Source organism: Ictidomys tridecemlineatus, chromosome 7 (genome assembly GCF_052094955.1).
Source record: "Ictidomys tridecemlineatus isolate mIctTri1 chromosome 7, mIctTri1.hap1, whole genome shotgun sequence".
NCBI lineage: Eukaryota > Metazoa > Chordata > Mammalia > Rodentia > Sciuridae > Ictidomys > Ictidomys tridecemlineatus.
In genome coordinates, this window is record NC_135483.1 from 74,654,907 (window position 1) to 74,726,995 (window position 72,089).

Genomic DNA, 72,089 nt, shown 5'->3' on the forward strand with positions numbered 1-72,089 from the left:
CAAACTGCAAGTCGTGCCAATTTAATTTCCTAAATGGCTCTCCAAACTACCATCTCTCCATCCTCTCAGAAGCTATGTTGTTTTAGTGCTGAGTCATCTCTTACCTAGACGACTAGGAAAGCTTTAGCGCTGCTCTTTGTCTAAAGGCACCCTCTTCCAGGCGTCAACCTTACCTTTCTTGGATTAGTACACTCACAGCCCCACTGCCACTCACTCCCCTCCCTGGGCGAACCACAGTCCTTTTAGAGCTCTGCTTCTGAGCCTGTGCCCCACTGCTAGGCTCCACGTGTGGTTCTCTCTACCCTCCGCAGCAGGATCTCACCTCCTCACCATTCTGTGTTTGTGACACAGCAAGCTCCCCACAATGGGTCCGGCTCTGATACTACTGCCTTTGTGCCTCTGTGCTTTTTCATCCTGGTAAATTCTTGCTCACATGGAATCCCTACCTTCATGCCATCTTTTCTTCATTACCAGGGATAATCCTTTCCTCCTCTGGATGAATTTTGCACAGATGTTTGATAGACCATTTATTGCCTTGTGTTACCAAAATTTCTTACTCCCTACCCTGGTGCCTGGCATGTGACTGTCAATGAAGTTTCAAATTGGTTGGTTCAGTTCAGTGACGAGTTTCAATATAAAACAAGTTCCAGATTTAAGTCTATGACCATTTGAGTTTTTATTTTACCCCTCATTTATACACTGTATATCATACGACAGTGGCTTTTAGCAATAACAGTGAACAATGCTGATTCAATATGGAACTCCTCTCTTCTCTCTTCCCTTCCAGTACCTTCACCACACTAAAGACAAGCGATGTCAAAAACTCAAATCAGAGCTTGTCTCCCTCCTGTCTCAACTTCTTCAGTGGCTCTCTCTTATTCTGTCACTGAAGTCAAAATCGTTGGCAAGCCAATAGGATGTGCCATCTTACTTTACACCATGCTGTTCTTGACCATCAGGCTCAGACACCTTGACTGCGGTGCCACAAACAGACTCAATTCCTGCCCACATATCTCTTTCACAAGTGCTGTTCCCTGTTTGGAATGGTTCTCCACCTCCCCTCCCTCCAACACCTCTTCACTTGGGTAATAACAATTACAACTACATGTCAAGTTCAACACCCCTGATCCTGTCACTGACTGTGGTTACCTGGCATCTTCAGGCCTTCAGTACGTATGTGCAGATGGTACACCAGCCACATGTACAATTTCTCACAGGATATTTGCACTCCAAAGAAGTCTAACATAAATATTTGTGATGACAACTTACCCACAAGTGTATGTAACATGTCTCCAAGAGGCAGAACTGTTTTTGAAATGTGCACAAACTTGATGCATTGACTGTCACTCTGATTTAGTTTTTTCTTCTTAAAACTTTGCCTATATAACAGAGACCAGAGTTGCCTTTATTTAATTTTTAATTAATTATTCAAAAAATTTTGAACATTTAGATTCTCTCTCTCATGCCTGAGTGCACCTTCCCTTTGAGAAGAGATTGACTTTGTCTTGGATGTTGTTTCAACTGCACAGCCTGCCTTTAATTCTGCCACTTGGGTCCTGTTAGCAATATGTTTTGAGACTGGCTGCGTCCTGGCTTAGTGTCCTGTGGTGGCTGAACCTGGGGTCTTAAGCAAACAGGGCTGCTCCTTTCAACTTGACACACATTTGTGTCTGTCCACAGAGCCACAAGAAAGCAAATAAATCATGGTTGGCTGGTGACTTATTTAGTCCTCTGACAGAAATGCCAGAGCTGCTCAGCACCTAAGATGCTTGGTAGCATTAACCAATAAAAATCTGTCAACATTTTTTTGCTTTTTAAAATGCATTCCTTGTAGTTAGAAGCTATTTGTATTGAGTAGAATGGCAAGCAGACATAAGTCCTACTGAGTTTATCATCCAGGCTCTATATCCGTATATAATAGTGCACGGCATTTTAGTAGTTTATCTGACACCACAGAAACAGCCACACTTAGCAAACTCGGAGACTCTGGCGGGTTCCCCTGGCAACCGGAGTCGCTTCAAGGCATCTCAATGCTCTGCCCATGTTGACTTCAGTTTATTTTGGCCATTAGTTTGGTTAAGAAAAAGGGAGAAAATTAGGGGTACATAAATTAAACAAAACCACTTTTATTATAATCAGTGTTATTTTATCTTCAAAAGACTATCTCAACTAGTAGAGTTTTCTTTACCAATGATCAGCATTAGGACATCTTCTTACATTTTAGAAGTCCTGGCTGAGTTCTGCATCCTGCTTTAGTTATAGAAATATATTCCAGAGAAACCCTTTCATACTCATTATGTACAGTCTGTCTTCTCTATACATGGTTGCTGTATCTGTGGATCAACCAACTGCAGATTGAAAAATACATACATATTAAATTGTGGTTTTACTAAACACGTATAGACTTTTTATTTCTTGTTTTTATTCCATAAACAATATAGTCTGTTTGCATAGCAGTTGTATTATGTCTAATATTATGTCATCTAAAAATGATTTAAAGCTTAGAAGAGGGCATAGCTTATATACAAATACTATGCCATTTGATATAAAGGTCTTAACCACCTGTGATTTTGATATCTGTGGAGGTTCTGGAACAAATCTTCAGAGAATACTGAGGGACAACTATATACATGAGAAAAGGAGATAGAATTTAAATTGATAGAATTGTATTGTCCGACTCTTAGAATTTTTTACAATTGTAAAACTTTACCTAAATCATTTAAAGTAGTACATTTTCCTTTCTTCTTTTCTTTGTTAAATACCTCCCTCCTAAATTTGTTTTGCGCTTGGGGCATATGGGGTCTGCATTTGTCTCCTTACATGAAACAGTTCTGTTCAATAGGCACAAGGCAAGAACCTATTGAACATACGTGTTTGCACATATGGAACATATGAGTTTGAACCCAGATCTAGCTGTGTGAACCACCTATCTGTGTGCTAAGTAAAGAAAACAACCACTGTGGAAAGTGAGTGCAATAGGAAGATAGGCACACTTTCAAAAGTGTGTACCACAAAGACAGTTGTGTCTTTAATTCATGAGATCATAGATAAATAGATAAGTAATAGATGAAAAGATACATGGGTAATTTTGGATTTCCCAATAGTTTTCATCGACAAACTATTTTCACCATCTTTTTAACTCTAGTACTATTCAGTTTTTGCTAATTCTAAATAAAACGTCTTTGCTTGGCTAGTTTGGTGATAGCATAGGATCATTCTGGCAGGAAGTTAGTCTTTAGGAGGTAAGATTCTGTTTGTCATCTTCCTTATGGAGAAGTAACCCCTAGATACATGGAGGTTCCAGAAGCGCTGATTATTTTTAAAAAACCTGGTACTTTCCAGTAAGAATTTGTACATAGGCAGGGCACCGTGGTTCAGGCTTGTAATCCCAGCAGCTCAAGAGTAACCCCCCCCCCCCCGCAAAAAAAAAATAATTTACAAACAGACTTAAAGGATACAAGATTTGATAATCTTGAAACTCAAAGTTGAAGTGATACCGTTGGCCAAAGGGAAGCTTTTCTTTTGCTCTTCATATCATACTTCTCCAGAGTTGTGCTGAGGTGTGATCTTGAACTTGAACTATGGAAAACAGTTTGTTAGGTTAAGACAGTGAATCCACTTGGGAAATTCACTGCCTAGTCCTTGTTTTCCTATCCCACCTCCAATACCCAATGAGAAAGGGGAATGTCCCCACTTTCTTTGCGGATCTTCACCTTAGTGACAGTCCTGGATCCCTGCCTTTGCCCCAGGGCCTCTTTCACCCAGCTGAATGTGGCAGTAATTCTTGGACTGGCAGTCATACAAGAAATTGTGGTGACTGAGTTTCTCTACAGAGGTTAAATTCTGGGCTTTAGAGTAAAGAAGGACAGTGTGATGGCTTCCAGGATTAATGTAGGGGAGAGAAACACCATCACCCTCCAGGACCAGGAATGAGGCCTGGGTAAGGACAGTGTTTTGTCTTGGTAGATAATAACACGCTATACAGTTAGTACCTATAAGATGCAGTTTAGGGGCAGCCTGCCACTCCAATTGAGGAAGACTGAAAGTTACAAAATGCACAGCCAATTCTATGTATGCACCTGAAATCATTAATATTTTAGGACCTGGTCTTATTCTAACTGGATTATTTCACAACTTTATATGAATCACTCAAACAAACAAAATACAGATAAAATTACCATAGCTTTTCTCATTAAAAAAAAAGATGTGTCAGACAATAAATTCTAAACACATTATGAATTATCCAGATGAACACTGGCACTAAATAAGCATGCCCCTTCCTATTACTGAATGTAAATGACCCAGAGCTCAGACTTAGGTCACGGGGAGGCTTTAGAAGCATTAAAACAAGGCAGTGTGCGCCTCTAGGCAGGCAGTTAGTGCTCAGGGTGAGTCTGCGGGGCTCTCCTAGGGCAGCAGGGCTGGGGGGGTGGGGGGGAGTAGCTCTGAGTGGGCGGGGCCGAGCGCGATGGGCGGGCCTCGGGCGGGAGCCAGAGCCCAGCTCTCAGCCAGCGGGTACCCAGCGCCTGGCCTCATCCAACCTGCTTCCAGTCCCCCTAAACTGCCTCCAGTAGTGGGAGCCCCGCACTGAGCAGGAGAAACGGGGACCGTGTTTGGCAAAACGCGCTCTACTCAGAGCGTCAGAGAGGTCCAAGAGCCAGTGACGCGGGGCGACAGGTGCACACAGACCCCGAAGGCTGAGCCAGACCTGGGAACACGCGGTTCCACAGCGACTACTTCGTTTGCCAACAGGAACAAGAGGTGAGCTTTGGGCTTAGGAGGCGCAGTCCCAGCTAGGACTCTGTGCTCTGGGCGGGAGGGGGGGGGTCCCTTGTCCTTGGAACTCAGATCAGCAGTCTGCGGACAGTTCTATCAGGGGACAGTACCTAGGAATTGGCGGGGGCTCATCTTAGAAGCGAGTTCTCTCCACCCCTGCGGGTCATCAAGCGGGGCGTCAGCTGACTGGGAAGGCAGCGAGGTCTGTCCTCCCCATCCCGCCCCCCGGGGGAATGTGCGACGAGTTGAGCATCCTTGGGGCTGCTGGTCTCCAGCGCTGCCAGCCTCTGCGCGCTGGCCCCCGCGCGCGCGGGCAAAGTTTGCCTCTCCAGGTCCAACGTGTCCTCTCGCTTCCACAGCCGCGCAGGTGCCCACCTTTCCTCGACCTCCAGCTGCAGCCGCCCCGCAATGGAGACACCGGTCCAGATCTTCCGTGGGGAGCCAGGCCCCACCTGCGCCCCCAGCGCCTGCCTGCTCCCCAACAGCAGCGCTTGGTTCCCCGGCTGGGCCGAGTCAGGCAACGGCAGCGCCGGCTCCGAGGAAGCTCAGCTGGAGCCCGCGCACATCTCCCCCGCCATCCCCGTCATCATCACCGCGGTCTACTCGGTGGTGTTCGTCGTGGGCTTGGTGGGCAACTCGCTGGTAATGTTCGTGATCATCCGGTGAGCACCGGGGTCAGGGCGTGGTGGAGACAGGGCGAGGCAGGGAGGGAAGCAGCGGGATCCTGGAGCAGCCAGCCTGATGGTGGGGGACTCCTCTGTGCAGGGTTCAGGAAATTCTGGGAGGGTGGCTTCTTGAAACAGGCGAAGGATTTTTAGTGGGGGACTGCAGGCCTGAAGCGCCTCCAGGATTTAAGAGAGACCTACCTACCGGGCTCCCCATCCCAGGGCGCCAAAACCCTCTGAAAACAGTGTGTGTGAAGGTACCAAGGTTCAGACTGTATGGTCAATGTCTCTTGATCAAGAAGCCAGATGGTTTTCGTGGCATTTTACCTGGTTGCCTGCTCCAGTTTGCAGCACTTTGTTTGCCCTTTAAATATTTCTTAAGATGAATTTCAGGCCCACCAAGTGCACTGAAGGCAATTCAGAATTTTCTGTGACTCATCAGACTGATGTTATGGCTTATGAAACAAACAAACAAACAAACAAAACCTAATATTCTATTTAAGGTTATAATACTACATATAGGAGCCTTTTTAGTACTAAAATGCTTCATATCTTTACACTATCAGTGACTTTTGTAAATTAGCCAACTAATATTCATCCTCTAAACTGTGGACTGTGCAGATAGTTTTGAAATTGCTTTGCTGTTTCTTGCACCAGGATGAGATATTAAAGGTTTTTATTTTATTGCTCTTTTGTGGAATTTTGTTGATGTTAACTTCCAATAAAGTTCCAAATATCCACATAGGTGCTAAATTTCTGGTAAGTAAACTGATTCTTAATTTTAAATAGAAAGAAAAGGGAAAAGATGTACTTTGATATGTATGCCTTTTGAGATATATGTGCTTCACTTTCTCGAGACAAAATGCTTAGGAAATAAACCTTGGGGTGTGTATAAGAAAGCTTACATTCCTTCCTGTTGTCCCTAAAAATGGAGGAGGCAAGTTGCCCTGATTAAGGACATTGAAAGGATGAAGAACTAATTATTTCTTCTTTCTCCTCCTCTTCTTCTCTTCTTCTTCCTCTTCTTCTTATTCCCATTCCCCTTCTTCTTCTTTTCTTCATCTTCATGTTGACTTTAGTTTTGAGGCAGAGCCTTTAATTGTGAACTTTAAAAACAATATCTACAGTAGCATGAATCTTTCTACTGGAAAGTCACCATAATTAAATTTCCTCTTTATCTTTTTGGTGGGGAGGGAGCTTTGAAATGTCAGGTCTTTTATCTCCAACTATACTCAGAAGTTAAAAATCATCAGTTAAGCCTTTAAATACATATTATAAAGTTCACTTTACAGTTAGAATCTGTAGCATGCTACCCTTAGTTTCCACATTGCTTATCACATTTCATTGCAATTTCTATGTGATGAGTAAAGAATATGAGAAAATATGTTAAAGACAAATCATTGGTCCAAGTCATTAGTAATTTCAGGACTGGTTTCCATTCAAAGAGAAAATTACACAAAAGAACAGACAACTGTATTCTACATTGTAATTAAAAATTTTAGGAGATCTTGGTATAGAGGTCCTTTTTTTTTGGCAATGAAACATTATACAAAAAGAGGACTCTGACAAACACATCTCCTCTGTTTCTACTCATCCCATATTAAGTGCTTAAGTGAAACAGGTACATCTTATTGTTACTCGAATGAGTACCTGAAATCTTGAGTTTGAAAAGAGCTTCCTAGCTGCTCTTCAATGTTTTAAATGGCTGTAGACTAGAATTAAAAAGAATGGAGAATCCTAAAGCAGCACTTAGATGCTCTGTGCAAAGATAGACATGTTGGGAGGAAGAAAGGAATTCTTGCAGATTACATAGGACTTTATTGGATAGACTTCCCAAAGATAGCCACTATTAAAGTTTGTTAGATGGAGATAAATTCAGCTAAAAATATTTTAAAAAGAAGTTCACAGAACAATGTCATTCAGTCTCCTACCACATTCTCACTATTTAGAGGTTAAGTATGACAATAAATGAAAATGAAGTGTTACACTGCTACCCTGGAAAGCCAGGTATGACAGTTCACTTAAATTCATAGCCAAGAGGGTAACAAAAAAAGTTTTTAGAATTTGTTCATGTTGAGAGATGATTCAAGAATTGAAAAATAAAACCTTTGAAGAAAAGGTGATGGGCTTGGGTTTACTTAGCTCAGGAGAAGAATAGGATGATGATTCAAGAGAGGGCAATGAGAAGGAGGTTTGATATGCTTTTCAGGACTGAGCCAAGTCAAGTATGGAATCCACATGCCCTTCTTCTAATGGAAATTAGGGGCTTGACCACTTTGCTTGAAAAGATGGAGCATCAGTTTTGAGAAAGACTACTTTAAAATATTATACATAGAAAAATTTCCTAGTGTAACTCAGTCTTAAAGAAAATCCTTTAAGAGGTGACAATTGGATGCTCAAATGAAGGGCAGTTATAGGTCTAGGATGGAAAGCTCCAACTTGGGGAGAAAATCAGAACTGTGGAACTAGAGCTTTGGAAAACTAGAGCTTGATGACTATTTTTAGACCTGCTTTACAAGTAGTTTTTCCCACCTTGAGCACCTGGGAATGCTGCCCAGTGTCTTCTGAAGATAAAGTTTCAAGGGTTCTCATCATTTACTGTGCACCAACAATCATGACCCCATTTCACTGTGAATACCTTAAAATCCATGTACTCCAGCCTCTTCCCCTTGCCATACTTTGGGAGCTGTGATCCTTGGATATGCCCTTGGGTACACTTTGCAGGTTCCTAGTGCCATGTTAAACTTTAGTAAACACTCTTGTCCAGCACACCTGTACCCTGGACCTTGGCAGGCAGCCCTACATCTGACATCTTAAACATCCAGTCTCCTACATTTACCACAACTTTCCATGCTTAACAAATGTCTCCTGCATTAACAAGGATGATTAAAATTTAATGAATGCTTAACATGATGTCATATAGGTAAATCTACATACTTCATGGGAATTATTTTATTTAATCTTAATAGAAATAGATATATTATTACAATACCCATTTAACAGATGAGAAGTCCAAATCAAGGGCAGATTAAACAAACTAAGGTCACTCTTGTTTTCCTATGTCTCTATCCTATTTTCGAACACGAGCCAATTCCTGCTCCCATTTCCTATAAAAATAGGAGCCAGAATTAAGTATGCACTGGTTCCCAAACTTTTCATCTGACTAGATTCTCTTTTAACAGTTAATGAATGACCTTAACCAGTAGGTCACTGAGGGAGGAGAATTCAGTTTCTGTGGTCTCTCCTCCTGTGCATATTGATATCTACTCTCTCTACATTCTGTTCCATCTCAGGGGAAGAACTTCTTTATTTCTATACCAGTTCCTGTGTTTTGACCCTCATCCTCTGGAGGCTTTGCTATCCAGTTATCTCCTTTTACTCTATCTGAAATCTCTCCCTGTCCAGTGTCCCTTGTCCATTCAGCACATGAACATGCTCAATATCCACCAACCCTCCATTTTTCTGAGTTCCTCTAGCTAATGTCCTTTATCATCCTGTGCATTGCAGATAGGCGGACTTCTTGGAGGAATAATCTATTCTCTTGGTTTCATTGTCTCCCCCATTTCTCTTTTTCCTGGTTCCACTTGGTTGCTTTGCTTGAGACTCCTGTACCAAAGTTATGGCTTCATGTTTCAGAGGCTTGTTGGAGTTTGACTGGTGCCTGACATCTGTGGAGGTCTAGCATGCTTTGCCCAACCTTGGGTTTCTCTGAAAACCCTCATTCCTCAGTTTCTCCCTCATCTTCTGGGCTTCTCTTCACATATTCCTCTTCCTCTGATGTTTTTCCTCGGGTCTTCTCAGCTGTCTTATGTCCCCACTTGACATATTCTTTGTATTAATCAAGGCTCAACCAGCTAAGCAGAACCAGTAGTGGACATGCATGCTAAGAGATGTCTTGCAAGGAATTGGGTTACATGGTTGTGGAGCTAGCTGGCTGGGCACATCCAAAATCCATAAAGGCCATGCTGCAGAAAGCTGGAAAGGACAGGCTGATATCCCCAATTAGAATTTCTTCCCCAGCAAACCCCAATTCTGCTCATAAGGTTTATATATCAAGCCCACTTAGATGATCTATGATGATCTCCCTATGGTCTAGAATGATCTCAGCTAATTATGTCCTTTAATCACTTCTAGAAAATACCTTCACAGCAACACTCAGATAGGTGTTTGGAAGACCTAGTCACAGCCTGGCTGAGAGGATACAGCATACTGTCCATTACACCCACTTTCAATGGTTTGGGCCATTCTTATGACTTTAACTGTCAGGTACATTCTGAAAAATCCTAAATCCAATCTCTGACTCCCAGTTATCCATCCCTTCTGCAGACTCAACTTCCTTCTGGATGGCTCTATGTGATGATCTCACTAGCATCTTGGGTTTCTAGAACATCTGCCTACCCTGGTCTGCAAGGACTGAACTTACCAAGTGCCACAAACTGGGTGGCTTAAATAGCAGAAAGTCATTGTCTCAGTTTTGGATGCCAAAGTCTAAGGTCAAGGTATCCACTGGGGTGGCCTTCTCTGAGTTCTGCTTTTTTCTTATAGATATCTATCTTCTCCCTGTATCCTAATATGGTCTCTCTGTACAGTTGTATCCAAATCTCCACTTTTTATAAAAGCAACAATAATATCAGATTAGGACATACCCAGATGTCCTCATTTGACCTTATTTACTTCTTTGGAGGCCCTGTCTCTGAGGTATTGGTGACTAGGACATTAACATAGTAATTTGGGGAGGACACAGCTCAACCCAAACACAACCCCTTCTCCCTCTATTCTCCTTAAGATAACACTCTTCTCAAGCTTCAAATTCCATAATGTTATGTTTATTTTTGTTTAATTTAGAGGAAAGCTATACTTCTGTAAAGGTTTATGAATAAACAAGGAAATGTTTACTTAGAAAAAAAAACAGGATCAGAAAATTCTTTAATTATTGGTCATAAGTTTTGCCTTTCCCTTTTATCATTAGTTTTCACTAATTAGTTGCTAGAGTTCAGTCCTCTCCTGACCTTGCCCTGGGAGTAGAAGTCTTATGCCTCCTTCTCCTTCAGCCTTAGCACATTGAAATTTCTCTACCAGGGGTGACTTTATAAGGAGTTTAGAGGAAAAACAAACCAAAAAAGACTATGGAAATTGTTACACTTGCTAAACTCAAATTTCTTCTCCAAAGGCAACAAACAACCCAAGTTTTCTGGGTATGGAGCTTGGTCTTCATGAAGGCACTTATTTTCTTGCTCATAATTGGAGTAAAGAGCATTTATCCCTCCGCTGTTGAGCAGAAGTTCCATGCTTCTCTCTCCTAGGTTCTGTGGCATGTTCTACTCACTCAGGGCACTGCTGGGCCAGTCTGGTCCCTTGGTAACTGTATCAAGAGCTGGAGTTGTATGTAAAGGAATAGGGTAGCCCAGAGTGTCTGTCACAGTGCCTGCCTCTTTTCGTCCCCCTCCTTGAAATACTTATTGTCATCACTGCAGTGGTGTGTATATAGTAATGTTTACTTAGAAAAAAAACAGACTCACAGACTCACAAGTGTCACCATAGCCCACGTTAGATAATGTTCCCCCAAACCACATGGAGAGAGGTATTAACAAAAACACCAAGGTGCAATGCTGTGCCTGCATAATTCACTATTTGCTGCTCCCTGTTGAACACTGGCCTTGTCTGGGGCTTTGAATAGTGCATTCTCATTTTTCCTAAATCTTGTTTTGGAATCAGTGTTACATATTTCCTTTGATGCAAATGTCACAGAAATAACTTCAGGAATTAAAAGCCTGTCTTTCACTTCTCAAAGAAATTTGTACCTTTTGGACAGCCTCTCAAAAAAGAGAATCAGTTTCATTGCAATTGCTTATATGGATTAGCTAAAATTATTTTCCTACCCTTGGGATGTGTGATTGCAGAAGAAGTCCAAAACCTGGTGCAATCAAGGGTCAAAGATCAAACAAGTGTGAGGAGGAAGGGAGGGAGGGGTTTAGGGGGAGGAAAGGAGGGAGGGAGATGAGGGGGAAGGAGGGAGGAAGTAAATTCATTTGGAGACCTGGAATAAGGCTCTTAAAACTTTAACAAACTCAAAAAAAAAATTGTAGCTTCCAAAATTACTTCTCGATTCTATTGGCTTTACAGTTTTTCCTGGTGTCTGCCTCACTCTTCATTTTGAGAGGGGTTTATTCTTCTCTGGAAGAGAAGAGTTCCTCCCTTCATTCCAGATTAACTTTTGGATGAACTCAATTATTGCCCCAGGAGGCTCTGAGCCCTGGATGGCTGCAGGACAGATGCCTTTCTAAAGTTTGGCTCATGTGATTTTAGTGGTACAAGTAATATAGACTTAGAACTGGGTTAATAAGAGAAAGTTTCAGAATAGCATTTCTTTATTCCTCAGTGGAAAAATCAAACAGTAGTTCCCTCCTCTTCTTTTAGAGGGAATTCCAGTTTATGTCTTAGATAAGAAGAACTTATGTAAGAAGAATAGATTTTAGGAATGGGATAATATTTTAAAAGGCTTGTGGGTTATTATTTGTTTGATGCTTGCTGTACTGGCTAAGCAAATTAGAATTTAAATGAAAGATAAGGAAAACATGATGAAATGAGAGATTCCAAAGAAACTGGTCAGAAGCTGGAGGGGGAGGCCTTAAGTTTAGGCATGACTGGAGTTAGGAGCATGTAGAGATCAGGTACTACAATAGACATGATTTTCTTAGCTCCTGTTGAACATTAGCTCATTTAAATTAACAACAAACCTATGAAATAAGGATTGTTAGAGCTTTTTTTTTTTCCCAGATGGGACATAAAACTGTAGAGTTTCAAGTATCTGTCTGAGGGCCCATGATTGCTCAATGACCAATCTAATATCGGAGCCCAGGGTCTGTCTAACTCTAAATCTCTCTCTGCTTTCTGCCTTACTGTGTGTTGCTTCCTACCCAGGGAAGAGCAACTTCATCTGACAGAGGGCATAGCAGAAAGGGTAATCACGGGGCCTCTCTACTAGTCCACACCCTAAGACTTGACCTTATCTGGGTCAGATTTATATGTAAAGATATGGAATGGAATTAAAAATATCCACATACCTCTAGGCACTAAGCTTTGCACTAGGAAACAACATGCTAGTTCATAATTTTAACTTTCTTCTGAGAGCTGGTAGACATGATAACTTTCACACTGCATGCACAACTGGGTGCACTCAAATATTTGTTCTGGGAGTTGAAAGGCTGTACCATGACACCACTGTAACTAGTGAGACAGAGGAATGAGCTGTTCCTGGGGCACTGGGTAGTCCAGTGAAATTCCTACTTGGACAGTCCCTGTATTTCCTGGCTACTGCCCTTCAGGGGCAGACTGCCAGGGTGCAATGCAGCTGCACACCTGGGATCCTGGCTGTGCATTGCTACTGTATGCAACTGCAGTACAATGGGTCAGGAACTCAGGTTCTTTTGGAGTTCTGCTCAAGACTTTTGCTCTGTGCATGTGAAGGAGTAATGCAGGGTAACTGTAAGGGTCGGAATCCTATGTGAATATGACTTTTTTAGGATATTACAGACTGAGGAGATGTCAGTCAAATCATTGGAGAAACAATGACTGAATTTCCTTTCTTTTTAGAAAATAAGTAAACCATTGCCCTTTTGTAAACACACACAATTCCACTAGCAAATAATCCAGGAGGATATTTAGCAAACTAATGTTATTGAGACAAACCAAAGCTATCTGGAGAATTAGTGAAACAAAAACATGCCTGGTAAAGTCTCTTTTTAAATATGAGAAGTCACATCAGGACCATAATTAGTATTCCTGATCATTTTATTTTCACTGAAATTTTTAGAGTGACTTCTCTAAAAAGTAGTTTTAAGTACATAGCAAAATTGATTGGGAAATACAGATTTCTCATATACTACCTGCCCCTCACAAGCATAGCCTCCCCCATTATCAATATTCACACCAGAATGGAACATTGGTTATAACTCATGAATCTATATTGGCAAAGCATTATCACCCAGAGCTCATAGTTTACATTAAGGTTCATTCCCACCACAAGCTTTTTGAGATCTAATTGGCAAATAAAAATTGTATGTATTCAAGATGTACAAGGTGATGGTTTGTGCTTTAGTTTAGATCATGATGTCCCATGCATTGAAGGCTTGGTCACAATTATGTGGTGATGTTAGAAGGTGGTGGAGTCTTTAGGTGGTGTGGCTAAGTGGGAGGTTAGTGTCCTTGAAAAGGATATTGGGACTCTGGCTTTTCCTGTCTCTCCTTCTCTGCAATCTCTCTCTCATATCTATCTACTTCTCTCTCTCTCTCTCTCTCTCTCTCTATCTCTCTCTCTCTCTCTCTCTCTCTCTCTCTCTCCAAACAAAGTGAAATCACCTCCATTGTCACATGCTCCCACCATGACATATCATTGGCCACAGACACTCGCCACCAAAATAAATGGGCCAAATGATCAGAATCCTCTAAAACTGTGAGCAAAAATAAATCTTCTTTACAAGTTGATTATCTCAGGCAATTTTTTATAATGAAAGAAACCTAACACAATTGAAATGCATATACATTGTGAAATATATCATGTGTTAACACGATAGTGTTAACACATCCATCACCACACACCATTTTGTGCATGTTTATGGGTTTGTGTGCTAGGCAAGGAAACTTAAGACTTACTCTCTTAACCAATTTCAAGTATTCAATACAGTATTAATAATTATTGTCTGAACATTAGGTCCCCAGAATTTATTCCTCTTATAACTGAAGGTTTTTGCCTTGTCATCAACATCTCCCCCCCTTCCCTCAAACTTTCTAATCATTTTAAACACAAAATCTGGAATGCTATGTATCTGGAAAACATGCCTAGTAAAGTGAATAACCATGTTTGTTGGAAATGCGGAGGATACCCAAAGCTTGTCTCTTACCATGCTGGTCTCCCACTGTCAGCTAAAAAGGACTGCATTTCCCTGGTGCTGCAGAACTTTCCTCTTACTCAGAGTGGTTACTCATTGTTGGGATACAGCTGCCAGCTCTCATGGGTTAGTTTGATCACAATCTTCTTTTTAACCAAACAACATTGCAAGTGTATCTCATGGATATTTAGATATTTGGTATGTTAAAAAAAATCCACTCAGAAAAATGGCCACTAATCTTTAATTTTTTTTTCTTTTTTATCACATTGGTACTAAGGTTTGACCTCCCACTCCCACTGTCTCACTAGTTTGTAGTTTCAGACAAATCACCTACTTCATCTGGGCTGTCTCTTTGCCCCCCAAATGGGTATGATTGGCTTTCCATATACCAAACAGGCCTGTCATATTTAGTTTTATAAGTAATCTAGAGAAATGATTTAAAATAGATCAAGGAAATGCTCAGGTTATATGTAAATATGGCACCTATTTATATCAGGACTTGAGCATCCATGGATTTTGGTGTCTTTATGGGTCCTAGAACCAATCTCCCATAGAAACCCATGAACAACTAGACCACCTGAGGAAAACCTCAAATACCATGACATATGTGAAAGTGTTTTGTCATATAGGGTCAGTATGCTAATGTTTTATAATCATATTATCCTCTGGAGCATGCCCTGTTTTCTCATGTTAAATATCTTCCACGCCCATGATGCAGATTTGGCCACACTTATCAGAATGCTTTCCAATCGCTAGCTGCAAGAAGTAGCAGAGTTCAGAGGGTTACCTTGTTTCTTTGATAAAACGCCTGACTCCTTAGGAATCTTTGTCATAAGATGGTCCTGAGTTCCTGTATTTTTTATTACATGTGGATTCTAAGAATCCTTGAGAAACATGGAGAATACTTGCTAAGATTTTTTTTTCTCAGACCTTTCCTTTCCCCCCAAAAAGTAGGGTCAATGGCATCAAACAAAATTGTGCTATGGGTTGTTAGGGCTCTGGTAGGTAATTAATAATAGCAGCAATGGCAGCAGCAGCAGCAGCACTGTGCTGGTGACAGTGTTGTCTAGCACCCACTGCACAACTGTCAAGGACCAGCCCCACTGCTAAGTAATTTTCTGTGTGTGCTGTTTGATCATCATGACAACTTTGCCAAATAAAAAGAAGTTTCTGAAATAGTGTCTGTGACATAAGAAATAATAAATGTTAAAATGATTTTTGTCCTTTGGAGTTCAAGGTCTTCTGGGACCCAATATACTGTTCCCATCCAGTCACACCTGCCCCCAATCCTCAGCAGCATCCCTGAACCCGGAAATCCCTTTTCTCACCCATCCTTGAAGGAGACACTAGCTTCTCTATTCAAATCTTTCTCAAAGTTGAAGGTCCTGCCACATCCTCTCTTCTTTCAAATATGTCCTGATTTCACCGATCTCTCTCTTCTTTCTTTAGTGCAGATGATAATTTGAATTTGTATATAATTTGGGTTTGAATGTCGATTTTATTTTTCAGTCATCCTCAAATGATAACGTGTTGCTGTCTGTGGGGTAGGCACTGAAAGAACATGAAGACAGAGGAGGGAACGTGAATATAAATGGAGAGAGACAAGAGGGTGTGTGTAAGGAAACATGGGGCACGTTGGAGGTAAAGGCTAAAAATAACAGGAATCAATAAAGCTGAATGTGTGCTGGTGATCAGTCATCAAGATTAAAGGCTTATTGTGCTATTGTTGTGAAGGTGAAATAGAGTTCCTGATTAAAGAAGCATCATTGAAATCACAAAACAAAAACCAAGCTCATGCAATAGACAGCAAAGGAGGCCAATGATTCACTAATCATCTCTTCCTCCTGTGTGTTGACGGACCATAGCAAGCAAATGGAAAAGGACAAGAAGCCCTCATGACTGAGTCATAAGGACAGAGATCCTCCTTATGGACCCTGTGACTAGCATGGCAAGTGTCACATCTCCCAGGAACTCTGCCTGATAACCTTTGTTCCTGACACATCAGCAGATAACTTTGGTCCTCTTACCATCACACAAGCGCCTATGGATGTCACATTAGAAGCCACGACCCCATTCTCTATAAAGAGAACACACTAAGATGTCCTGGGGGAGCATTTCGCCTCTCTGAAACACTCTTCCCCTGAGGTTCACACTTCCCCGCTCCCAGGTTGACCCCTTTTCCTGACCTGCCCCTTGCACCTCATCCTGTGCATTGTACTTTGATTTGTAACATTCTCAAGTTTAGTGAGGACAGCCCCCAGACTTTGCTCTTTTAGTGCCATATGCTCCTGCGGTGTGTATGCTTAAAAAGTGCAGCCACTTGCTGCCAACCCACCTCCAGGTTTTCCACACAAGCCAAAGCTTCCCACCCAGATGGTGCCATTTTACTTGAAATGCTTGAGAAATTTTGTAAAGCCACATGGATGAAATAGAAAATACGGTCATCTCCTATCAGAGCCACAAAGCTACTTTGTTTTTTCACCAGTGGATGTACAGTGAATGACATAGAGTTAGAACTGACTCATGTTTTGTGGCTAACTATAAACAATTACCTGAGGGCTCACCTGGATTGTCTCTGAGGGTAAAGGTCTACTTTTAGATTCACGTGTTCACAGAATTCAGTCCCAAGTAGTCCCTAAGAGATCATCAGCAAATATTGATGGAACACAGAGTTTATTCATCACTTTTAGTTATACCTGGGATCTCTCCTCTTCCAGTGATGTAGGTTTATAAGCATGTGTCTTTAGAACTCTGGAAGGGAGGTTTTGCCCTGACATCTGACACCCCTTCCAGTTCCTTCCACTGAGGTCCCACCTCTCATGACAAAGCACCTAACTTACCTGTGGGGAACTCTTCGGATCCATGAGGGAAAAGTCATACATCTCAAATGCCAACTAGAAGGGAATTTGTTGTGAGAATCAAGTAAGACACATGAAAGTCAAGATACTGCACTCAATTATAAAGTACTGGAGATTGATGGGTTTGAATTTCTGCTATGCCTTTTATAACTCTGAGAATTCTATTTATTTATTTATTTGGTACCAGAGAATGAACTCAAGGGTGCTTAACTGCTGAGCCACACCCTCACCCTTTTTTTATTTTGAAATGGATCTCACTAGGTTGCTTACAGCTTTGCTAAGCTACTGAGTCTGGCCTTGAATCTGTGATCTCCTGCTTCAGCCTTCTGAGCTGCTGGTATGACAGGTGTGTGCCACTATACCCAGCTAACCATGAGGATATTTGAGGAAATTCTGTGATTCTTAGTTGTCTAACCTATAGAACAGGGATATGAACATCTACCATATGGAGTTACTCTGAGGACTAAATGAGATAAAGTCTGTGGACTGTATGAACAGTGCCTGAGACAGGGAGCTTTTTGAAATAAGTGGTTATTATGATTGTTGTCCATGCTCATATTTCTCATTCTAAGACTGGATGACAGGATTTGAATTCTGTATAAGGTCAATTTTTATTCAGTTTTAGACATCTATTGCTTATAAATACCTAAAAAAAAACTAAAAGCAAACTACCTTTAAACATTTTGTGATTACTTTAAGATCTGTTTTATTTTATGTATGATTCTGTCAGTTTTTCTCCAGTGTATCGGGTCTCAGTCTTCACTTTCACTCCTATCTTTTATATTCACACTGAATTGGGTAAATCTGATCATGAGCATTACCTATAACTACAGTCCTCTGTTTGCTGTGCTAACTGGTGGCCTCCAACCACATGGATGAGTTTGAGAACAAAAACTAAATTATACATGCTCTTTGGATCATATGCATTTCATTGATTATTTCTGGAACTCTATGGGATAAACATTATATTTTTCTATTTTATAATTGGAGAAACTGAGGCTCAAGGTGGACAGTGAGCCCCTCCTATAGTTTGGATCTTGAATGTCTCCAAAAGTCCATCTGTTAAAGGCTTGATCTTCAGAGTGGTACTACTGGGAGGGTAGTGGGGCCTGTAAGAGGTGGGACCTAGTAGGAGGACTGGTCATTGGTGGTGTGCTCTGGAAAAGGACTGCCGGTTCCCAGCCCACTCATTGTACTGGTGGTGAGGTGAGCAGTTTGCTCTGCCATGTCCTCCTGCCATGATGCACTGTCTTGCTGCAGACCCAGAGCAAGAGGTCGGCCAGTTATGAACTGCAGTCTCTGTGAGCCAAAATAAGCCTTTTCCCTTTACAAATTGATTACTTCAGTTATTCGTTATAGGGATGAAACACTAAACACTAACATGACCCTCTAAAATCTACATATTGTTGGAAGGAAAAATAAAGACTTGAACCCAGGTTTCCCTAACGTTATAAAGCAAGGACTGATAGTCTAACTTCATAAGAAAGAGGGAAATATAAAGGTCACAAAATCTGAGAGTAGGCACCAAAGGTATTGCCTGGTGGAATCTTGGTCAGTAGCAGGAATTTGGTGTTGGGGGTGGGAGAAAGTTGAAAGAGTACAAGATAGGTGTATAAGCTATATTTTTTTTTCAAACATAGAATCACATTTTTAAAATTTATTTATTATTTATTTATTTCGCATTACAATTCTTAATAGAATCACATTTTTAAGAAGACAATATCTGAGGAAATCACATTTCAGTCTTCCCCATTAGAAACTTTTGGCTCTGAGTTGAAATACTTGCTTGATACAAAAAAACATATTTTTAAATAGAGTACTTATTTTCTAGATTAAATCACTCTTTTAGTAACAGAACATTGAAATGGACACCAACTCAGCCTTTACAATGCTTTTCCATCCAACTATGAGTGTATCTACTTCCTAACACAATGAGAAGGGAGAGGGGGATTGGATGGGGAACGTGGGCATGACTCTGGGGGTGAAGTGGGATCCTATGAATCAAGCCATCGGCTGCCCTTATCTCATGAACTGCCAGTTAGGTTTTATTGTCCCTATTTATCAGGAACTGAAACTCAGCAAGTCACATAGTGAGTTCAGACTCAGAACAGTAGGACTTCATGTTAGACTGTTCTGCCACTAAGGGAAGCCAGGGTTGCTCTCTCACTGAATTTTAAAAGATGTTTCTCATGTGGAAATTTATATATAGAGAAGGGGGCCCAGATGAATTAACTGTGAGAAGGTCTACGACATCTGAGGTGTGTAGAAAGCAATGGTTTTACCTCTTGGTCTCTTAATGCTGTATGGATTTTGGAAGAAGCATTCTCCAAGCAAAATAAGCAAAATTCAGTTTTAAGTGAAAATGGAATTGCTCTAAACTTTTGTTATAATATAAATAATTTGGACTTAAAGGCAATCTTTAAGACCTATGTTGAAAATTACTGTCTCCTTCATTTAAAGATGAGACAAGTATGTGTTGTAAAAAAAAAAAGGTCTGTTGAGATTGGAGTAGAGATGGATTTATTTCTCCTCTGCTACAGAAGTGCTGTGATATGTGTAAGAGAACTCAGCCCAATTTATTTATAAAATACACTTAAAATGACAAGCTAGTGACATGCTGAAAAACAAAAACCAACAAATCTAATTTTGTTTTAGACTTTGCAATTGGACATTTATAAGAATCAAAAACCATTTTTTCATGTTCAAAAGATAGGATAATTACAATGATTAATTTCTTAAAAATAACTTTGAGGAGAAATGTTTTACCTTTGTTTTACCTAATGAAGGGAAAAGGATAAAGTGTCTAACATGCTAAAAGTCAAACACCTCTGTCAAATTAGAATTAATTGTCAGTCACAAAATAAAGACCTTTACTAAGTGCAATTCTGTTGAAAAGATCTACATATTCATCTATTTACCTACCCATGCTACCTTCATTATCTTTTTTTATTAAATATTTTAAATAATTTTTATTATTAAAATATTTTTAAGAAAAACCTCTAAAATAAAAAACTCAATAAATTCAGAGATCTCTTCCCAGTTTTCAACTACTCTGAAAACTGTCTGGAATACTCCTTCTAGATTTACACAATGATATTTAAAGAATAAGTAGGCAAAATTTATAACCCAAAGCAGTCACAAGCACATTCACCTTATGACTTTGATTTGAAAGATGGATAAAAATGCTATTGCCTCTTGTCTTCTAGATACACAAAGATGAAGACAGCGACCAACATCTATATATTTAACCTGGCTTTGGCGGATGCTTTAGTTACTACCACCATGCCCTTCCAGAGCACTGTCTATCTTATGAATTCTTGGCCTTTTGGGGATGTGCTGTGCAAGATAGTCATTTCCATTGACTACTACAACATGTTTACCAGCATATTCACTCTGACCATGATGAGTGTGGACCGCTACATAGCTGTGTGCCACCCTGTGAAGGCTTTGGATTTCCGCACACCCTTGAAGGCAAAGATCATCAATATCTGTATTTGGCTCCTGTCATCTTCTGTTGGCATATCTGCAATAGTCCTTGGAGGTACCAAAGTCAGAGAAGGTAAGAATCATCATTTTCATTCCATTTATTAAAAAAATAACTTCTAATTACACAAATTTTTAATTTGGGAGCAAGTAGGGCACATATCTAGTGGCACATATAAAAGTAAAAAAAACAATGAAAATATAATGTCTGATTTTATAGAAGATGAGAAATAAAATCATTCTGTGTTCCTTCCCATCTCTAATGCAGAATGGGATATCAACATTACCAGGACACAGATACCCACCATCTCCTATTCTGGAAATGCTTATCAGAATCTGGATGGGTGGAATGAAGCAAAAATCTACAGGCTTGTGGATTCTGAAAATATAATCTGGCAACTCCATGACACACTGCTCTTTCCTTTTTTTTTTGTCTCCCTAACAAGAAACAGAATCATTAGAGACATATGCTAGATCTCTTCACCTTTATCCTTCAGTGTTAATCTCCACATCATTTGTGACAGCTTCATTGGCTGTAGGCCATTCAAAAATCGAGTCCACAGATGGATAGTAGTTACAGATGAGCACAACCATTCAGTTTGGACATATTAGTTCTTGCCCCATGCAAACAGGATCACTGATGTTTTCCCTGTATTTCTGGGCTGTATTTTAGAATACCTTAGGGACTTTAGAATATACTGCCACCCAAGTCCTGCCTCCAAGGTTTAATTGACCTCTAGTGTGACCTGGTTGTCAAGATTTTTAATATCTCCTAGGTGACTCTGACCTGAGCCAAGGTGAGAACTACTGTTTTTGGAATAATTTTGCTTTACTAGTAAAAGACAAAGCTATGGAAAATATCTTTGATTTTAATAGAAATTTGCTGAGGGGAGGGCTGCAGAACAACTCACTTTGAACTTTATAGATGCTATTTCATGTTTCCAGCAAGTGTCTGAATGACCCAGTTTATTAGGGAGGTTTGTGATACCTGTGATTACAGGTAATTGAATATGCGCAGCAAAGACTTTCCAGGTAATAGTAAAAATATAGGTGCTAAAATAATTGTCGCTTATCTTGCTTTGTACATGCACAGCTTGTCTTTGGTTTTAGACAGTTTTTTTTAAGAGTAGTTTTAGGTTCACAGCAAAATCGCATGGAAAGTACAGAGTTCCCACTTACACCCTGTCCCTTACACAGGCACAGCCACCTCTGTCATTAACATCCCCGCCAAGTCCAGAGCACAAGTTAGGTTCATTCTTGGTGTTGTATCCTGTATGGGTTTGATACATTATAATGACATGTATCCATTGTTTTTAAACAAAACATGTTTTTTTTTTCATCTAAAACTATAAAATGAATTTCCAGCTCAACCACAGCCAATGAGTGATAAGCTCTAATACATGGCAAATTTTAAGAAATGCCTAATTTTCTCTATTAGAGAAGCATTTAAAAATATGATTAATCACACACAGGATTTTGTTTTTTCTTGCCTACAGCAAATGGAAATAAATTACAAGAAAGTCTTCTGACACTGAGGTGTTTGTATATCAAAACTCCAATTTAAGAGCAGATGCTGCTGTTAAACTAGGAGAGTGAGAAGAATGGCCTAAATAATAAAAGAAGAGAGATGATTTTCCCAGGGCAAATAAATAAACAATTTTTATATTTCATGTTACACTTGTAGACTTATCCACTGTATTCCTTCTAATATCTGTCAGAAAATGACATCCTAGAAGAAATGGATTTCAATTAGGCTTTTGAAAGAGGAAATGAAGATAGATGCGGTTTTTCCAGGAAGGAGATGTTGTAGATAAATGTGTGCAGATGCAATGGAAGAAAAGATACACCAATGTCAGCAGAAGATTAATTTGTGCAGCATAAAAAAGAAAAATGGGAGAAAATTAAAGTAGTCTTATAGGAGGGTTCTGTTCTTCCTTTTTTTTAAAAAATTCAAAAATAGATTTTGTTGATGTGATGAAAGACCACCCCATTTTCTGCATTCATTTTGGAGCATTGTAGTGTATGCATTTTAGGACTCTTAAGGGCAGTCCAGATACGCTCTCTGCACTGGATCAGGGCTGACTGACATTGGTGGTTCATAGTCTCATGTTTGTAGAGAAGGTTCACTGAAAGGGAATCAGTCATCAATCGCATTGGAATACATACACCTGGACAAACACCGGCTCAGCTAATGCCTCAGAGTTTACAGTATTACTTTTTTGCTAAGAGTACAGATTCTGGAAAAGTCTATCTGGAATTGGATCCTGATTTTACCATTTACAGGCATTGTCCCTGTGGAACTGTCACTTAGATTTTTGTGCCTCAGTTTTCTCATTTGCAAAATAAGGTTAACAGCAGAGCTTACCTGTTCAGGTATTTTTCAGATCTACTGAGTAGATGCATGGAAAGCTGGCAAAGTGGTCCCCAGTGTGAAGTAAGTACTTGATAAATATCAGCATTGTCATCCAACAGAGTGGCCTTTCATAGGTCCAGGCTTATTGCTTATGTTTATCCATCTTTGTCAGGATATTTATTCAATACTGAGGGCTCTTTTATATAGCAACACTTTCACTCTATAAACATAGAGTGATATTCTACATCTGATATTCTACATATTTTAGGTAAATATATTATATACTTTGAGAATTCATACTGTTATTATGATAGCTAAGTATTAGTATAGAAACTGCAAGCATAAATAGCATTGTTATTAACCAAAAAGAATACACACAACAAAATCTTCAGTTTGGCTATAAAATCTAACTCTGTAATTATGGAAGCCATAAGATGTTGGAACATGTGTCAGTAGAAGCTGAGACCCTCTGATATTAATATAAAAGAAAAAGACTGCTTTAATTTTTTGATTCATGCATAATAACTGTACATTCTTATGAGATACAATGTGATGCTTTAATACCTGTATACTCTGTGGAATGATCAAATTGGCATATCCATTACCTTAAACATTTGTCATTTTTATGTGGTAAGAAAATAGCTCTTGCTATTTTGAACATGCATTATTGTTCACTATAGCCAACCCACTGTGCACTAGAACACCAGAACTTGTTCCTTTGTCTACTTATAACTTTGTACTTGACCAGCCTCTCCCTAGCCCATGACTCCCCACACTTCCCACCTTCTGGTAACCACTTTTCTGCTCTCAACTTCTAGGAGATCAGTTTTTCTAGATTCCACATATGTGGAGTTATGCATTATCTGAAGAAAGACTACTTTTGGAACTGAGGAAATTGTAAAGACAACCCGAAAATGCATAGTTTTTCTGGAAATTGAATTTTTAATGAAAATGGCAGATTTGGACTAGAATTTCTTGATGAGTACCTCTTCTTGATGGTATAAATTCCAGTTTATTGATATTTCTGGGTGAGATTTCCAACTCTATCATCGATACTTATTTCCTACACTGCTGTAAAATTGGCTATTGTTGTTTATTTCACCTGTTTATTAAATAGTTATTGAATTCCTCCTCCATGCAAGATGGTTAAATGATGATTCCGAATCATACAATAGCCCTTGTGTTGCTTTGCTTGACTTAGGCAGGTGACTCTGGCATATTCACTACTGTAAATAATATGTATTTCCAAGGTTTTGATATTCAAGTGGAATATTACTGTTTATTTATTTTAAAACGTATTCTCTATGCATTATGTGTTCCAGGCAACACTCTTTGCTAAGGGTTGAACATTGGCTAGGTTCCTACCCTAAGGTTCTTACATTCTACATTGAGAGAAAAATATTAGGAAACATAACACATAATTATGGATTGAAAAACTTTTGTCTAGGAAATACAGTGAGTACAATACATAGGATAATTTGTAAGGGAAGGACTGAGAGAGACTTCTACCTAACTGCCTCTGAGGTGACATTTAAACTGAGGACAAACATGAGAAAGAGATAATACAGAATGCAAAAGTTAAGCGGGAAATATGCCCCCCCCCCCAAAAATGTATATTCTGACCTTTAAGGAAACCATTACCAGATTCAAGAGAAAAATAAAAATCTATAGTAGGATATTTATATTAAATTGACATTTAAAAAATACTATCCACCAAAAGTTCAATAGATATTTTTCTTTCTATAACAGTGATGGTAAATTAAAAAGACAATATTTTAAATAATTTCCTATAGAAGTTAAAGCAAAAACTGAAATGATTCCTTGTTAGTTTCTGATAGTCTTCATAGAAATAGTACTTTGGAAATGATTTTTTTTAGGGAATCAAAATGACCACTTACTCTGGGAGCTTTCATTTACTACTTAAAAGTTCAAAGATTTTTATAACAGCCATCTTTATTAGTGTCCAAAGTGATTCCATATTTTGTATTTTACAGTACGTCTACTTGAAATTCTAATAAGAGACATTTAGTTTTGGTAAAGCCTATTTGATTAAGATCACCATAAATTATTTTTGAATCCATTTATAATGTAGCAGTTTTATTATCTTAAAATATATTTGTTGTGCTATTTTTTAAACATTTTTTCCGTCTAAATAAAATATTTTTAAACAAAAATGACACTGACAGTTCTGCTCATGACTTCTTCATCTGTGAGGGAGGACAGTGCAAAGTGAAATCCACATGTTGTGTGCTTCCTGACTGCTCAGGGGCAGAAGGAGGTGGGGCTGGCTGGCCTTGGGGAATGGGAAGTCTGGGGATGTGTAAGTGGACCGCCCCACCCCATGAAAGTAATTTAAAAACTACTGATCCTGGGTCTTTTTTAATATTAGGGTCACTCCAAGGGAATTCAATCTAGCAAAGAGAAGCAGAGCAAATCAAGCCATTTTGTAAGCATATGTGTACACACACACACACACACACACACACACACACACACATTTGTTTTGTCTGAGTTACATAGTAATGGTAAAAATGAAAAATGTACCTGATTTATTTAAAGTTCCCTTGATAATGATGATGATTCTATTTGTATTTCTTTGTTCCCTTTTAATCTCCTTCTTTTTGTTTTTCTTATTCTCCTCCCCAAATTTATTAATGTTTCAGCAACACCCTTAATCATAATGAGCATGCTTGGTTCCCTTAAATCACAATTCCTGGGTCATCAGGTAGATAAATTTCTCCATCAGTTTTTGTGGATCCACATAAAGCAGTGGATGTTTTTCAGATAAGTTGGTATTTGTTAATTCGATGGCTAGATTTGAAATCTTCAGTCATTTATTACAAATAGACATTAGCTTTAATTGCCAGAGCCTTAGGTCTGGGAGAACTGCTAATACACAGAGATGCGAATAAGTGCCAATGCTGTAAACTAACAATATAGCTCTCCTGAAAGCCAGCAATGCCAAACCGACTTTCACAGCTGGATAAGTCATATTGCTAGCTCATCTCATTTATTCTGTTAAGCATCGTGTACCAATAAATGGCTGTTTTCTAGCTTCTCGGTTTTATGCACAATGATAGAATGGTTACTATAATATGGCATCTATTCCTCATTTGCTTGAGGTAACATCATCTCACTGTCATTGGACCTTTAAATCAGCGGTATTCAGATGCACATTTAAAACATTTTATTGTAGGCAACACTAACAGTAGGCTTCTCTTTGCGGTTCTGGTTGCCTCCTCTAGATGTGGATGTCATCGAGTGCTCCTTGCAGTTCCCAGATGATGACTACTCCTGGTGGGACCTCTTCATGAAGATCTGCGTTTTCGTCTTTGCCTTTGTGATCCCCGTCCTCATAATCATTGTCTGCTACACCCTGATGATTCTGCGCCTGAAGAGTGTCCGACTGCTTTCCGGCTCCCGAGAGAAAGACCGTAACCTGCGCCGGATCACCAGGCTTGTCCTGGTGGTGGTGGCCGTCTTCATCATCTGTTGGACCCCCATTCACATTTTCATCCTGGTGGAGGCTCTGGGTAGCACTTCCCACAGCACAGCCGCCCTCTCCAGCTATTACTTTTGCATTGCCTTGGGTTACACCAACAGCAGCCTGAACCCCATCCTCTATGCCTTTCTTGATGAAAACTTCAAGAGGTGCTTTAGAGACTTCTGCTTTCCCATCAAGATGAGGATGGAGCGTCAGAGCACGAGCAGAGTCAGGAATACAGTGCAGGATCCCACTTACATGAGGGATGTGGAGGGGATGAATAAGCCAGTATGACTAGTCGTGGAGATGTCTTCCTACGGTTCTCCAGGAAGAGAAGAGTTCAACGATCTAGGATTTACCCAGATTACCACTGCAGTCTGAGAAGAGAAGATGGGTTTTTTATAAACATTTAGAAATTTCATGGTTTGAAGGTGCAGGCTGCATGAGAAACCCAGTCAGTGGAAATATCCAAGGCTGTAGGGATGGAGGATGAAGGGTCCAAGGCACAAATGCAACTCTTCTCTACAGCAGGCAAGCAAGGCTGATTCCCAGTTCCTTTGATGAACAAAGAAATAGGAATTTTTCTTCCGGTTTCCTAAATTTAGTTCAATCCCCATTTGCTGTGGCCTTTCTATGCAATGTGGCTTCAAAGCTCTATTTAGGAAAAAATAAATAAAAAGAAAAAAATTACCCTAAAACATTAGCTTCAGAACTGAGTAGCATCCAATTCAGATGTTCAACATGGACAGCAACAATCTAAAAAAAGAATGAGAACCATTTTCAGTGCCTAGCTAACTTTCTGCTGGGTAGACCCATATTCATGTGGCTCTATGGAAAAAATTCCACCAAAGTAGGAATTGGGCCCACAAATGAGGCATCTGATAATCACATATGACAGAACATTGTCTTGACATGTAAGAACTTATTTAAACATGCAAAATGTGGCTCTCTGTTAACATAGACTAATATCTTGAAAACTACAATTGCTGACTTTTGTTTTGTTTTAGCATGCTATTCAGATAAATAATATTCTGATAAAGCATGCATTGATATAAAAAACATAAAGTGGTTTAAATGCCACCAGAAGTGTATATGATTTCGTCTGTAAATAATAGTCTATGTTGAAACAAGCAATGGGCTTCCTTTTCAGCCAGGACATTTCCCAGGAGCACACTAATGATATCCCTTGCATTCTTAAGAGTTGATACTGACACATTTTGCTGCAACATAAACTAGTCTCTGGAAGTCAGTCATGAGGGATTTCTTTCAGACTCCTGAACACCATTTAGTCCTTTAACCATGCTCGTAACACATGTGTTAACAAATTCCCCAAACTTTAACTCACTCCCAGGTTGTAAACCTTGGCAGGATCTATTGTATTTGTGGAATCTCTTTGTGGATATATAGGTATCACCAGATTCTCTCTATTCATGGAAGGTAAGGTGTTTTGATTATGTGCATCTCAAGGTATTATTTGTGGCTTTCAGCAGGGAGTAAAATTGTTCCTAAATGTGTGCTGAACAGGGACATTATGTCACTCAGGGTTCCTGGAAATAAGTTGCATGGTGTTCTGTGAAGGGCATGCCTGCTGAGGATACTGCCATAAGCAGTGTATTTAGGATAATTTTGCTAAAACTTCCAAATGACATATAAATTCTCTCTTTCCCCCTGAAACTTATGGTTTCAGAGATAATGGCTTTTTCTGTAATTTGCCTGGAGAGAAGAAAGGGATAATTTAGAAATGACACCCATCTCGAAACCTGTATCTTATGAGGGCAGCACCTTTTGGAATTTACTAGGAGAATTTAATGTGTCACCCCGTATAACTGTAGGTTATTACTACATCTAGACTTTTGTTCACTTTATGCTTTCTCTCTACCATATATTCCCCTTCCTTCTGGAAACCTACCCTTGCACTAAAGGTTTTACCCATGGCTTCATAGTTGTAGTTTGATCATGTTTGTGTCCATTCTAGATCTGAGCACCCATGGTGTAAGGCAATGTGGAAGATATTTTTCCTAATGAAAATGAAGAGAGCTTTTGAACATTTCTGAAATTGTATTGAAAATTCCTAGGTGCTCCTGTATCCTTGTAACTGGATGTAGATGATTATTCATTGATGTGAACACAGTATTTAAAAATCCTGGCTACCAAACATTGCTTAGGATGTCTATAGAGAGAGGAGTTCCAGGAACAAACTCTACTGAAAGAAGAAACAGGAAGACCTTTTTTTTTATGAAACAGCTAAACCCAGTAGATTTTCTTGGTGGATTCTCACCCAGAATGAAAGTATAAAAGAGATATAATTTGAGGATGAAATTATGGTAAAGTTCTCTTTAAATTAGCACACCACATGTTCCCCAAGCGTGCATTGTCATTACTGAAGTTGGAATCTTTCTCTGATAATCCTGCATCTCTTCATGTGTAAGTTGCAGCCCAAGGAGGAAGATAAGTAGCTTCTGGGTTATTGTGAACACTAGCTTCCTCAAACTGAAGGAAGAGAAGGAAGATGCAAATGTCATTTTAGGGTACTGCTTTAAAGGAATGATAAAGTGAATTACATAGAGTAGGAAAAGTACCCCTTCTATAAATGTGTTTCTTTGTCCAAAGCATGTCTGTTGGCATGTATGTGTGAGTGTCAGTGTGTGGGCTGCTGTGAAGAGCCATCATACTGCCATCCTTTCGTCTTTCCAGACAAAGCGTTTGTCCAAATCTCACTGCCTTTCAGACATCTCCTGATGTTCCTGTTCTCCCATCTCAGCAAGGAGGGCACTGCCTGCTGTGTCTCTGGCCTTGAGATTCACTATCTGTGTGAACTCTTCCTTCCTGTGTTTATAACAACTTGGGGAAGACAGGATGTAGTGAGGGGTCAGAGAAAATGCAGAGAGGAACCAGCCACACAGGAGGCAAGCAGTGAGGAGGAAACTTACAACTCTAACTGGGACCAAAGTGGAAAACATGCTTAGTGCCCCTGGTCTGCTTATGAACCTAGGATCATCCTCTATGCAAAGAGTTTAGGGTCAGGGCTTACCACGAAAAAAGAAGTACAGTTTGAAAATACTTTTGGGGAAGAAATCAAGAAATTTTCACGGACAACTTAAGAAAAATGGTTCCATTTTGTGAGATATTACTGAGAAATAAACTTTTATTAACTTGCATCAGACCATTTATAGATGTTTCATCTACTACTGGGACACAGATGAATAACTGGAATAAAAGGAACACATTGACTGGTTTTAAATGAGAGCATTGTAAGGAAAATTGTGGCAAGGTTATACGTCCGCTCAAAGAGATTTCTTTTCTAAGCAAGAGTTGTTTGGGTGATTCAGCATAAATAGGAAAATCCCATCCAAAAAGAGCATAAACTACTTGTGCCAAGATGATTTTCTTCTCTGAAAGAAAAGTATATTCATATATTCATTACTATAATGTATATTATTTATATATAATACTTTTAGAAGGTGATAATTATGCATTGTATATATGATTGTGTGCCTTGCAATAAAACCAAAATCATACCTGCTTAAAGTCACAATAGTCTATTACTTAATAAATCATTTATACTCCAACGACTTTAGTGATACTGTAAATCATCAAGAACAATGTTGTGTTTCTCAAAACTATAAATGTTGTGTTAGTTTCCGTTCACAACAGGACTGTGGGTGATTAATGGAATGGAACAAAACATGTAGTATTCTAAACTATGACCTTAAATTCCCAGACCTGGGCTGGGGTTGTGGCTCAGTGGTAGAGCGCTTGCCTACCACACATGAATCACTGGGTTTGATCCTCAGCACCATATTAAAATAAATAAATCAAATAAAGGTATTGTGCTCATCTACAACTAAAAAAACCCCAAATATTTAAAAAATATTCCCAAACTTATGGAATCACTTAGGAAATTCACCTCTCATAGTAACGCTGTCAGGATACAAGAACTGATGTTAAATACTGATCTCCAAATGAAAATCAGCTTCTTCAGTGTGAAAACCATGCAAACTTCAAAATTAAGCTGTCTTACCAAAATCAAACTCAACCTACAAACACATTTAGCCATCTGCCCTGGGGTTGATATAACCACACCATTGCCGTGAATGTTTCTAAACCTCATGGTATTTGTACAGATGAACAAAGAACAATTTTTAGAATCAATGTCTTGACAAAAGAAAGATTTTATAAGTAGAAGCACAAACTTAGAGAAGTAAAAAGGGGCCATCTTGTCAAGTGGGAAGAACATACTAGCAGATAAGTTCTCATTTTAAAACAACAAATCTCTTACATTGTTTATCATTGATCCATAATTCAATATCATAAGTAATTGGAGTGCAAGTGTATCATGGGATTCTACCTCCAATATTTGGAGGAGACTTTGGTCTATTTAATAAAATAGTGGAAATATATTTATCCAAAATAAATTGGAAATATCTCAGGATATGAGGACATAAATAGTTTTTCATTTGAAATAAGATCTTTTTTGCTGGATACTGAATCTTTGGGTATATAAATGATTGTGTATGTAGAATGTGACTAGAAACTTATTTTCTATGGAAATTGTTAATATATTTGTAGAGAAAACTCAATATGCAACAAGTTTCAGGTATTATGATCACTTTCTGGACTATTTTGCAGCATTCTACACTCTTTCTGATGTTCTCTGAGTTTGGGGAGACTAGTGTTGACAAAGAAATGAACATTATAATTGAAATGTTTTCAACAACTGGTGCTGGAGAGAATATTATCATATGTATACTAGAAACTGATAGATTCTGTATAAACAGAGATAAGCAAACCACATACTCTTTTGATGTTTGCATTCTAAAGAAGATAAGAGATTGAGCCAGTAAATGCAGCAAATTGCAAAAGGGGAACAAATCATTAGAATGTCATCATTTCTAGAAGGTATGCTATTCATCTGCATGGGTATATTTTTTTAAATCACCTTGCTTATAACTTTATATTATATTTGGAATTACCACAAAAGTTAAAATAGCAGTTATCTCAATATTTGAAGATAGTTAATTATTGTTATTTTCAATTAGCCTCACTGGAAAAAAACACTAGATTCAACTAGTTCTACTTTCTTACAATTCTAAAATGGCATGCGCCTGAATTCCTTGCAGGGGGCTTCATATAGTCATCTGACACAGTGTAGACACATGCAGTCTGGTGAGTAGTGAGGACACAACTCATTTTTATTGTCATATATCCTTCCCATCAATTGCTGTGAAACATAATTTGGACATCACTGCATCCAAAGAGAGCCTGACAAATCACAGGTCTTTATTCTTCCTGCATAATGAGAAACCTAGTCCAAAGACTTTGTTTCCTTCTCCAAAACTAAGTTATTAATGGATTGTCTTAATCAACATTGATTGGTTCCCTCTGAAAGTGAGAATTTTTATTTGAAGGGGAAGAACTGGCCTTGTTACTCTTTCAACCAAGGACATAGCACATCTGGTATCAGGGGTTCATCTGTGCTATAGCTCAGGCACCTGAAAACCTCAGATGATGGACATAAATGGATTTAATGCTCAAATGAGGATGTGAGGGCTCTCTCTCTCACTTGATTTATTTGTTTTGATGTCTTCTCAATTGCTTCATGTTTAGGCCATCTCTCTCAGTATGGCACTGACAGCTCCAGGCTCACATGGATCATAAAGCTCATAATAACTTAGAAACACAGTTATCATATTTCTCTCTAGAACCCATCTATCCAAGGAAGTAGATTCTAACTGTCCAATCCCTGAATCAATTGTTACTGCTGGGAGATGCAGCACTCCACTTGGCCAGGAGTAGGTTATATGTGCCCGTGTGTATTAGCAGGGAGGAATCAGGAACGGTTCGTTTTCTTTGTGCTTCGTACCATGGATTTTCATTGGAAGGAAAGATTCTATTCCCAGAAAAAAAGAAAAGAATACTGGAAAGAGAAACACAACCATTATCTATCACAGTATTCATCAAACCAAAGTTTTTTTCATTTTCTCAGTGTCTCTACAGGAAGGAAGGAGAAGAATCTGGTGGGAATAAAAAAAAATGGGGAAAGCAACTTTGAAAGGAATGTACATGTAAAAAGTAATTGCAGGTGGAAGTGGAGGCGGAGAGTGAGCAGAGATGTGGGATGAGCGAATGAGAACAGCAGTATTGTTAGCATAGGCTGCCATAGAATAGGGGCACATGGAGTTCTGACAGCCCGTGCTACTTCCCTTCTGTTCTGGAAACTGGGGTCCAAATTCATGCCAAGAAGAAAACCTACACCTAATATATTAATATTCTCAAGTACTAATTCTAAATAACAATTGAAATCCAAATTTGCATGTGTTGTGTTAATAAAAGTGAATAGCATATCATTAAAATCAATAAGTAAAATTTAACATGTAAGCCACAGGGTATATTATCCTTTTGAAGAGTTTTGACACTGACAATATTTTATAAATAGTACATGGCAGTAGCTGTTAAAAATAAATGAGTATTTGTAGTTGTTAGAAGTGTAAAAAAAAAAAAACCTCTAAAAATGTCACTGCTAACACAAACCACTCTTTGGAACAATTGATTACCTCTTCTAACTAAATGAATGATTTTCCTAAGCCTTCTATAAAGATAGGCTCTTAAAGACATGGGACTTTGTCATATGGGGGACATCTGTCCCAAAGTTATCTTATGAGCATCAAGTCTAAATTAGGTACTACTTTGAGGGACGTAAACCCAGCTCTATAGTTGACATGGAGAAGGCATTCCAGTTCAGGGACAGTAAGGAGAAAAGACATATTTAGTTCCCATAAAAAGAGGGTTTTGCCATCCACTTTGTAGCGACACAGAGATGCAACCTATGCCAGCCAGAGCACACTTCAGTTTGAGTGTAGATGAAGAATGTTTGTACTCTATGAGGTATAATGGGGAGAACACCAATAAAAACTGACTATGTCAGGCTGGGTTTGTGGCTCAAGTGGTAGAGCACTCGCCTGGCATGTGTGAGGCACTGGGTTTGAACTCAGCATCACATAAGAATGAAATAAAGATGTTGTGTCCACCTAAAACTAAAAAATAAATATTAAAAAAACCTGACTACATTATTAATTTTTAGTGCCCCCCCAACTATAAGGTTCTTTTCCACAGCCTGTTTTCATTTTGGAGTTCTGCTGTGATGAACACACTGTAACACCATGAATCTCTCAAAGTGCTTTGCCAGCTGTGCTTTCTTCATTCTGAGAGGCATTTCCTCTCCCAAATTTGTTTTCAAATACAACAAAAAAAAAGAAAGAAAGAAAAGAATAGATCATAGCTTTTCTCTTTTTTTTTTTGTTTTTGTTTATTTGGGGTATCGGGGATTGAACTCAGGGACACTCGACCACTGAGCCACATCCCCAGCCCTATTTTATATTTTATTTAGAGACAGGGTTAAACTGAGTTGCTTAGTGCCTTGCTTTTTGCTGAGGCTGGCTTTGAACTCGTGATCCTCCTGTCTCAGCTTCCTAAGCTGGGTCTATAGGTGTGCACCAGTGTGCCCGGCTCTTTTTTCCTTCCTTCCTTTCTTTCTTTTTTCTTCTTCTTTTTTAATGGTTGTTGTAGTTTGTATCTTAAATGTCCTCCAAAGGCTCATATGCCAAAGGCTTGGTCTCCAGCCTGTGGAATTTGTGAAGACTTTAGGAGGTGGGGCATGGAGAGAGGAACTTAGGTCATTGAGGCCATGCCCTTGAAGCGGGTATTAGGAATCCTGCCCTTGTTCCCTCTCTTTTTTTCTTCCTGACTGTGATGAGATACATAGCTTTGCTCCACTGTATACTTCCTGCCACGGTGCTCTGCCTTGCCACAGGGCCAAGCAACCATAGATTGAAACTTCTGAAAATGCTCCTATCAACTTTTCCTTACATTTAAAAAAAAATGTTGTTTTTAGATATACAAGACAGTAGAGTGTATTTTGACATATTTTGCACGTATGGAGTGCAAACCATTACAATTTTGATCCCATTCTTGTGGTTGAACATGTTGTAGAGTTACACTGGTTATGTATTCATACATGAGCATAAAAAAGTTATATACCATTCATTCTACTGTCTTTCCTATTCTCCTTCCCCCTCCCTTCCCTTTATCCTTCTTTGTCTAATCCAATGAATTTCTATACTTCTCCCCACCCTATCTTGTCAGGATTAGAATCCACATATCAGAGAGAATATTTGATCTTTGGTTTTTGGGGGACTGGCTTATTTAACTTTGCATGATATTCTCCAGTTCCATCCATGTAAAACCAGCAAATGCCATAATTTCATGCATCTTTGTAGCTGAATAAAATTCCATTGTGTATATATGACATAGTTTCTTTATCTATTCATCTGTTGAAGGGCACCTGGTTGTTGGTTCTGTAGCTTGGCTATTGTGAATTGAGCTGCTATAAGAATTTATATGGCTGCATCACCATAGTATGCTGAATACTTATATTCTAAGTCCTTTGAATATAAGCTGAGAAGTGGGATAAATGGGTCAATTGGTGCTTCCGAGTTTATCTCCATACTGCTTCCAGAGTTATTGCACCAATTTGCAGTCCTACCAGTAATGCACGAGTGAGCAGTTTATCTTCAATATTTTGTCATAGCAATAGAAAACTGACTAATACAATTGTTCTGTACATAAGAATTTGCTTCTAGAAGTGCTTTTTAGGAATGGAGGGCATTTCCATTTAGAGAAATACTCAGGCAAAATTTATTATATTAAAATATTAATATATTTTTTCAGATTATGTCATCCAAATATTTATTCAAATATAATTAAAAATTTAAAGCCTTGGAGGCCTTTGCTCTTTAATCCAGCAGCCTTGTAAGGAAAACCAAATAAGCTCTTACCAGGAGACCACTTGTAAAAGACCAGTCAGGATTCTAGCAAACAGGGATTACTATCTGAAGGACAAGTGAGTGAAGATGTCTCCTTAGAAGTCTAGCCCCTACCCAGACAGTCATTTCCAGCTTTTAAATTTTTTTTAGTTGTAGATGGACACAATACCTTTATTTAATTTATGTATTTATTTTTATGTGGTGCTGAGGATCAAACCCAGTGCCTCTCCTGTGTGAAACGAGCACTCTACCACTAAGCCATATCCCCAGCCCTCATTTCCAGCTTTTGACTGCTTCCCAGCTAAAAACCCAGACCTTATGAAACATAGCAAGCCATCCTTGCTTTCTCCAAGTCCCTTACCTACAGAATCAGTGAGCATAAAACACAGTTATTTATGCCACAAATTCTGTGGTGGTTTGTTGTGTAGCAATAGTAACTGGAGCATGCACAGAAAGCAAGCAGATTTCACCCCATTCTTCCACTCAAAACCTCCCTGCTCACCTCTCCATACTGCATGTGCACCCAAATGCTCTTCGTTGTGATAAAAAGTATCATCCCAAAGAGATTTAGCCTTTCTTCCAAAACTTATTGGCTCACCAATTCCCAGACTCTTTAAGGAATAGTAACATAAATGCTTAGACTTCTGAGAAACTCGCCCAATACACATCTCAAGTACTTTAGCTACTTCTGGACCATAAACAGCATAAATGAACATAATTAAAGGCAGCTGAGTGATGGCAGATAATGATGAGACAAAATTTTTAATAATGTAAACTAGCAATGATTGTAGACACTTTATAAGGACACAAAAAACAAATTTAGATATTCATAACTATCACAATGAAGAGTTTGTAATAAAAGGTAAATTTATTATTACATATTATTTCACATCCCTAAATTCTTGTAACAAATTTCTACCAACATTATTATAGACAACACTGGGGGAAAGGTTAAAGATCATGGTTTGGAGATGTAGAGAAATTTGGATTTGGAATCACCTCCATTTACTTGCTTTGTGACTTTGTGTTATTTAATAGTTCTCAAGTCTTTGTTTCTTTCTGCACTAAAAAAAGAAAGATAAAAATACTTACTTTGAGAATCTATGTCAAATAGATTATTTGGAATTTTGGGTTAGAAATCTGAGATACAAATAGAAACATGGGTTTTTGGTACCATGTTAAAATATACTTCCCAAAGCCAATTACATAAAGTTTAATAAGTGTGACGAAACATTAAGGAGCCCATGATTATTTCTTCTTAGAGTAATACCAGTTTATTCTGAGTTACTTCAGGTGGGGATTTTAGAGTACATGATCAAATACAGAAGCAAGTTTATTAATACTTTCCAGTAAAGTAAAGTTGGGGGATATTAAAGTCAGCTTTATAAAACTCACAGTTTGTAGTGCAGTTTAGAGTGAATTTCCTTGAAGATCAATGATAGATTTTCAGGTAAAAATGTAAGACAAAATGGGGGATGGGGAAGGGAGATGCTTCTTTTTTCATTATTTTCTATAAAGAAAGACATATATTCATAGATTCCCTTATTTTATTATCTAGCCTACATATACAGTTCTTATCTTCAAGCACATGCACACTCACACTCTCACTGCAGTTCATTGTGGGGGTACCAACTGTAAATCTGTCTGGCAAAGAGCATAAGAAGATGGCATCCCCTGAAGACCTGAAGGCATGCTTTAGTCAGCCTTTTCTGTCACTGTGACCAAAAGACCTGACAAGAACAATTGTAAAGGAGGAAGTGTTTATTTGCAGATAGTGTTTTTTCAGAGATATCAGTCTATAGACGGCCAGCTCCAGTGCTCTGGACCCAAGGTGAGGTGGGACATGATGATGGAAGGGTATGAAGGAGAAAAGACCCTCAGAACGTGCCCACCAGGAAGGAGAAAGAGATAGGAGAGAGAGAGAGAGAGAGAGAGAGAGAGAGAGAGAGAGAGAGAGAGAGAGAGAGAGAGAGAGAGAACGAGGGGGGTATTTCTCTTCTTAACAAGGACAAAATATATACCCTAAAGGCACACCCCAATGACCCACCTCCTCTAGCTACACTCTGCCTGCCTAAAGTTACCACCCAGTGACTCTCTATCAGCAGATTAATGCATCATTTAGTTTAAGACTCTCATAACCCAATCATTTCACCTGTAAACTTTCTTATATTGTCTCACACATGAGCTTTTGGGGAACACCTCATATCTAAACCATAATATATGTGGTTTTGTTTATTTAGAAAATAAAAATAAATACAGTTTTTAATCTTTTGAAGTGGACATTAAGTTTGTATATTAGTTCACATTGCTTTACTTTTGTGAAACATTTCTCAATAACACCTTTGCATGTATATGAGTATATATGTTTTATATGTATATATGTATATATGTATATGTGTATATATATACACACATATATATATATACACATATATATTTATATATGTGTAAAACATGCATGCACAAACATATGGAGAGAGAACAACGTTCAGAAAACAAGAATATTAATATTCCTATGTGTTTGGTTATATTGTGAAACTGGTAGGTAACTGTAAAGGTTAATTTTAATAGTGAGGTGTTGTACCAACTGAATGCTTGGTTTATGGAGTCCTTCTTCCAAATATAATTGTGATTACTAGTGATGCTTAATACTTTCACTTTGATACCTAAGGACACCTGTTAGTATTGCTCAATTGTGGGAATCATAACTCTACTGATCACTCCAACAGGAAATGCTTTCTTTATCCTTAGAGTTCTTATGATATTGTTCTGTTTTATTCATATAATATTTGAGCTTGACTATCTTTTCTTCTAGAGACATTTGAGATCATATTCCAATTTCCTATTAGCTACCTCCATATAATCATAAGCTCTCTGAAAATCCTATGCATAATTTTTATCTCCTTAAGAGCCAGTACAGAACTTGGTCTACTTTAAAATAGGTTAAGTATTCGGAATATATGTATAAATGTTCTAATTTCCTACTTACAAGCTAAAAGACCCTTACCAATATGAAGTGACCTTTCCTTTAAAGAATAATGAGAATGAGCAGTGGATTAGGAACCCAGAATGTGGGCTCTGCTTTAACTAGCTGTAGATGTTGGTATTAACTTTCACATTAAGACCTCTTATTTTCCTTTGTACAACCAGAAGGTGTAAACAATGACCAAGAATATTTTACTGTGAGTAAGGTTAATTTTTATACATGTCTTTTTACCTCTCAGATTTCCTGTGGTTAAATTGAGGTCCAGGGGCTGTCAAAGCTGTTTCCTGCCTCAGGCTTTGGTCCTGGTAATAATAGTATTTTTGATACACTGAGGCTTAGTTGGAAATGATGTTGTAGGAAATGGTGTCCCAACCCTGATTGGGAGAGCTGGCTGTTGTTTTGCCAGGCACCTCTGAATGCTTTTTAAAATGAAGAAAGAAAAATAAAACTTTCCTGAGAATCTCACTTTTTAAAAAGCTTTTCTATGACATTCCTGGTAAATTGAGTCTGTGTTGAATTTGTGATCAGTGCCAATTTAAAAATTGATAGTAAAAAGTAAAGTACATATATGAAGCTCAATTGTGTGCCCCCAAATATTGAAGTCCTTACCTCTACTACCTGAGAATAGGACTTTATTTGGAGATATGAGCTTTAAAGAGCTAAGTTAAAATAAGTTCATTAGGATGGGCCCTAATCCAACATGACTGGGCTCTTTAAAGAGCACATTAAGACAGATACATATGGAGGAAAGATGGTGCCATAGATGAAACCAGCCCTACTGACAAGATGGTCCCAGATTTCTAACATGTAGAAATACAAGAAGATAAACTTTTGTTGTTTACTCAGTCTTTGGCACTTTGCTATTGTAGCCTGAGATGACTAATAAGATATATGAAAAATCTGAAAATCTAAGTAGGTAGACAATATTCTTTAATTGGAATTTAAACATTAGTATGCAAGCTGAGAGTTTTTTAAAAAATTTGAATTTCATCAGGTTTGTTTTCAATGAAGTGCTTCAATTTTAAGAGTCATATTGTATTTTGCCAGAGTTTATAAACCATTGGGATTATGTTACATGATTATATAGCACTGTAATTTTTGGCATGAATACATCTCATTGAATGCCAAAGATAGGCCAATGAATATGCCTTGAAACACTGATAAAGAAAATAATTTCTTCATGACTGTTAGCATGAATCACATGAGATTTGAGATCTCTAAGGAGGTAGGTACAAAGATCAGCATCAATTTCTCTATTCTTTACGTGAATTTTGTTATTCATCCCAAATGATTTGATTAAGATAAAGTACTTATTCACTGGGGAAATGAATGGTGCTGACATGGTATACCTTTGTAAAATATCATTACCTTTTATCATTATTAACCATTGCTATAGGATGCAACAATTGCTGACTTCTGGTACGATCATAAAACATTGGTATGGAAATGATTTTAAAAATAATCCCTTTCCTTTCTTATAAAGCTAAACATAGTATTACCATGCAATCCAGCATAAGGATTCACAGATATTCTGGAAACATGCCCAGTGAAATAATTTCCTTAAGGTAGCAAAGATGACCACTCACAAAAGTGAATATGAATGTGCATAGCAGATTTATTCACATTTGTTAGAAATTAGAGCATCCAGGACATCCTTCAATAGATGAATAGATAAGTCATGTTATATTCATATAATGGAATATTCTTCAGTGATGACAGGAGTTATTAAACAGCCAAAAAACACGATGAAACCTAAATGTATTCTAAATGAAAGAATTCACTCTTAATTTTTATTTCATACATTCTGATTCCAATTTTATGATATTCTTGGAAAGGCAAAATTATAGAAACAATAAAAAGATCAGTGGAAGCCAGAGGTACAAGGGGAGGGAGAAAAGGTTTAATCAGTGAAGTAGAAAAGATCTTTAGGACAGTGAAATAATTTCCTTAAGATAGCAAAGATGGATAAATGACAGTATGACATGTGTGTATTGGAATTGAAAAATTAAATCCATGGATGTGAGCCATATTCCTCCTTTATTGGTATTTTCAGACTGGCAAGGAATATTGTTATTCCATGTAGTAATAAATTGGAATTGGGGGCATCAGCATGACTTCATGTTTATTTTAATATAGGTACAGATGATTACATATAGAAAATTTATAGATACATTGTATTCATGAATTATTAGACACATATACATTCTTGTTCTGTCAATCAAAAGGCTCTAAAACAAATTACATCCCAGTATCAAGGAGCACATCCAGTACACAGATCACAGTTCCTAATGTCATTCTCCATCACAACCAACTAGGGAAGGTAATATAAAATATTATCCTGGAACATCTCTTAGTTCAAAAATCAAGATTATGCTCAAACTAAATAAACAGATCAATTTTCTTAGGAGATATAGATGGAATGCAGGAACCAACAGAAAGATATCTCAATGGCCAAAACTGGAACAATTTGGGAAACAAAATAAACAAAGCAGTACTAGATTATAAGTAAATTGTATAGCATAAATATACATGAGCCCATGGTGGCACAAATATAACTTTGAATAAATAAATGAATGGAAAGAAAAGGTGAATTTCAAATACTTTATGTAAATAGTGCTCCTGTAACGAAGTATCTCGTATAATTTCCTACTCCTAAAATATGGGCTATTCATTGTGACTGTGTTCTAGAAGTATACCATGGAAAGAAGCCCAAAAGAGTAGAGAAACCTGACAAACACTATCTCATCCAAGTGCCCAAGATCAACATAAAGAATGATGTCATGTAGATAGTTCACTTGACAATTTGTAGTGAGAATAGCATTTTACCTTGGTTTTCCTTTTCAAAAATAAAGGTAACTCAAGTTTTCATCATGATTAAAAAAAATCAGACAAATCCCAATTAAAGAATACTCTACAAAATACCTGAACAGACCGGCCACGTGCCTATAATCCCAGCAACTTGGGAAGCTGGTGAGTTCAAGGCCAGTCTCAGTTAACAGTGAGGCGCTAAGCAACTCAGTGAGACCGTGTCTCTAAATAATATACAAAATAGGGCTGGGGATGTGGCTCAGTGGTTGAGTGCCCCTGAGTTCAATCCCCATTCTACCCCTGCACCCCACAATAACAACAAAAACCCTGAATAATATTCCTTAAAACTTTCAGTATCATAAAAAATAAGGAAAGTCTGAGAATTGTGATTTTTTTTTCTTGACCAGTCAAGAGGAGCCTAGAGACATGACATCATCTACCTTTTGCTATTTTACTTGTTACTCTATATTTTGAGCAAATGAGTTAACAAAGAGTTGAAGGATATTAAGCAGCTTAGATGGTTGAATTCATGTATTATTAATGTGATAAATGGATGTGTGATCTTCGTTATAACTATGACCGACTTTCTTTCTAGAAATAAAATATATTGTGAGAAAATGGGTAAGGTTCAGGAAACAGCAGTATTCATGACAGATGAAACAGTAAATATATTTGTGTTTTCTGAGCAATGGAGATGTCCCATCAGCCTCCGCAAGATGCAACTTCAGATGCCTATGAAATTGGAATTCTCTCCATAAAAGGAATACTTGGTTCATCTCTGCTGACCATGTCATGTAAGATCGGTTCTAAGCTTTGGTTAAAGGAAGAACACTTTGTTTACATAATCCAAGGAGAGAAAGGAAGATATTTTCTTTTTAAACAACAAATGATTCTTTGTCACTGTTATCAAGAGTCTATGGAAGATGATTCCTACATCTCCTAAGTGCTGCTAGTGGCAAGGGGCATATATTATTTACCAGTGAGAGATAGTGCTGTAATTTGGATCTAGAATGCCCACCTGCCAAAGCTCATGTGTGAGGAAATGCAGCAATGCTGAGAGGTGAAATGATCACATCATGAGAACTGTAGCCTCCTGAATGGATCAATCTATTTAACAGATTAATAATATGAAAGGACTATTGGGTAGAAATTCTAGGCAGGTATAGGAATGGCTGGAAGAGACAGATCACTGGGGATGTGGCCTTGGGTTATTTCTGCCCCTGCTTCCTCCCCTCTCCTCCACTCCTTTCCCTCCTCCTCCTTCTCTCCTGCCCCTCCTTTCTGGCTTATGAGTTGGAAAACTTGCCTCCACCATGCCCTTCTGCCACGAAGCACTGCCTCCCCTCAGATCCAAAGCAATGGAGTCAGTTGACAATGGATGGAGATCTCTGAAACAATAAGCCAAAATAAAAATTCCTCCCTCTAAGTTGTCACATATTTTGGTTAGAGTCACAACAGCTGACTAACACAGGAGCTACCTTGGTTTTATGTCAGTGGGCTCAACACTTGTCTTAGACTTAGTCCAGAATTTTATGTAACAAGCATGAGGAAACAAGTCAAGTGAAATGTTTCTCAGACTGTGGATAACCTCTATATTAAACTTTCCTTTGAGAAAAGTTGTTTCCAAATTGGCAAACCACACATGAGCAATGAGAACTGGAGCAGTTACTGAATTTCATATCGAGGACTATACAGTTTTCAACTGTGGATAATGCTATATAAGCTTTGGATTTTCATGGATTGAATCTAAATGTCAAAGTCATAATTATAGTCGCCATGGTGAGAATTTCTGTTGAGCTTTAAGTTCTCCTTCTGGGACATTTGGGACTGGCATAGACAAAAACAACAACTGCCAGTGATTAGGTGTTTTTGTGGGCTGGCTACTGTTCTAAGTGATTTTCACTTATTAACTTGGGAATTTAAATAATACCATGAGGTAGGCATTACTACTGTTTCTATTTTATGGAAGATGAAATTAAGGCTTGGAAGGTTAGACCATTTGTACAAGCTCATGCATGTGTTAACTGGTAAGCTCTCGTGCTCTATAGACTTATACTAAATATTTTGGTAAAAAGATGCCTCTATTCTTTGAGACTTCAATCAGTGAAGGTGATTTCAGATCTACAGTCAGGTGCCATCAGAAAAGACAGTGATGGTCACTGCTGTGGTTTGAATGCATACTCCTAAAAAGTTCATGTGAAAAAAAATCAAGCCTCAATGCAGTAGTGTTGGGATGTGGGTTTAATGGGAAGTGCTAGGTCATAAGAACTCTTAGGAGTATATTATTGCTGATTATAAAAGGGATTGAGGCCAGGGCTTCCGCCCGGGCGGGAACGCCCTGTGATGTCATCGACCCGCGCCGAGCGCTCCTCGCGCTTTCCGCTCACTCGTGGCGCCAAGCGGGGAGGTGTGTGAGAATCAGGGCTGCGGCCAACCCTGGGGACCCGGCTTCCACGCCAAACTCCGCAGGGCTACTGTTGCGCCACTTCGTGGCTTCAGGGTTGGTCACTCAGGAGATGTTAAATATATCTACGAAAGCAGCTCCTTGCTTTGAGAAATTCCCCAGACTACAACAGATCACAAATATTCAAGCCGAAATCTATCAGAAAAGCCTGGAAATTGAACTTCTGAAACTAGAAAAAGATGCAGCAGATGTTGTTCATCCTTTCTCTTTGTCTCAAAAGTGTCATGATCTACAAAGTATGAATAATCACCTGGAAGCTGTGCTGAAAGGAAAGAGGTCCCTCAGGCAAAGACTGTTGAGACCCATGTGCCAGGAAAACTTACCTTTGGAGGCTTTTTATCACAGATGTGTGGTACATTTGCTGGAGTTGGCTGTGACTTTCATTGAGAGATTGGAAACCCATCTTTAAACAATTAGAAATATCCCTCATTTGGATGCAAATCTAAAGAAAAGGAGCAAGGCTTTAACCAAGATGGATGTTTTGGTGACTGAGACAGAAGAACTGGCAGAGAATAAAGTGGCCAGATCAGCAAAAGGAGATGTCTTCTTGTATCCCTAAAATATTAGCTGGAGATAGTTACCTTCAAAAATATGATATTATAATTTCTCCTTTACCTTTTACTTCTAAAGGTCATGCCCAAACAACTAATATCAAGTGATCATCAATTTTATTTTCCCTAATTATGTATAGTCATATACATCAATTTCTAGTTGATTGTGACTTGGGTATTTAAAGGCTTTGCCGCTAGCACTACTGAAACTGCCCGCAGTATATTGGAGTACCAAAATTTCAAGTTCATTAGGACCTGACTTCTTTCTGATTAAAAGACTCAAAAACCAAAATAATAATAATAATAATAATAATAATAATAAAAGGGATTGAGACGGTGAGTTCAATCTCTCATTCCCCTCACACTCTTTTTGCTTTTCTTCCAGGGAATGCTGCAACAAAAAGGCCTTTGCCAGATTCCTGCTACTCAATGTTGACTTTCTAGCCTCCAGAACCATGAACCAATAGATTTGTTTTTATTATAATTTATAAAACAATTTCACATATTCTGCTAGAGTAGCAAAGGTAGACCAAAACAATACCACTGGAGGATGAGCTCTGGGAAACTGAGGTCTTACTCTGTGGGTGCATTTTGCCATCAAGAGATAATCTCCCCTGTATCAGTTTCCCATGGTTGCCATGATAAAGCCACCGACTGGATAGTTTAAAACAACAGTAATTTTCATCTTACACTTCTGAAGACTAGAAGCCTGGAGTGTGGGTGTTGATAGGGCCATGCTCTCTCTGAAGGTGCTAGGGAAGGACTCTTCCTTGTCTTTTCCTACTTTCTGGTGATTGCTAGCAATCCTGGATGTTCTCTCTATTGAAGACATATCACTCAGATCTTTGTCTCTGTCACCATCTGGCCTTTTCTGGGTGTATCTTCTCTGTGTTTATTTTCTCTTCGTAGAAGCACACCAGACATTCTGGATTTAGGGCTATGCTAATCAGTATGACTTCACCTTTGCTTGATTATATCTACAGAGACCCTATTTCCAATAGTCACATTCTGAGGTTCTGGGAGGAAATGAATCCTGGGAATGAACATTATTTAGAAGTTGGGCATTTACCTAAATATTCAGGCTCCTTAGGAATTCTGTGATAGAATAGAACCAAAAGTCTGGGATCCAATGACCACTATGGTCACTGGGACCAATAGGGCAACCCTAGGGCCACACATGAGCAAATGTAATGGTCTTTTGGGATTCAGCTCACAAATATTGACAAACCAGACCCCAACATGGATACAAATGAAACAGCTGAGAGCAGTGTTCATCAATGTCACTTACAAAATACCATAGTCACTCAGAGTAGGATTGCAAGAGTTTTTTAAAGGTTAAGTTTAAACAATAAAGTTGGTTCATTTCTATTTTGAAGCTTGAGAAAGATTTTATCTTGGAATTCAAGATATTTCAGATTGTTTAAATGGTAACAAATTTTAAGTAATTAATAGTCACCATGTAGAAACGATAAAAGTTTAAGGTGAATTATTCTGAGTTGATCACTATTCATAGCTTACATGAAGCAATCACGTTGTTTTATGTATATAAAATGAGCCAATCAAAAACTCAAGTCAAATAATAAAATGGAAAAATATTCAAAAACAATTGCCACCATTCTTTTGTCAACAGGTAACCTAGCATAACAAACATGGAAACAGAATACCCATGGCTGAATTTCATTTGAGTCTGTGTTTGATTCATAAGCCTGTTGGTATTGCAGTGTCCCTTTTTATTCTCTTTAACTGTGAACTTGGCAGCATCAATAATTTCCTAAATGTAACTCAGAGAGGCATGACATCTGGCAATTAAGAGCCTGATGGTTAACACAAGTTCCAGAGACACCATGGTAATAAGTCTATATATAGATGTTTCCACTTCCTGCATCTGCATATTGGAGAATAAAGTGCTGTATTTTAGATGTATTTCTTTGAGACGTGGAACAGTCATCAACACGCAGTTCAGCAAAACAGCAGAGGTTCTCTTCTGCTCTCTCCCTTTTTGCGTTTTGAGTCTTGCAGGACCCAGTTTATTGTTAGGAATTTATCAATACACGTGGTTTATTTCAAAGATCTATTTGGGGTGAGTAATGTCCCCTTTCAGCTGTTTTTACTACTGATAAAACTTAGCTGGGTGATGGTTAAAGAAGAGAGCTTAATCTTCCCTATTTTGAAATGAAGCACCAACTTGCAAGATGACAATGAGTTCTACACCATGGATAGAGACACCCTCTTTTATTATTATTATTTATAGACTGTTAATGGGCAATAGGATATCTGCAAAAGTTGTTGATGCTGTTATTTGAATCCTCTCCTCCCCTCCTGCCTCCCTCTTCTTTTCCCAGACCCTGCATACCTGGAAGCTTGCCCACTGGCAGAAATGGCCTGGGTGACTTAGTTGGCTGACAAGCATACTTAGTCATTATCAAAAAAAAAAATCTTCACCTGATATTCCATTTTTGTACTTTGAAGGATAACTCACTGTCATTTGCTTAGAGAAGTAAGTAATTATTCATCTTATATTAATATCTTCAAGGAATAGAGAAGCAGATTAATGAAGTATGTAGGAGCTTAGACTGTTGAGCCAGACCTTCTGGGTCAGAATCCTAAGGCTCCCACGGAACTGTCTAACTTCAAGACTGACCTCGAAGGTTAAATAAGTATACTGATAGTACCGACAATAGGGAGCTGAGTTAGAATGCCACTAGCTATTATAACAGGTAAAAGCACAAATCCCATGGTTTAACAAGGAGAACTGTATTTCTAGCTCATAATAAGTTAATAGCAGATATTTCTGATTGGCAAACATTACTTCTTCAGGGACTCACTGTGTATGGCTCCACCCCTTCACCACAGAGTAACCAAGGTATGATGTTTACATTCAACCTCAGTCAGAGGCGGTCTTCATGAGTCATGTCTATAACTGGGTATTTTTTCCCTGCCTCAGTTCCATTGGTCAGATTCAGTTGCATGACCACAGTTAAGTCCATGATTAACTAGAAAATAACCATGCAGCTGGGAAGAGGAGGAAGTCAACAAGTGGACACCTACCCTCTTTCTGTGACAAGATGTAAGCAAAATAAATGAATCACAAACAAACAGAGGTGACATCAATAATACACTAGAGAATAACACTAGGCACCTTAAACATTATATGCATACTCTTTAAATGTTTCTTAGCATTTTATTATGTAAATTTCCAAATGTATGAATTGTTGAATCAATTTAATCATAACGACCTTCGATATCTACCATCTAGACTATATACTCTATTTTGTTCTATTTATTTTTATCATATTCTTATCTATATATCCTGCTTTTCACACATCAATTCACCTTATTTATTGAAAGCAAGTTGTTTTGGTACATTTCCCCAACAAATACTCCAACATATCATCAACTAGGGTTTAACATTATTTTATGGTTGTTTCTTTTGAGGCAATTATTACATAAAACCCAATACACAAATCTTGAATCTAGAATTCAATGACATTTAATAAATGCATGCGCCAGGGATGGAGGATGCAGCTCAGTGGTAGAATACTCGCCTAGCATGCATGAGGATCTAGGACTGATTCCAAGTCCTATTAAAAAAAAATCCATTCAATCACATAGCTGTTAATGAATAGTGCTACTGCCTTAGAAAAATTCATTCTTGGCTTTTCCCAACCACCAACACCCTTCTGTCACTCCACCTACTGCCTACCTGAAGCAATCATAGTTCTGATTTTACACCATAAATTACCTTTATTTATTGCAGAATTAAAAAAAACTAGCATGACAATGTATGCAGGTTTTTGTATAAATGAACTTCTTTCATTTAGCATAATGTTTGAGAGATGTTTTAGTTAGCTTCATGCCACAATCATGGAATACAGGCAAAAAATACTGTTGAACTAAAATACTAAAGATTGTCTTAACACTATTTGCACATAATTATTTATTATTTTATTGTATTTGCTTCAGTCTATGATTTCTGCTACTATATGTATTATTTTGGAAGCCAAGTTGTAATTTTTAAGGAATAATTTTTGAAGGAGAGAAAGACTGTCAAAACTCTTTTGTCTGATTTTTCCTGTTTTGAATGTATGTTCCTACACATGGAGTTTAATTTTATATTTTATAACGTGTGACATATTCAATGTTTCAGTAAATTCATTTGAAATATAATGATTCTTAACTATTGTATATGCTAGAGCTGGTGTAAATACTTCACTAAATATACACTTGAATCCTTAAAAAGGAAAAGTGAAAAACATTTGTTGAAAAAAACAAAGAAAACGATAAAAAATATTGTCTTAAATATTAAATATGCTTATTTTTCCTCTAAAGAATACATCAGACACTTTAGGCATACAAATCTAAACTCTCACATGATTTAATTAAGAGTCTTGTATTACACATGTACTTCACGTTTATATTTTCAGGGTTAACAAGCAACTATTAAAACTAAGATCTTGTTCATCGTTATTTTCCAGCAGAACCCGGCAAAGTGCCTTGCTGGTGCTCAAAAAAGACTTGACTAATTAGTAACCAAACAGAATAAAAGGAGAGGTTCTTATTGTAATCATTTTACCGCTAGAAGATGTGTACTTAAAATATGAGAATGAACAAGTCTTCTAGAACATTAACCTTCATTTTATTTTCAAACATATTAAAATCACAACTAAGGAAATATTTGTGCCTACTTGCATTAACTTCTATGAGTTTAAAGACTAAGAAGAAATTCCAAATGTCCAGCCAACTAAAAGTTCAAGTGTTCAAGATTTAATTCAACTCTGAAGAGTCAATAACATGTCTCTATCAACGACATATCCTGAATTTTTCCATTATGGTCTTTATTTTAAATTTCAGTTTAGGTGTCATCTTTATGGATTCCAAGAAGATAGTCACTCTTTTCCTAACCAGACTTGGATCTAGGTAGAAAACCACTATGAAACCATTGGTCCTCAGATTCTTTCTACTTTCTTATCTTGTGTTTTTGTCTCTAGAAATTTCTCAGTCCCTAGATTCTATTTCTTAAGCCAAGTCACCTTAGAAATCTATATTGTATAGTATTGGCTTAGTGAATTTATTTCAATTCTGTTTCTTAGAAAATCCAAAAATAGAGCTATAATAACACACCTACTGGCTATTCTGTAGTTTGCTAGAGATATCTGGATTTCTGTTTGGAGGATTATGGATAAGAAAATTCACACTGTTTCTGTAGAAGGATCTCATAGAACTGGGATCCAAACCCACCTCTTGACAGTCTCTCTTTTGTACTCAACAAGTGTTTATTGAATAAATAAATAGGCAAAAGAATGCACGAATGCTGTAAGATAGAAAATACAAGTATCTTGGCAGTAGCAGATCTATATCCTGAACTATTTACTAATTGAATAACCTTAAATTAGTCCTGTTTTTCCTCACTTAGAAAATGAGAATAATAATTACCTCTCAGGATGATTATAAAGAGATGATGAGATAGTTTATATTGAAATTATTTATAAGCAATTAAGCTCTACATGAACATTAGTTATTATCAACCTGATAAATAATGATCTGCCAGGTAACAACCAGGAAGCTTTCCTGAATCTCAAATTAAGACTTTCTAATGTATTTGTTTTATTGTACTTTAAGGGATCTGTCGAGGGTAAATTATTGCCTTTCTGAAGAAAGCTATGCTTAAGCTAAAGTCTCTGTGGGAAGGAAGCTCTAATCTCACAATGGAAGCTCTGATCTCACAATATTGAGCTGTCTGGCAATGCCTGGCTAGATCTGAATGCCAGATATTTTTGGTATATGTTGAATCAAAATCCAGATCTATTTTCTGGGCTAGAATTCAAAGGATTTTTGTTGAGTTCAAAGTGTTTATTCTTGAACACAAAATATCTTCTCCATAACATTATCATCCCTGGAGGAAAAATCTTTCAAGAAAGTCTTTGGAGAAATTCTCTGTACATTGTAAAGCTCAATCCCACTAAATAATATAAATAATTACATGCTGAGAGATTCTTCCAAACTATTTCCTTAAGTATACCTCATATATTGTAGAGCCTTTAGACTAAGGTTAGTTTTGCTCAGAACCATTTTATAATGGAATAGGTCACATACTAAAGAAATGATAAGATTAGTCATTGCCAACACACTATAATGGTTGTGAGCTTTTGCTTCTTAATTTAGTTTCAGCTTTGTATCGTATACTTAAGGTTTACAATGTGTTGTTTGGGTATACTTATCTTGATACATGTGTATGTAGTGAAATGATTTCTGCAATCAAGCAAATTAACATGCTCATCATCTCCTGGGGATAACTTTTTTTGCTTTACTTGTAGTAAAAGTATCTAAAATTTACTTTCTTGGCAAATCACCATTATAAAATGCAATATTATCAATTATAGTCCTCATGTTATACATTAGCTCTCTTGAATTATTCATCCCCCATACCTACAACTTGAGAATCTTTGACCTTCACTTTTCATCTTAGGCTCATAGATTTAAAGTGTTAAGCCCACTTGAAAAATGGAAATAATCACAAACTGAACTCATTTAGGATACATACTGAGCAGTCTGTTTAGTCCAGGTTAACACAATACAGGGATATGAGAAGATCATCTTGAGACTTGTCCATAGGAAATCACAAGTAATTAATAAAATGCCAATTACTTAAATGTAGATTTATATTCTCCCAGAAAGACTTCCTGGGTTTCCCTGGCACTCATAGTTTCAATTAGTTCTTATAGGTGGATTCAATTGGTAAAAAAACCAGAATTTTTCATAGAGAAGATCTGAAAGGACATTCTTTGTAGGATTCTTTTGCTGAGTTTATTCTGCTGTGCTCATCAATTAGCCAGCTCTGTTTTCCCTGGGATATAGTGCTGTTCTCTGCATCTATGGCTATTGGATTGCCTCTTCTGAACCTTATTAGTGTGTGTGTGTGTGTGTGTGAGAGAGAGAGAGAGAGAGAGAGAGAGAGAGAGAGAGAGAGAGAGAGAGAGAGGAGGGAGGGAGGGAGGGGCTGGTAAGCAAGTTTCTTTCACCTTAAAAATTCTGAAAAACAGTGTCCATTCACCACCTCCTTTTGTTTTACAAGTACCCTGTCTATAATTCCTCACTTCTTGTCCCAGTATGCTGGTTCTGCACAGCATTCCATAGAAGGAAAAGACCTGAGATCACCTGTTAACCAACTTTTTACCAAAGAAGAGACACAAACCCTGAGTGGGGCTCTTTTTTACTCTTGTGGTGGTTGCAGGTGACTAAGATGCATGCTCCATGGCTTCTCAGAAGACTCTCAGAAATTCTGTTTCTCTTCTTTGGTTCCCTCTGTACTCCAGGCTGCTGGATCTCATCCCTCCTGAACCCCTCTTTGACTCTGCCTTGACATCTTCTCTCTTAATTCTCACACTGTCTGTGGGCTTCCTCTCAGGGTTGCTAACCTGCTCTTTAGTGCCCTGTCCCCACTTTACCTCAGAAGCTCTGAGACCAGCGCTACCTCTCAGCTGTTTGGAAAAGTCCCCAAACTCCACCTGGGGTTTGATCTAGTCTCTACATTTTTGTTTCAAATCTCACTATCTCTAGTGAGATTTTTTTCTTCCACACCCTTTTCCTTTGCAATCTTTCTACTTCTGTCATAGTTATCATAATTATTCTGGTCACTAAAGTTTCAACTCTGTGTGACAGCTTTGGTGTGATTGATGCTTCTCTATAGCTGGTCACCAAATGAGCATGACTTATAAAGTCCCCCCTTTTTCACTTTCCTCGTTCAAACTGTCATTTCCATGTATCTTCTCACTTTAAGTCTCTTATGCCCAAAACTTGAAAAAGAAATTCTATAGACACTTCCAGGCAACAAAAGGTAACTACAGGTAACTCTTTGAGCTTTTTCTTTTCTTTCTCCCTTTTCTTTTTGTTTTCTATTATTCATTTATTTTGGCACCAGGGATTGACCTCAGGGGCATTTAATCACTGAGCCACATCCCCAGCCCTCTTTGTAGTTTATTTAGAGACAGGATCTTGCTAGGTTGCTTAGGCCCTCACTAAATTGAAGATGCTGGCTTTGAATGCGCAATCCATCTGCCTCAGCCTCTCACATCCCTGTTATTATAGGCATGTACCATTGTACCCAACTCTTTGAGACTTTTCTAAAGCCAAGTTCTTTATTGTACATATTTTACTTGAATTAATCCTAACAAAAACCCTATGAGGTAGACACTGTTATGATTCCTGTCTTATAGGTAGAAAATGAAGTCTAATGGAGGTTAAGAAACTAGGCCAAATGTACATAAGAGTATGGAAAATGCTGGGATTCAGAGCACATCACCTGCCTTCACAGCATATGGCCCTGTCTCCCACTTGAGAGTGGCCTGGAATTTGCAGCCATAGTGTAGCCTCCTAGGTGTGCACCTTCATCTTTCTCCTTGGAACTTCCCAAGCATTTTAATTTAGTTACCTATATCTTGGGTGCTCTGGTTCCTGGGTACTATGAGAGCCACAGGATCCTGAGCCCCAGCCCCTAACTAGGAACTCTGATACCTGCTTCATTCAAGTTATTTCCACCTGTCCCCTTCCATAACCTAAGAATTGACCATGTTTTGCCTACTGCTATTAGAACTCAACACCTACCTGCATAATGTGCCTGCTCTTGCCCCTCATGAAGTGTAGGATGCATGGAACTTTTTGTATATTGCAATTTGCTCTTGTAACACTTCTGCTAAGAATCTTTTAGCTTTCTAGCCTCACGTTGCCAATTTGAATATCACCCTGAGGAGTACTGAAGACCAGTCAATTATGACATTGTCTTCCTCTCTTGTTTTTCCCTAATTAAAACCCATATTATTTATGCCCTGTTTTTCAGCCAAATTAATTAACCTGCACTCCCTGAGTAGCCAGGCTGGGCCAAGCCCCAGGACTGCTTTCATGTCCCCGTCCTTTCTGTTTCTCTTTCTACCTGCCTACTCTCAGGCTAGTTCAGGCCTCAGCTCTCCTGGAGGGTCTTCCCACACCTCTACAGTCCTCTGCTATCTTGTATGCTTTAACAACAATGTCTTGTTTTCACCTTCGCCACATTAGATCAGTGATGTTCAAGCCTGGCTAAACAAATCTCCTGACAAGTATTCAAAACACAGATGACAGGCTCGTGCTCCAAGCCCTACTGCTCATAGCCAACCAGCAAGCCTTTTCTGAATCCACACTGCTTATGCATAATAAACGATAACTATTCATGATGGTCTGAGCTTCTTTTTTAAAAAATTTTCAATGAATTTATAAATTACAGAGTATGAATACTGTCTGGCCCAGTGCCTGACACATAATAGGTATTCAGCAAATGCTAATTATTTCCCTACTCTTTCTGTCAGTTATCACAAGATTTCTAGCCTTCATTTGTTTAAATAAATATTTTACATAAATTTATGTTTTCTATATTTCTTCCTGTTCTGTATATTTATGGCTTCTTCAGCCAAAGATTTTCTGGCTCGTTTTTGACCTTCAATTATCCCTTGAAGACTCTTTTTTCGCTATTTTGGTATTAAGTTCATTAGTCTACATATTTCAGAAACTTCCATACAATTATATTTTCTGCCGCTTCCTCTCTTTCTACTTTTAGCTTTGATTCATGCTTCTTAATTTTTTTGTGGGGTGGGGGGAGCTTTAATTCTCTTTTAGCAAGTACCAATGAAGTAGATCTTGAAGTATCAGAGCCATTGACTGTGTTTTATAACAATTTAATGTATTTAAATTATTTTTGTTGAATATTAGAGGAAGACCTTGGAACTTCCTAAATTTTAAGTTTTCTGTTAACAAGCAGCTCAGATATAATTGTGACTTTTAAAATTTGTACAGTTGCACCAGGCACAGAGGCACACCCCTGTAATCCCAATGGCTCAGGAGGCTGAGGCAGGAGGATCACAGGTTTGAAGCCAACCTTAGCAACTTAGCAAGGCTCTAAGCAACTTAGAAAGACCCTGTCTCAAAATATAAAATAGAAAAGGGCTGGGGATGTGTCTCAGTGAAGGGCTCCTGGGTTCAATCCCTTATTAAAAAAAATGTACAGTTGCTTTGGTATTTGCCCCTTCCCATACACAGCTTCTTAAAATTTTATAAAAACACCAACCAAACACAGGTTGGTGGATTTAGTAAGTTTACCATTTTAGTTCCTATTCACAGCAGCCACTATTCCTTTGACATACCAGATAGACTGTGCAGTGGCCTACGGTAAATTTCTACTCCCCGGGTTGAAAAGTTCAGATTCTCTGGGCACTCTGTGTTGTAGTGCCACTTGTCCCAAATTTGCACCTCTCCAAAGTTGGGTTACTTTAAATGTACCAAGACAACATCATTTTCTCTTTCAAAGGGGAGGAAGAAAATCACTGTATAAATCCAGCAGACCAGGCTGTGAAGTCGTTCCTCTTCTCCCATCTCTTTATGCTTTTTTCTTTATTTTTTTTCAAAAGAGACCATATCCTAATCTGAATTAAAAAAATAAGAAAATAAAAATAAAATAGTGATGGCTTCTAAGAGAGTAAGCAGGGAAACTGGAGGTAATGCTTTATTTTCTGCAAATTGTGTGCCTCACAGAAAACACCAAAAATCACAAGTCTACTCTACAAAATCCAGCAGCTAGAATTGCAAAATCCTTCATCCAAGAGTGGTGGATGGTAGGAAGGGAAGTAGGAGGGTAAATGGCACAGGGAGAAAAGCAAAGCATGCAAATCAGTCCAGGCACAGGATATATCAGTCAGCTTTTTGTTGCTGGGACCAAAATACCTGGCAAGAACAATTTAGGGGAATAAACATTTATTCTGAGCACATCATCTCAGAGACTCAGACCATGATCAATCAACTCCTTTGCTCTGGGCCTTAAGAGAGGCAGAATAACATAATAGAAGGATGTGGGGGAGAAAATCTGTGAGCTCTTGGCAGCTGAAGAAAGAGAGGAAGGGGCTAGGGATAGATATAACCCGAGGCTACACCCTCCAGCTATACCCTACTTGCTACAATTACCACCCAGTAGTCTGTTCAAATTACTAATGCATCCCATGGATTAATCACTAATGAGGTGGCAACTCTCATAATAGAACCATTTTTTTGCCTCCAAACATTGATGCATTTTCCAACACATGAGTTCTTTGGAGGCCATTCCTAGATCCAAACCATAAAACAAGGGCTGGCACATGCTAGGAAACAGCTGCAGAAAAACTTGTGGTATTTGCAGACTCACAGTTGTCATAAAAATCCACACATGGGTGTCAGGAATATTCTGCTGCATGGGCACCAGAAACAAAACTTCCATTTCTTTAGAGGAAAGGGATTGTGAAGAGGACCCTTGGCTTCTCTGGTGGAGAAGGAAAAGGGCCACCAGAGCCTTCTTGCCATCCTCATATCCCCTTCAGATGACAGGAGATGAATGCTGTGAAGGCAACTTCTCTATAGAGACTGAGCTGCTCCAGACAGACCACCTGGAAAGCAGCTCGTAGAAGTTCACTGCTTAAGAAGACCCACCAAAAAAAAAAAAAAAGAGAGAGACAAAACCAGAAAAGGTTTGCTTGGCTTCATTGGTGTTGGGAATGAACCAAGGAAAGAAGATGGGGAAGAGAAAGCCACTGCTAATGTTTGAGGACTCCATTGCTGTGAGCAAAGCCATTTGTGAATCTAATGCAAAGTAATAAGGTCAGTTAATTCTTTTCTGTTTTATAACCTCTGTGCATTCTAATTCCCGAATTGAAACATAGATATTAGAAGCAGCATACAGAGTATAGAAGAGAACAATGCAGAAGATTAGCTGGCTGACCACTAAGATGAATGGGAGTGAGACAAATATTTCCTGGATGAAGAAAAGAGCCTGCACCAAAATGTTGAATGACCTGTGAGTAATTTTTGCTAACTCTTGAGAAGGAGTGGGGTTTCTTCCCTTGATACTTCCAATGCCAGACAGAACAATCACATCTTGATCCCAAATGACATTGACAACTTTGTTAGTACCCAAAGAACACAGAAAATTGATGAAGGGAAGAATTCCAACCATGACAGAACATCTCTGTGGAGCCATGGATCACCAATAATATGTGCTGTTATGGACAGAAGCACAGTGGTTAATACTTAGGGACACAAGAGGAAACTCTGCCAGAGTCTCCTCTACTCCAATCACAATATTGGAAAATTCCCAAAGCAATATGTGGCTCACTCTTTCTTTTCTCTGTATTCTGGGGCTTCCTGGTATACCAGAACACTACTTCTTCCACAATCCTTTTGCTTCAGCCTCCTTAGCCACTGGGATTACAAAAAAAAAATTCTTTTTTAGTAAAGAAAAAATTTAAATTTTCAGATATGAATGTTTCATTATAAAAACATTACTAAAGCTTTTATTTTTGTACTAGTGATTGAACCCAGAGGCATTTAACCACTGAGCCACATTCCCAGCCCTTTTAATTTTTTATTTAGAGACAGGGTCTTGCTAAGTTGCTTAGGGCCTTGCTAAATTGCTGAGGTTGGCTTTGAACTTGTTATCCTCCTGCCACAGCCTCTGAGCCGCAGTGATTACAAGCATGTACCCCCGTGCCAAGCCTAAGGTTTTTTACTTAAAAAGAACTTATAGTAATATCATTTCCTAAATAGAGTGTTAATTCTTTACAGTCATAAGTGTAGGATTTCTCCTACATCTGTCTAAATTTCTTTTGTTGTACAGTTGCTGATTATTATAGGATATGTTCCAAAAGCTCTGAAACTTGTGTTTGTGAAAAACTCAATAGCAATGAGCCTTTCAGTAATGTAAACATGGTTGCTAATTTGGATTTTCCATTGAAAGAAACATGCTTTTCCTGATTCTATCTCATTTGGGAGGATCTTATATAATAAGATGACTCTGAAGTAGGATGGCATTATTCTATTGCTGTCAACTTCTGAGATCAAGGCTCTGCAAACGTGACTTAACATGGCATTGGTAACATCTGCAGACTCAGTTTAAGCACGGTGTACCTCAGGAAGCCCACAGTGATGAAATGTTTTGTCTGCCTCCTTGTAAGACAGTGAGACTGACACCCCAAGGAGCTGTGTGGCACTCAGCCCAGGTCTCTCTAGACCCTTATTTCAAAAAGCCACCTCTGTGTCCAGCCTGAGCTCTTCAGCTGCAAGCAGTACGTAAGTACTGGCAGGAATTCTGGCCTGAAACCAGGAGGTTGTCATAAAATTTATGTCTTCTTTGGCAACATGCAAATGAATTGGGCTAAAAAGTGTTTTTTAAAATCTCTTTCTCTGTCTGTGGTTAGTAGAGAAGTGATGGAAAAGAAAGAGCAGAGACACTTATGTTTCTGAAACTCTGGCAATTTATTTACTTAAGTGAGCTGTAAGACCTCATAGCCTTATCTAGATACCTATTTGGGGAAATGACTTTGTGGAATTTAAATTTAAATATTAAATAAAAGCAAATAAATATGCTATTTTAAAATCTTTTTTTTAGGAATTTCTTATTTGTTCTTTTGGTTACACATGACAGTAGAATGTATTTTGACATCATATAGACATGGAGTATAACTTCCCATTCTTGTGATTGTACATGATGTGGAGTTACAATGTTGGTGAATTCATATATGAACATAGGAAAGTAATGTCTAATTTATTCAGTCTTTCCCTCCCATTCCCACTCCCTTCCTGCACCCCCCTTGTTCAATACAGTGAACCTATTGTGAATCAACATCCGAACATTAGAGAATATCAGCCTTTGTTTTTTTGGGGAATGGCTTATTTCACTTAGCTTGATAGATTCCAATTCCATCCACTCACTGGCAAATGTCATAATTTTATTCTTCTTTATGGCTGGCTAATATTATTGTGTATATATAACATATTTTCTTTATCCATTCATTTGTTGAATGGTACTTAGGTTGGTTCTATAGCTTAGCTATTATGAATTGAGCTGCTATGAACATTGATGTGGCTGCATCACTATAGTACATGGATTTTAAGTCATTTAGGTATATGCTGAGGAGTGGGATAAATGGGTCAAATGATGGTTTCATTCCAGTTCTTCTAAGGAATCTCCATTCTGCTTTCTAGAGTGGTTAAACCAGTTTGCAGTCCCACCAGCAAAGTATGAGTGTACCTTTTCCCACATCCTCACCAACATTTATTGTTACTTGTATTCTTGATAATTGCCATTATGAGTGGAGTGAGATGAAATCTCAGTGTAGTTTTAATTTTCATTTCTGCAATTGCTAGTGATGTTGAATATTAGCTAAGTTATGCAACCAAACTATATGCACATCACCAGATGCATGGATAAGAAATTTTGGTATATGTACACAATGGAATATTACTCAGCCATAAAGATAAATGACTTTATGGCATTTGCCAATAAATCAATGGATCTGGAGACTATTATGCTACATGAAATAAGCCAATCCCCCAAAGCCAAAGGTTGAATGTTTTCACTGATATGTGGAAGCTAAACCACAATAGAGCGGGGGGAGGGAAAGAAGTTCAATAGATTATACAAGGGGGAATAAAAGGAAACAATGATAGAAAAAACAGTAGAATAAATCTAACATGATTTTCCTATATGCACATATACAAATACCTAAGAAACTCCATCATCATGCCCACCCACAAGAATAGGAACCTAATTAGAATAAGATATATTCATGCTTGTTAATATTACCAAAATGGATTCTACTGTCTTGTATAACTAAGAAGAACCAATAAAAAAATTGTCAATTAAAAGCAAAACAAAACAAAAAAGAATCATATAGTGTTTATGCAGGCATATATTTGCCCTTGTAGCTGTTTTAAAACATTCATTTTCAAATGTTTAAACATAAATTACTTTCCAAATTGAGGAACACTGAGAATCCCTTGAACATTATTAGCCTCTTGCAATACAAGTTTCTAATCAAAGAATATTTTCTGCAGCCTTTCTTTGAGCATCGCTATCAAATCTGACCATAATTCCTACTCCAATGACTTCCAAAGGAATTCTTTGTAACAGTTGGAAAGCTATTATATGGCATCATTACAAATAGATGGGAGAACTAAGTAGAAGTGAAGGTGATTCCAAAAATAAGCACTTTTTGAAGCAATCTGAAGCTTAAGAGTGGAGTTCATACAGCTTTTATTTTTTAGAATCACCTTCCACTTGTCTTATTCTTTTGTTTTCCATCCCAAGCCAATATTATTACTGCAGAGGCAATACTAGGCAAAGAACTGTAGCTTATATACCTTTTATTTGAATGAAATTCTGAAAAGGGTTATTGAAGATGAGTTTGAAGAAAGTCAAACTATCTATAATCTGAAATCATCAGATATTTGGGTTGGGGGGTATGTTTGATGTTAATTAACTTGTGACTCCTGACTGTCTCAGCACAGCTCATAAAAGGTAGAGTAATTCTTTATTCAAATAGGTTTTTAAGATTTAAAAAAAATATGGGTTTGCAAGATAACAGAATAGAGGAGGTTGATTTCCTAGTTGCTCTGTGGTGTGAAACCCAGAAAGCACACAGGCAGCTTCTCAGCAAGGTGGTTGAACAAAAAGGCAGGGGAGGGGGGATTCACTGGAATTTAAAGACGGATATTCCAAGCAGAATGGGGATTCAGGAGGTTAGATATAATAAAATAAGGAAGAAATACCCAGTGGCACTGGTATTCTGCAGCTGGTCCAGAAACACTGGCCAGAGCCCTCCCTCCACAAGTAAATTAGGGTGATAAGGAATTTCAAGGAACCCACATTTTTAAGAGGCCTGAGGCTTGTCTGGATATGGAGCATTTACAGAGTAAGGACATTGAGTGACTAAACTGAAAGGGGTGCTGCAAATATCCTCATGGAAATAAGAAGCCACCATCCCTCCAGGCAGCATGGAACCATTTCCCAGCTGTGGTGTGGTGGAGGCTGGCAGCTAATGGAGCTGATTCCTGGCAAACCAGAGTTTGGTCTGAAATACAGGCCCAGTAAACACACAGCATGACATAGAATGTGCTTCTGTGACCAGGAGAAGATAAAACATGGAGAGAGGCTTACACAGGGGACAACTGATTGTGGAAACCCACCCAGCTGCTTGCAAGACCATCCAGGAGAGACATGTCTGGCCATGAATTCAGAAAGGCAAGGGTGGGAGAGATTGAGTTTGGAGACTGAATCTGAGACCAGGAAATGTGGGATCTGCAGATGACACAAAAGACTAAGAATGGAAGCCTCCACCACACAGTGGAATGCAGGGAGGGTCCCCAGGATACAGTCTTCCAGCATGAACTAGAAATTACTGGGCCCTAGAGGTGCATTGATTTAAAATCTCCAGATGAATTAGTATTCAGCAAAGAGCCTGGTGCCCACCTAAGCCTAAATCCTGCCTCCTGCAATTCTACCTACAGGATTACCTCCCTAACTCCGGCAATCCAAAGGGTGTAGTATATTGTGCCAGTTGACTCCACTTAAAACTGCTGAGAAGAGAAGCTGAGAATCATTAGAACTCCAACAGAAAGAATTCTTTAACTTTCCATCAGGTTTTCTCTCTCTCTCTCTCTCTCTCTCTCTCTCTCTCTCTCTCTCTCTCATTTTTTTGTTTTGTTTTCTTTGTGTGTTTTGAGTTTCTTTTTCTCTGTTTAAATTGTGACCTGTGTACATGGACATTTATACATACTCATATTTGGGATTTTTCTCATTTCTAGAATTTTGGAAGCTGGTTATTTTTCATGGATCAGATTTTTGAGGACTAGGATATTTTGATTAGAATATTTTAGTTTTCTTTTGTATTTTTATTAGTATTTTTCATTTTTTAATTTTTACTTTATATATATATTTTTCTCTTACCTGTTTCCCTTGATTATTTTTCTTTTCTTCCACTAATAGCCAACCTCTATTGTTCTTTCATTCTTCCTTTAATTTTATACTTCTTTCTTCTCTCTTCCTCCCTCATAACCATCACATTCCATATCACTTCTGTTGTCTCCCTTTCCACTATTTAAAACTGTAAACTTTCTGTTTTTATTGTAGGCAATAATTGATCATATCATTTCTGTTTATTGTGATAATTAAAATTGTAGCTGTCATAGTAGGAACCATTTGGTTTAATGCTGTATATTGTTTTATTGTTTGCACTGGTTGCTGTTATCATTTATCTCCCTCTAAATAGTGAGGTACTATAGGGTAGAAACTCTACTGTCTCAGATCCATACTGTTAGATGGATAGACATACAAACAATATGACAATGCAAAGGAACAAGTCAATCCAAATAAACCAAGATACTCTAATAACAAAATCCATCACCCTGGATGAAATGTCATAGAAGAGTATAGAATTATCATAGTTAAAATTTTATGTAAAAGACAGTAAATGAAGTAAAATTAGAGAAAATACTAGAAGTGAAAGATCACTTCAACAAAGAAATGGAGATTCTGTCCTCATTATCTGATGTTGTCTTCCAAGTGATCTAGTGCATTGATGATGCTTTCTATTGAGTTTTTTTTATTTCGTTTATTGTTTTCTTCATTACAAGGATTTCTAATTTTTTTTCAGACTCTCTTTTTTTGAAGTAATATTTTGCTACTCATATTTTCTCCCTTATCTCTTTGTTGGAGTGATCAATTTTTGCCTGTATTTGCTCATTTAGGTCATGCTTTAATTCACAGGTCATTTTAATTATGTACATTCTGAACTCCTTCTCTGACATTTCATCAACTGCACTTTCCATGGATTCTGTTATTGTAGTATCCTGGTTTGTTTGGGGCACTTTATTCCCTTGATTTTTTTTTTCATTTTGCCTATGTGTCTTCCTTTCTAGCAGTGTGGATCAGTGCACGAGAGAGAGGAATCAGATCACATTTAGAATGCAGATCAATTTGTATCTCCAGATTTTTCAACCCAGACCCTCAAAGCCAGGAGATTCTGGAACAACATATACCAAGCCCTGAAAGAAAATGGATGCCAATCAGGAATCTTATATCCAGCAAAATTATGCTTCAGATTTGATGATGAAATAAAAATCTTCCATGATAAACAAATGTTAAAATAATTCCTAATTAGAAAGTGTGCACTACAAAACAGTCAGTAAGATATTTAATGAAGAAGAAATGAAAAATAAAAGTGAAAACAATAAAAAAGAGAGGAAATGCATTAAAAGAATGGTAAATCAATGGATTCAAATTAAAAGCCAGAAATAAATCAAATGACAGGGAATAAAAATCATATCTCAATAATAACATTGAATGTAAATGACCTGAACTCATCAATCAAAGGACACAGACTGGCAGATTGGGTCAAAACAAGATCCAAAAATATACTGTCTCCAAAAGACTCACCTCATAGTCAAAGATATCCACAGACTGAAGGAAAAACGAAGGGAAAAAAACTTATTCACATGGATCTTGTAAACAAGCAGGCATTTCTATCCTCATATCAGATAAAGTGGATTTATCTGAATGCAATTGATTTATTGGTCTTGCTACTTTGCTGAATTCATTTATTATTTCTAGAAGTTTACCGGTGGGGTTTTTTGTGTATTCTAGATATAGAATCATGACTATGGCCAAGATAGTTTGAGCTCCTCTTTTCTATTATATCCCTTTAATATGTTTCTTTTACCTAATTGCTCTTGCTAGTATTTCAAGGACTTTGTTGAATAGAAGCAGTGAAAGTGGGAACCCTTGCTTTGTTCAAGTTTTTAGAGGGAATACTTTCAGTTTTCTCTGTTTAGAATGATTTTGGTCTTGGGTTTTTCATATATACCTTTTACAATGTTGAGGCATGTTTCTTCTATCCCCAGTTTTTCCAGTGTTATACATATGATTGGATGTTGTATTTTGTCAAATGTTTTCTCTGCATCTATTGAGACAGTCATGTGGTTCTTGTCTTTAAGTCTATTTATGTAAGTATTTATGTATTTAAGTCTATTCATTGATTTCTATATGTTGAAATAATCTTGCACCCTGCAGATGAAACCACCTCGATCATAGTGCACTATCTTTTTAATGTGTTTTGTGTGCAATTTGCTGGTATTTTATCAAGATTTTTGCATCTATGTTCTGCAGGGATAGTGGTCTAAAGCTTTCTTTTCTTGATGTGTCTTTACCTGGTTTTGACATCAAGGTGATGTTAGCTTCATAGAGTGGATGTGGAAGAATTACCTCCTTTTCTATTTGAGGAAGAATAATTTGAAGAGGATTAATGTTAGTTCTTCTTAAGGTTTGTTAGGACTCTACTAAGAATCTATCCAGGGGCTGGGGATATAGTTGAGTGCTTGCCTTGCATGCACAAGGCCCTGGGTTCAATCCCCAGCACCACAAAAACAAAACAAAATAAAGTGCATGACAGAAAAAAAATGGATTAAAAGAAAAGTAAAAGAAAAAGAATCTATCCGGTCTTGACTTTTTCTTTGTTGGTAAGCTTTTGATGGCTTCCTCAATTTCATTACTTGAATTTAATCTCTTCCTCAATTTCATTACTTGAATTTAATCTCTTTAAATTTTCTATATCCTCCTGGTTCAACTGGGTAGATCGTATGTCTCTAGGTATTTGTAAATATCTTCAAGATTTTATAGCTTAGTGGAGTATAAACTTTCATACAGTCTCAGAGATTTTGGTATGTTGTATTACTATTCTCATTTTCTTCTAAGTATTTTTTATTTTATCCCTGAGTTCTTCTGTACACTCGCCATTCCATAGTCTCCAGGTGTTAGAGTAGCTTCTACTTTTTGTGTTATCATTGATTTCTAATATCATTCCATTATGATCTGATAGTATGCAGAGTATTAACTATTTTTGAATTCACTAAAAGATTCTTTGTGGCCTAAAATATGGTCTATTTTAGAAAATTTTCCACATGCTGCTGAGATGAAAATATATGCAGCCATTAATGGATGAAATATTTTATATATGTCCCTTAAGTCTAGATTATTGGTTGTATCTATTAGTTCTATAACTTCTTTATTTAATTTTTGTATGAATGATCTATAGAGTTTTGAAAGAGCTGTATTAAATTCATCCAGTATTATTGTGTTGTGGTCTATTTGATCCTTGGTATTGAAGAAGGTTTGTTATTGAGGTATATAGATGTTCCATTGTTTGAATCATAACTATTTATGATTGTTATGACTTGTTGGTGTATAATTCCCTTAAGCAGTATAAAATGTCCTTTTTTGTCCCTTCTGATTATTTTTGGTTTGAAATCTGCTTTATCTGATACAAGAATAGAAACCCTGCTTGTTTATGAGGACCATGAAAAATGATATATTTCTTTCCATTCTTTCACCTCCAGTCTGTGGATGTCTTTGTCTATGAGGTGAAGCTCTTGGAGACAACATATTGTTGAGTCTTGTTTTTTGATCCAATATGCAAGCCCATGTCTCCTGATTGATGAATTTATAATATTTACATTCAGTATCATTATTGAAAGATAATTTTAAATTTCCTGCCATTTTGATTAATTTCTAGTCTTTAAGTTGAATTATATTTGCCTTTGATTGACTATTCTTCTAGTGTAGTTTCTTCCTCTGCTTTATTTTTTATTCTTCATTTCTTTTTCATAGAGTATTTTATCGAGTATGTTTTATAGTGCCAGTTTTCTAGTTGTGAATTATTTTAACTCTTGTTTGTTGTGGAATATTTTTGCTTTATCTTCAAATCTGAATCTTAATTTTGCTGGCTATAGTATTCTTAGTTGGCCTCCATTTTCTTTCAGAGCTTCTCTTGAGGGTCTATGTTGAAAAATCAACTGAAATCCAGGTTAGATTACCTCTAAATGTGACTAATTGTTTTTATCTTGCAGCTTTTAAAATTCTATTCTTTTTCTCTGTTAATATTTTTATAATAATGTGTATTATAGTGTGTCTGTTGTAATTTTGTATATTTGAAGTACTGTATGCCTCCTGTGTTTGATTTTCCATTTAATTCATAAGTTTTGGCAAACTTTACAATATTATTTCATTGAAAAAAATGTGTATTCCTTTAATTGATATTTCCAAGCCTTCATCTATCCTGATGAGGCTTAAGTTTGGCTTGTTCATGTTATCCCATATTTCTTGATCATTTTGTACACAGTCTCTTAGCATCTTTTCTCCATAGTCAGCTTTATTTTCAAGATTATATACTTTGTCTTTGAAGCCTGAAAATCCAACTTCCAAGTTGTTAAGTCTGTTGATGATGCTTTCCATTGAATTTTTAATTTGATTTATTGGATTCCTTCATTTCGAGAATTTCCAATTGATTCTTCTTCAGAGTCTCTATCTCCTTATTGAAGTGGTCTTTCACTTCTTATATTTTTCTCTCTGATTTTATTTCTTATGTCATCATTTGCCTCATAAATAAGTTCAACTATTAATTCTCTAAATTTCTTCTCTGGCATTTCCTCTATCATGGTGTCAATAAAGCCTGTTATTGCTGAATTCTATGTTGTTTGGGATGGTGTATTTCCTTGACTTTTCAAATTATTTGTGTGTCTACCCATCTATCTGGATGGATTACTAGTACCTTACAGATTTGGGGTAGCCAACAATCTATGCAAACAATATATAGCAGTAGATTATGTACTTAGTTCCTATTTTTATGTCTACAATGTTAAATATTACACTAAGCAAGTATGGTAAGATCAGCAATTTCCATCAGTAAAAACACTAATCATAAATTGTGTCTAACATAAAATCAAACAATAGGTATTGCCTATGACTTCCACTATATTAATTATTTCTATAGCATTGGTGGTGGGGGCAGACATCATATAAATCAATTAGTATTAAGAGCTATTAAGAATAGAGTTAAGTAAGAGGAAAGAAGAAGAGATAGGAAAGTAGAAAAGTGTTTGAAATTTCAAGTGTAAATAGGAAAATAGAGTGGAAACATAGGGTATGTTGGTAATTAGGAGGGGGAGAAAATAGAAGTAAAAATTTGAAGAATGAATAAGAGAATGGAATATGGCTGTTAGCAATAGAAAAAAGAGAGACAGGCAAGGTAAATAGAGTAGTGGAAAAGACAATATAAAACAAAATCAAAATATGGTAAACAAAAATCCTAACCCTGAAAAAACCAGAGCATGGAAACATAGCAACCTTCAAAAAAGTGTTAGAAATGAGAAGAAAGAAACAAATACGTGTATGTATAGATGTTCTTGAATTAATCGGTACATTTTTGAATAAAACAAAAAAACAACAACAACAAAAGTGAAAAATCTTGGTGAAAAGTTAAGAAGTTAAGTAGTCATTTCCATTGTGGTGGACAAAATAGCCCATGAGCATATGTGTTCACTGTCTGTGCCAACTGATTTTCTTTTCTTTCTTCTTGAGGTGTGAACTGAGTGTGGAAGTACAGGTTCTCAAGTTCTTCCTTTTTATTGTTTTACTCACTGAATTGTCAGTTGGGGTTTAAAACTTCTTAACTTCCCTTCTTGGGAGACTGGTATGGAGTGGGATATGAAGAGCTTCTTGTTTTATTCCCAGGGGATGAGCACAGTTGGATTCTGTGTGGAGTTCTAGATAGTATGAACTTAGGTTTACTGAGGTTTCAGTTGCTTTCTTGCATAGGGAATAGTCTGGCAGTGTTTAATCAATGTACCTCTGAGACCCATAGATGCCAATCTACCTTAGGAGATGGTTTCCCATGATTCTCCCTAGGTCTCCACTCATTGGATGAGGGAGCTTATTTTTGCTGCTTCTGTTGCTCTTAAATAATGCCCTTTCTAGTCTCCTGGAGTCAATCACTAAGCTACTGATGTGGTGGGCTGGGTGGCTCTCACAATGGGCAAAAGTGCAACATCTTCAGTCGAAGAGAGAGATAAAGAATGTCCCTGCACTTCTGCACTGTTCAATGTTTTATTCACTCAAATCACTTAATACAATTTCACTCGATTGGTTCCTAATCAAAGAATAAATGTCCTTTATGCTGGGCACTGCAATAGACATAATTCATTCAAAGCAAACACTTTTATGTTAACTTCTAAGCACTGTAAACACACTTGATCATGATAGAAATATTATAGACATTTCCTCTGTATGCTAAGACTAAGTGCTAAATTTAAAATCTTAAGTCTTAGATCTTAAGTCCAGCAGATACACACTCACTCAGACTGCAGTGACCAGATCAGGAACCCATAGAGGCTTCTTCTGAGGTGGAGTGGACAGTTGGATGAGGAGATGGTCGTAAGGAGAAGTCTTTTTCTCACCAGAGACAAGAGGCTGCTGTAGAGTTTGAGAGTGTTGAAGATGGTGCAGAGGATCAGGCAGATGAGAAGAGTTGGGGTGTCAGTCTAGGTTTTCATCAGGCTCTCGGGCTTGTGTGCATCAGTGTTGGCTGGCTGAATGTCTGATCATTTGTTTCATTATTTATACTAAATTTGGGGAGCTTCTACTCACCCTTTGGGTCACTATCAGTAGTTATCAGGTTTCTTAGTGACTGACATCTTACATCTTAGAGGGGACATTATGGTCTGGTAGTTTACTCCCTGATACCCTTCTGGCTCTTATCAGGGTTGTGGAAAGTGACTTGCTTTTTATCAGGCTATGCCCGTTTGACATGTTGGAGGGCTCTGTGGCCTGCCTGGTGAGACTCCAGGTTTATTTTAAAATGGAGTTTTAAAAGGCAGTTGCTTAGGCTATGGCCTAAGGCCATCCTTACAGTAGCAAAGCCAATGGCTGGGCCTGGTGGTGAAGAGGTAGGTCAGGTAGGCCTGTCCTCCCAGGACTAGTGGGGCAGGTTGGGCAACCAGGTGGTCTGGGTGGTGAAGCAGTGAACCTGTCAGTTAAAGGTGTGGGCTAGGTGGTGGCCCAGATGTCAGGGAACTGGGTATCAGTCAAGGTGTGTGTGTGTGTGCATGGCGGGGGGTGAATCTGGAAGATCCAGGCAAGCCAAGGGCCCTCACACCCACCTTTTCCAGTTTCTGACCCACTGCAGCTGGCCTTATGAGCCCCTGTGAGCTGCCAGACTTACACTGTTGTGGGGAAAACAACTTGGAGAGCCAAGTTGTGTTCCCCCAGGCAAATGCCCTCAATTTCTGATTTTTCCCTGGGTTTGTTAGGCTCAGTTAAGTTTTTGCTAGGCTCAGATCAGTTTATGCAGACCCAGCTGCAAAGTCACAGATCTGGGGTCCCAGTTCCATTTATCAAAACTACACTGTAGTCCCAAGATGGCTCCTGATTCAGCTTTTTATGGATGATTCATAAACTCAGGGTGATTTTTTTTTTTTAGATTTTTTTTTGATGAGTCAAACAACCTCTGTTTTGGCTGGGCAGATTGCTCCTCCAGTCTCAGGATTTTCCACACAAAGCCTCAGAGAGAAGCAATATTCCTGATGCTTAATTTCTTGGTAGCCAAGCTAAGAGAAATGCTATCTCAATCTAATCTTCCATTTGCCAGTCTTTATTACATGATTCTTATTAGTTGCTATGTTCTATGGATATTTGCACAATGAAAAAGTCATAATTAGTAGGCCCATTATCAGAAGAATCTGTCTCCACTTTTTTTTTTTTTTAAACTAACCATGCTGCACTATTTTTTTCCCCTTACAGCAGCCAGGAAGATTTATTTCTACTTCATATGGACAGGCAGTTTAGACTACATATGGAATTCAATGTGGAAATCACATACCATTCATGTTCTATACATAACTGCAAAATTTAAGATTAAAAAGTTAGAAATTCTCTATTTAATATCTATCTGCATTTTGCAAATTATTTTCAGCAATTTGTATTTTCATAAAAACAACATACAGTATTGTTTAACTTTGTCCTTGTAATTTTCAGGCTCTTTTGCCATTGTCACAGACTGCTAAATCTCTAATGCTTTTTAACAATTTCTGAGAAATGCATACACACAATTGCTAGAACCATAATCAGGCAGAGCTTTATAAGGCAGAGATTTGTGATAGAGTTACATCATTATGGCAGGGTAGGTGATTGTGTTTTTAAGTAAGAAAAAAAAAACAGCATTCGCATGCCAAACTAGATCTTGCTGCAGTATTTTTGTGTAAGATTACAACATTTCCAGATTGTACTCAGATATAAAATGCTCCTAGTGTTTTTGATAGTCTCTCCTTGTTCTCCACCATATGCATCCACCCAAAGTGCTCAAGTAAATGGTAGTGTCATCACTGCAATCACATTTCACAACTTCTGTTGTGAGATGGAGCAACAGGTTTATGTCATAAAAGGAAATGAGAAGTTATCCTGAACTTGCCCACACATATTCTTTGCATGTACCTATGACTATTTTACTTTCTTAGATTGTTTTTTTCTTTGCATCAAAGAATTAATGGATTAGTGAGAAATTACCAGGCCCAAAATCTAGAAATAAAGGGAAAACTTAGGGTGTAAGTAAATAGCTACAAAAGTGAAATTGAGATTGTGGCAATATTGTGGGGAAACAGGGGGAGAAAAATCAAATATGGGACCAAAACAAAATAGAAAAATGGATAAATATTTCCAAATTAAAGCTGGAGCCCAAAGAATCAAATCACTAAGCTAACAGCAAATGTGAAGTAATCCAGCCTTTTCTTGAACTTGCAACCTAGATTCATTTGTCAACATAGTTTAAGGAAGCACACATCTTGAATAAAGATAAGTACTTCCCAACAGACATCAACAAATGTAGTTTTCCGGAGATAAGTGGTATCCTTCTAGCCTTCATATTATTTTTATATTTTCCTTTCTCTACCAACACTGCATTCAGCACACAAAGAAAAGTATATGTACCATCAGAAGAGTCAGAAGAAACAACAGACAAAACAGACCCCAAAGACTTAAGATGTTTAGGTTATCAGACAGACAATGAATTAATGATGCTTGCTGTATTTAAAGAGAGAAACAAGAAGACTCTCAAGTTGCTGAGAATAGCAAACTATATTTTAAAAATTAATCAATAAACTTCTGGACTGAAAAATATAATAACCACATGAATGCTTGGTATCTGGGTAGAATGGTTAATTAGACACAGATGAATGGATTACTGAACTGGAGGATAAATAAGAAGTTATTTAGAAAATAGTTCAGTGAGACAGATGATGGAGAATTCAAGAAGAGAACATCAGAGAGTAAAATAAGAAACCCTGTCATATGTCTTATTAGCCCTCCAGAAAAACAGAAGATAAATCAACAAAGAGACAATAGCAGTACATTTTCCAGAATGAATGAAAGGCATTAGTTCACAGGTTAAACATTACTTAACAAATCTCAAAATCATATGGTAGTACGATTAACACCAAATTAGAAAGGCATGAAAGGAGGACCCAGGATAGACCGATTATCTGGCTTGGTTTGGAACAATTCTACTGCTGGACAAAGGTTTAAAAAAAATAACTGAAAAGCCAGCCTCAGCAACTTCGAAAGGCCCTAAGCAACTTAGAGAGACCTGGTCTGTAAATATACAAAAATAGGGCTGAGGACGTGGCTCGGTGGTCAAGCGCCCCTGAGTTAAAAAATAAAAAAGAGGTCAGGTTAAATTCACCAGAAAGCTAATAAGTTCACAGGGATTTTGAGAGTCAAGTTCTCAGGCGGAGAAAAGAAATATTTGACACCACTTTTCCAATTTGAAATTGATGGCTGACAGGCAAAGTGTCTGAGTAGTTCAGTGACAGCCTCACAGAGCTGGGACAATAAGAATTGGAGTTCAGAGGAGAGGACCATTGTCAACATTTAATTGGGGTCTCCAGGGCAACATTCTAAGATTAAAAGTGTACCAGAAATAGGACCACTCTCACAAGGATTGAAGTTGAGCCTTAATGTATTCTAATCGCTGAGTGAAGTTGATGTCCATGAAATTCAAAGCATGTCTGCCTACCAAAAGAAAAGGTAAATCCTTTTTGGAAGAACATAAAATCATATGGAGCTTTGAGTAAACTCTACAATCTTTTATACACCACAAAGGCACTTAATAAAAACAACACGATTATATTTACAATTAAGATATAAAAAGTAGGGACCATTGTTCCCACATTAACCAGAGAAAGCAAAACAAACTATGAAGTCTGGGGTTTTCTTTTTAACCTACTAAAGTGGTAACTATGATCTAAATTGTGAAAGGCAAAGAGCCATTTCTACTATTTTAGACTAGCAGGAGAATCTACTATAGAAGGAGATAAAGAGAAAATAGTTGAATTTTAACAAGATTGAAATGGCTGTATTAGATGATCACAATAGCCTACAATACTCTCAGATTCACAGAGGGTGACTGCATTCATTCTTAAACTCTTTCCCCAAGGAGACAATGGACCAAACACCAGGGCAGTGCTAAACTGCATGGAGAAAAACCCTCTTAGGCATTTGGGGTTTCCTAGCACAGGGCTGCTCTTCTCAAAGGCTGGGCACAGAGGAGTGAGAGAAAAAAAAATTGTTCCCAAGTGCAGAAATCTGGGAATGGAACTGAAGAACAGTGAGAATTCCCAAGTTACACACACGCACACATTGTTTTTGTGACAGCATTAAGGACTGAACCCAGGGCCTCCTGCACACTAGGCAAAAACCACTCTACCACTGAGTAACATCCTTAGCACCCAACCTGAAATCTGTACAGTAAAATGAGTTATCTCCTGGCTCAAAAAATGAAAAATTGACGAACTAAGATTAATGAACTCTTTGAAGCCTTGCCTGTGTCAAATCCCAAGACTTGCTAAAGAAAACACTTGATCCTATTCTATATACATATATATGGAGGAACAAAGCATGCAAGCTTCAAGAGACAATGTAAATGGTCTAAAGTGCATGGAATTGAAATCCAATATGGAGAACTATGGTGAGAAAAATATTTAAGGAGAAAATGAAAAAGTTTTTTAAATTGAAAATCACATCAACTCACTGGTTCAATAAAGTCTAAGTTGGATAATCACAAAGAAAACACATACAGGTGCAAAATAATTTAAGAATTGCAAAGGAACAGAAAAAAGGCTTAAAAGCCAACGGAAAGCCAATGGAAAAAAGAAAGTGTGCTTAAATTGAAGGAACGATACTAACAGTTTATCTCTCATATGAAGTAATAAAAGAGAATTATCAGAATGTTTAAAATGATGGAAGGAAAA

General features: G+C 37.8%; 1 protein-coding gene and 1 pseudogene across 1 annotated transcript; both read left to right on the forward strand.

Annotated features, from left to right (window-relative positions):
• Positions 1-4,486: 4,486 nt before the first annotated feature.
• On the forward strand, positions 4,487-30,044 carry Oprk1 (opioid receptor kappa 1). The gene is made up of 4 exons (XM_005322903.4): positions 4,487-4,761; positions 5,136-5,438; positions 20,394-20,746; positions 26,269-30,044. Exons 2-4 carry the CDS (start codon positions 5,185-5,187, stop codon positions 26,799-26,801), a joined length of 1,140 nt encoding a protein of 379 aa, XP_005322960.1. The 5' UTR covers positions 4,487-4,761; positions 5,136-5,184; the 3' UTR covers positions 26,802-30,044.
• A 13,493-nt stretch (positions 30,045-43,537) lies between these two features.
• On the forward strand, positions 43,538-44,433 carry LOC101962848 (HAUS augmin-like complex subunit 2 pseudogene; annotated as a pseudogene).
• Positions 44,434-72,089: the final 27,656 nt, after the last annotated feature.

What these genes read in the sequence shown, in the direction of transcription:
- Oprk1 (XM_005322903.4), top strand. Translation starts at nt 5,185, where the DNA reads ATGGAGACACCGGTCCAGATCTTCCGTGGGGAGCCAGGCCCCACCTGC. An exon ending in GTAATGTTCGTGATCATCCG is followed by an intron (nt 5,439 to 20,393) that starts GTGAGCACCGGG and finishes CTTGTCTTCTAG; the next exon opens with ATACACAAAGATGAAGACAG. An exon ending in AGGTACCAAAGTCAGAGAAG is followed by an intron (nt 20,747 to 26,268) that starts GTAAGAATCATC and finishes TGCCTCCTCTAG; the next exon opens with ATGTGGATGTCATCGAGTGC.